Here is a 72,089-nt window from a genome sequence, read left to right on the forward strand (position 1 = left end):
CCTGTGTTCCCAACTATAGTTCAGAGTCTGGGGATGCATGAGGTCTGAGAAGAACGTGTTCTGAGAAAATATTCTGACTGAGATCTCCCATCAGAAGTTCTGAAGGACGTCATTATGTAGATATATCAACTCCCTCCCTATTCCTAGTCCAGTTTTCGTGACCACCTAAAACTACAACATTACATGATGTCACACCGCTCTTCACCTAAGACTACAACATTACATGATGTAACACCGCTCTTCACCTAAAACTACAACATTACATGATGTCACAATGCTCTTCACCTAAGACTACAACATTACATGATGTCACACCGCTCTTCACCTAAAACTACAACATTACATGATGTCACACCGCTCTTCACCTAAAACTACAACATTACATGATGTCACACGGACCGCTCTTCACCTAAAACTACAACATTACATGATGTAACACCGCTCTTCACCTAAAACTACAACATTACATGATGTCACACCGCTCTTCACCTAAAACTACAACATTACATGATGTCACAATGCTCTTCACCTGAAACTACAACATTACATGATGTCACAATGCTCTTCACCTAAAACTACAACATTACATGATGTCACACCGCTCTTCACCTAAAACTACAACATTACATGATGTAACACCGCTCTTCACCTAAAACTACAACATTACATGATGTAACACTGCTCTTCACCAAAAACTACAACATTACATGATGTCACACCGCTCTTCACCTAAAACTACAACATTACATGATGTAACACCGCTCTTCACCTGAAACTACAACATTACATGATGTCACACCGCTCTTCACCTAAAACTACAACATTACATGATGTCACAACGCTCTTCACCTAAAACTACAACATTACATGATGTCACACCGCTCTTCACCTAAAACTACAACATTACATGATGTCACAATGCTCTTCACCTAAAACTACAACATTACATGATGTCACACCGCTCTTCACCTAAAACTACAACATTACATGATGTCACACCGCTCTTCACCTAAAACTACAACATTACATGATGTCACAACGCTCTTCACCTAAAACTACAACATTACATGATGTCACACCGCTCTTCACCTAAAACTACAACATTACATGATGTCACACCGCTCTTCACCTAAAACTACAACATTACATGATGTCACAATGCTCTTCACCTAAAACTACAACATTACATGATGTCACACCGCTCTTCACCTAAAACTACAACATTACATGATGTCACACCGCTCTTCACCTAAAACTACAACATTACATGATGTCACAATGCTCTTCACCTAAAACTACAACATTACATGATGTCACAACGCTCTTCACCTAAAACTACAACATTACATGATGTCACAATGCTCTTCACCTAAAACTACAACATTACATGATGTCACAACGCTCTTCACCTAAAACTACAACATTACATGATGTCACACCGCTCTTCACCTAAAACTACAACATTACATGATGTCACACCGCTCTTCACCTAAAACTGGAGTATGAATAGGCCTTTAAAGGTATATTCAGTGATTTGACTTAATTCAAATATCACTTATTTTTTTTTCTGGATAATCCTCCCTACTATAGAGTGTGCTGACCATATAAGGAGTTTCTCCCTGTCCCCAGTGAGCCCCTGGGGTCAAAAAACCCTAGTTTCAGTTTTGGTGGCGGGTGGCAAAGCCTTCATCCAATCAGGATGAGAGGGGCCTTCCTCCAATCATGATCGAGTGGGGGCGGGCCTTGGTGCACATGCTGTTGGCCTGTTGAACTTCCCCCCACTGTAGAGCGTGCATGTGCACATTTTGTTACCGGGGCGGACTGGGTGGTTTTCCAAATCACCCAAATCACTGAATGCTCCTTTAAGGTTAAGGGTGAAAAATGGCGATCACCTTCCCACAGGGATTACAAACGTGTGTGTGTGTGTGTGTGTGTGTGTGTGTGTGTGTGTGTGTGTGTGTGTGTGTGTGTGTGTGTGTGTGTGTGTGTGTGTGTGTGTGTGTGTGTGTGTGTGTGTGAGCGTAGGGTCACATTGTATGTACGTATATGTGCATTGTGCACATGTCTGTTGTGATGTATAATGTGTGAATACCTGTGAAATATCCATGTTATGCATACCAGACCATGGGGGCTTATGTGTGGCATGTTCAGCACATGCCATGCATGTGGTTATGATTGAGACAGCATGTGTGTGTGTGTGTGTGTGTGTGTGTGTGTGTGTGTGTGTGTGTGTGTGTGTGTGTGTGTGTGTGTGTGTGTGTGTGATATATGCTTCTTGTGTGTGTGTGTGTGTGTGTGTGTGTGTGTGTGTGTGTGTGTGTGTGTGTGTGTGTGATATATGCTTCTTGTGTGTGTGTGTGTGTGTGTGTGTGTGTGTGTGTGTGTGTGTGTGTGTGTGTGTGTGTGTGTGTGTGTGTGTGTGTGTGTGTGTGTGTGTGTGTGTGTGTGTGTGTGTGCGCGTGCAGCTGTTGTCTGCTGTCAGAAGTGTGTATCGGTGATTTCACACTGAGCTGAACCCCCATGAGCCACAGAACCTTATTCCCACGAATCCCTGAGAGCCCTGTGGCATACAGACAGACAGACAGACAGACAGACAGGCAGACAGGCAGGCAGGGAGACAGGGAGGCAGACAGGCAGGCAGACAGGCAGGCAGACAGGCAGGCAGGCAGGTAGACAGGCAGGGAGACAGGCAGGGAGACAGGCAGACAGGCAGGCAGACAGACAGGCAGGCAGGCAGGCAGGCAGACAGGCAGGCAGGCAGGCAGGCAGACAGGCAGGCAGGCAGACAGGCAGGCAGGGAGACAGACAGGCAGGCAGGCAGGCAGACAGGCAGGCAGGCAGGCAGGCAGGCAGGCAGACAGGCAGGCAGACAGGCAGGCAGGGAGACAGACAGGCAGGCAGACAGGCAGGCAGACAGGCAGGCAGACAGGCAGGCAGACAGGCAGGCAGGGAGACAGGCAGGCAGGCAGGCAGGGAGACAGGCAGGGAGACAGGCAGGGAGACAGGCAGGCAGGCAGGGAGACAGGCAGGGAGACAGGCAAACAGACAAAGAGGAAAGACCGAGAGATTGAGAGGACAGAGAGAGGGAAAAGAGAGCGATAGAGACTATCTTTAATGTCACACACCGCAAGTATACATTCTATATAGTATATACAATACATATAATCTGTTTACAGTGGTCTTCTCTGTCTCTCTAAAGAAAGATCTACTTCTCTGCCATTCAGTGGACATTTCTGTACGTGTGTTTGTATAGCGCGTGTGTTCTCTCTCATGTTTTTATTCTTCCCTCCTCCTTCCTCATCCCGCCGTCAGTGGGTTTCCCTTCTGTCTCTCCACCTCTGTCTCCTCCCTCGCTCCTCCCCCTTTCTTCTGGCAGTGCAACAGGAAGGCAGCTGCAGACAGAATCAGATGCAGCTGTGCGTGCGTGCGTGCGTGCGTGCGTGCGTGCGTGCGTGCGTGCGTGCGTGCGTGCGTGCGTGCGCGTGCGTACGTAGGGTCACGTTGTATGTATGTGCACATGTCTGTTGTGATGTATAATGTGTGTTCCTTTAGTACAGAGGTGGGCAACTTTGATGATGGAGAGGGCCACTATAGTTCCACACTCACTCCAGAGGGCCACTATAGTTCCACACTCACTCCAGAGGGCCACTATAGTTCCACACTCACTCCAGAGGGCCACTATAGTTCCACACTCACTCCAGAGGGCCACTATAGTTCCACACTCACTCCAGAGGGCCACTATAGTTCCACACTCACTCCAGAGGGCCACTATAGTTCCACACTCACTCCAGAGGGCCACAATAGTTCCACACTCACGCCAGAGGGCCACATTGCATACAGTATACTGCCGAAAAAGAAATAGCTATTTTTGCTATATTTGAATCGAAATACTGAATCATTTTTTGCAATTTTTTAATTGGAATCCTGAAAATTTACATTTTTATTTAATTTCAAATGCCTTTAATTAAAGTTATGTTAAAGGAGCATTCAGTGATATGGGTGATTTGGAAACCCCCCGGTCTGCCCCAGTAACAAGATGTGCACATGCACGCACGCGACAGGCCAACAGCACACACACCAAGGCCCGCCCCCGCTCGATCATGATTGGCGGAAGGTCCCTCTCTATCCTGATTGGATGAAGGCTGGGCCACCTAGCCAAAAACGAAACCTAAGGTTTTTTGACGCCCAGGGGTTAACTGGGGACAGGGAGGACACTCTACAGTAGGGAAGATTATCAAAACAAAACCAAAAAAAAGTGATATTTGAATTAAGTGAAATCACTGAATATACCTTTAACTTTATATGAATAACATTTTAATACTAGTCATTAAGCTACTATTATAGATTGTATGCTTTAGTTAGTACAATATGTCAAATGGGTCACAGTGTAGAAGTGATGTGTCTGTGTCTGCGTTTAGATGCCCTGTACCTTTGGCACATGACTCTGGTGTATGACAAAAGTACAAATCACGCTACTTAGCCAGCTGTGACAGTCCTTCTGTTTCTCCGGGTGCATTTTGACTGTCCCATAGGTCAGAATACAGGTCAGGGGCCAACCCCTCGAGATCTGATTGGCTGCCACAGATGCTGGCCACTCCAGAAACGCAGTGATGAGGAAATGTTATGACTGGCAGGCTGATGGTCAGGGAATTTCAAGCGCCATTTCTCAACCGGTGGAATCGGGGGCCCAGAAGTGGGTCACAGTCACCACATCACAGGAGAATGTTGTGGCCGGGTCATGAATGCAACACAGCTAACCGGCTAAGCCATTTCAAGTGTACTCTACTGTATGGTACTATGGTATACTGTACAGAATTTAGTTTTAAACTGGTTGCCCATAGGCAAAATCTTTATTTATTTTAAAAAGCAGATATTCAAGCTCACAACGCATCGCAATGTGAGCTTATGTCTGTGTGACACCAGCTGTGCAATGAAATGTGATGAAAATGAAATGAAATGAAAAGTGCTTAACCTCCATAGTATGAGTTGTTAACTTGTTTGTCATCATTTTCATCATTATAACTGCATGAGATGAAAAAGTATTGAAAGTGTACTCTGTGGCCGGTTTGAGACTTAATTGAGGCTGATTGTTTTCAGTTGAGGTATTTTCAAAGGAACTGAAACTATTATTTACATTGTAACATGCTGTAGGGCCTGTATCATGAATGAATTTAATATTGTGTAACTTGCTTCACCCCCCCCCCCCCCCCCCCCCCCCCCCCCCCACCATCATTCTTACCGTAATATTTCTCTCTGTCTCTTGTTCTCTCATTCCCCCCCTCCCCATCCCCCACTCCAGACAGGGCTGGCCTATCCCTTGGCACACCCCACAGCCAAACGTCACTCACGCACGCACGCACGCACGCACGCACGCACGCACGCACGCATGCACTCTCTCACGCACGCACGCACGCACGCACGCACGCACGCACGCACGCACGCACGCAGTGTGGAGAGTGTTGCTTCCTGTCGGTGGGGCGAGGCTGTTTTTACTGCGACTCCGTTTTGGCGGAGAGGCCTAATTCCTTGTCTGGCTGTGTGTGTGTGCGCGTGCTTGCATTTGTGTGTGTGTGTGTGTGTGTGTGTGTGTGTGTGTGTGTGTGTGTGTGCGTGTGTGTGTGTGTGTGTGTGTGTGTGTGTGTGTGTGTGTGTTCCTCCACTGATCTTTACTGTGTATCTTTGCCTACTCAGCTTTTAAAGCCTTTAGATTCTACAGTGGACAGTAGTTATGTTCCCATAAATTTAGATGTGACCAGCAAATATATTGTGTTGTCATATGAAATATTCAGTAGTGTCACATTGGGAAGTAGCCCTTTAAATGACCGGTAAGATGCCGTGAGGGCGCTGAAACAACAGGTGGAAGAGGAAGGACGGGTAGGGAAGGATCAACATATGGAACAGCCAGGTCAGCTCCATATATATGGGTTTGAGGTTTGAGGTCAGATGTAGAGTTGCTGCTGGCCGGCTCCATGCAGATCTAGGTGATGATCCAGTCTTCTCCATGTATGGTTATCCAGGGTTTGATGAGGTCAGTGTCGTGATCTTCATATATGGAGATGGCCATATATGGATCGTGTCACGAGGCGTGACGGACTGACGGCCATATGGTGGCGTGACAGACGGATGGACGGGCGGACTGACTGACAGGTTTTGCAGGTTTTCATAGTAATCTGGGACCTACGGTTGCAATTAAAAACACAAAATGCATCTACAGTATGTGGCAGTGATTCCCAAACAATGGGTTAGGACCTACATTTAAAAAATAAATATATTTCAAACATTAATACACTTTTAACCACCACATTAACCTCTGGCTCGTCTAGTGCATTGACCCCTTAAAACATTCTGGACGGGAACCCCTTTTGGTGTTTTAACTAAGCATTATGTTATACTTTAGCTATTGAAAAATAGCAGATCTTTTTATTTCGACGTCAGGCCTAAATGGGTTAAAACATAATGACAAGTGAAGGGTAACACTTTTATTTCTCATTCTCTCAACATTTCAGCTATCCAGCCTTCGTGGATAGAATATCTTAAGAAATTCCATACATTTACAAACATTTTAAGAAGTATAGTGAAAATACAGAATTATGATTTTAGTTTTCCTAGTTTGGGTCACAGAGAGACTGAGACTGAGAAACTAATTTATTTTGCGTCTCCAGCTAAAACGTTCCAGAACCACTGATGAAGATAGATACATACACACTGGATTGTAAAGTTTATACCCAACCAACATAATTGTGTCATGAAATGACAGCGTGGCAGAGCTTCTGTGTTCTTCCTAAAACATGTAAAAATAATCAACTCCTTCTGTCATTAACTCTCACCCTCCAATCCCTGTAAATACTCTACTCCCACATAAACTGAAGTTTGTGTGTACAATAAACAAACACGCATGCACGCATGCACGCACACACTCACACACAGACACACACACACACACACACACACACACACACACACACACACACACACACACACACACACACACACACACACACACACACACACACACACACACACACACACACACACACACACACACACACACACACACACACACACACACACAGAATTGTGTAATTCAAGGCGGTATCATAATGTCAATATTTCCCTGGCTTTATCATTATCCTGGCAGTTTTCTTTTGTTTTGAAATGTTTTGGTAATTGGTTGCAGATGTAAGCATTGCAGTGGTGGATGGGACCGGGAAGGCCCATATAGCATTGCCCCTCCACCATGGGCTTGAACTCTCCCCGGTCTGGATTAGGTGGGAAAGAGACACACTATAGAAACTTGGCTTTCTTTTGATTGTGCATTCGGAAATGTGCTTATGAAATCACACGGAGCAGCAGTGGCTCAGGGGTTGAGTGGCTGGTAGAGCAGCTGGATGGGAACCGTGAGGTTACCAGTTCGATCTCGGGCTCCCCCAGAGACGTGCTGACCATTGGGAAATTGGGAAACTCCCGAACGGCCGGTCTGGGCCAGCCGTTTTTTTATTTTATTAATAAAATAGGCGCGCAGCCTTTGGCCGCGCGCCTAGAGGGCCTCCGCAACTCCACTTCCCGGGCTGAATTATGGGCCCACCACGTCCCTGCGCTCCCCCACAGTTGTCGAAGTGTCCTTGAGCAAGACCCTGAACCCCTAATTTCTCCCGATTGTGCAAGTTGGGTGGCGCCTGGTCCAAGTATAGCCATAAACTGTGGGTCCGGTCCTGGTCCAAAACACTAGTGATCTGTCCAACCGGGCTGAAGTACAAGGGTGTTAGGCAGAGTAAGAGCTTTACAGCCGTTACAGTGTGCTAGTCTAGAGTCAAACTGGTCTGATCAGCAAGCAGAGAATAGTGGCATGAGTGAGGCAATTATATTCTGTGGCTACTCAGTGGAAACAGGTGTGGAAGTGGGCACAGGTGTGTGTGAGCTTCCGTGGACATGACAGGTTGGGGTTAGAGCAATGGTGCAAACACTCATGAATCATGATCATGAAGACCTTTTTTTTATTTCATTTTTTTTTCAGTGATACTAAAGCAGTCTTTTATCTCTCTTACAGCATCCTCAGCCATTAACCAGCCTGTTGACCATCCATCCACTCCTGCCCACCTCTCAACCTGTCATTCAACAAGCCAGCCAGACGCAGACAAGACCAATTAAGCAGCCTGCAGAGAGACCCAGTTGCTCAGGAAGCAGTGTGACAAGTACCAGTCAGAAGATTCAGCCCGACTCAGAAGGACAGCCATGTTGATCGTCTTAGCCTTCATCATCCTCTTCCATGTGGCCTCAGCTGTGCTGCTCTTCGTCGCCACTATATACAATGTGAGTACATGTACGAATACAGCCTTATGGTGGTGGACGTGAAGGGCTTCTCTGAATGTATGTACTGTATTTGTTTTAACTCCATCTCTTCTTTTCTGTTATTCCTTTTCTTCCCTATCGCTTTCTGTCTGTCTGTCTGTCTGTTTGTCTGTCTGTCTGTCTGTCTGTGTTGTAGGCGTGGTGGATGGTGTCACCGCCTGGTTTAGATGTGATCTACTCTGACCTGTGGTACTCCTGCAATGCCACCTGCTACCCTGTGGAGAAGAGCCACACTGCTGAAGCAGGTAACATGCACAAGCATGCTCGCACGCACGCACGCACGCACGCACGCACGCACGCACGCACGCTCGCACGCACGCACGCACGCTCGCACGCACGCACGCACACACACACACACACACGCACACACACACAGTAGTGCAATGTGAGAGAAAGGAGGGGATAAAGCATGGGAATTATTCTACATATTCTCTCCATTTGATTGTATGCTTTGCGTAGATTCATCCAAGATAGCTGTGACTTAGTTTACTGTTTCTCAACGTCAGGTCCGAGACAACCCATACTGTCTATTTACAGTATTTTACCGTTTAGATTGGGGTCTCAGAAATTAGTTCCAGTCAGTACAGTGCAGTACAGTAGAGTACAGTACAGTACTGTTTGTCAGTCTGTCCGACTTGGTAGCTGTAATGAAACTGAATCAATTATTGTACTATTTATAATGTAAGCATTTAGCAGAAGCTCGTAATTCGTTTTTCAGTAAGCAAGGAAAACACGAGGTAATACATCAAATGCATAGAAATAATAATCTAGGATCACAGGTAAACCAAGAACCTATCACCAGTCTAAACAGTATAATATAAAAATAAACTATACACACTATAGGATACTGTATATGCCAGGACTACAAATCTATCATTTATATAGCATGTTAAGTAGAGATTCACTAAGCTGTTTACACCCATATTTTGGGTGTAAAGGAATTTTCCAAACTTCCCACGATAGTAGTATAGAATAAGGCACAATATGACATACAGCAAGCTTTGGTCCCATCATGTAAATCTGCATCCAAGCAGACTTGAGAAAGAGCGGCCCTCCGCAAAATTCACAGACAAAAAAAAACCATTACTGTATCAGACTACTAACGTGGGAAGTTTGGGAATTTCCTTTACACCCAAAATATACAGTAGGTATAAACAGCTTAGTGAATCGGGCCCAATATGTTTATATGTTGACTACGTATGTTGCGGTGTGTGTAACAGTGTGTGTGTGTGTGTGTGTGTGTGTGTGTGTGTGTGTGTGTGTGTGTGTGTGTGTGTGTGTGTGTGTGTGTGTGTGTGTGTGCGCGCATGTGTGTGTGCATGTGTGTGTGTGTGTTTCTAGCCTACCTCCAGGCGGTCCAGGCCACCATGATCCTCGCCACCATCCTGTCTTGCGTCGGCTTCTTCGTGTTCATCCTCCAGCTCTTCAGATTGAAACAAGGAGAGAGATTTGTCTTCACGGCCATCATCCAGATACTGGCCTGTATGTAACGTGCATGCACACACGCACGCACGCACCCAAAGCCCAGCTGCATCTATACACAAACAAGGAGTTTGTTCTAGGACGGTGTTTTATCTCACATGATCCGGCCAATTACAATCATCCTTCTAACATATCTTTAAAACTGACCCTCCTGCCATCATCTGGTCAGTTCAAAGGAATGCTCCAAAACATTTTTAACTGTGATCGCTCCTGTTTCAATTAAGTTATTTTTTTGTTTGTTTTGATTGACTGGCTGTTCTGCTTCACTCCTTGGATGCTTGGATATGATAAATGAGCATTCATCTAGAATTATCTTTACCTAATTTTAGCTTCAGTTGCTAGCATCCATGGAAGAAACAGCAAACATCCCCAATTCTCAGTTCACATGCACACAGCCTTTGGTGACTTTAGTGCTCATAATGGGATAAAGTACGACGTTCAGAGCTTAATAAAACATTAATTTGAGCTGTCACTAACGGTATCAATGGATCGGTCGCTAGTGTACGGCTGTGACGCTTAGAACATTAACACATTTACACTTCCGGTTCAAACATCAACAACAAGAGCTCTTCTTCTCTGCTTATGTGGTAAATTTCACTGGCACTGGCCACCTACCGCACCCTATGGTTGCCCTCAATTAGCCCTTCACTAAGTCCCTCCCCAACCCATCCTTGTCCAATAGGCACGTTAGCAGCAAAGAAAGCTTGACCTGCATAGCAACCGTTGCTAAACTATTTGGATTGGCATTGGACAATCACTTTTTGGGGTGGGAACTAAAAGGTGATGATGATGATGATGATGATGATGATATGTTTTTACCTCTCCTCCTCTCAGCTCTGTGCGTGATGATGGCAGCGTCCATCTACACGGCAGAGAGGGACAGCTTCCACGTGGACAGCATTAAGAAGGGCTCGTACGGTGCCTCCTACATCCTGGCCTGGGTCAGCTTCCCCATGACTCTGATCAGCGGCCTCATGTACCCCTGGTGCTCCGGAAGCGCAAATAGACCCAGGAGGATGTCGTTGGTGGCGGGGGGAGCGGTCGAGGCTTGCTGTAAATGTGTTTGACGACGTACGGTCAAGGTGTTCGTCACAAACGGACGCACGCCTGGACTCTGCATCTCTCTCTCTCTCTCTCCCTCTCTCTCGCACGCACGCACGCAAATACACACACACACACACGCACACACACACACACACACACACACACACACACACACACACACACACACACACACACACACACACACACACACAGGGTTTCGTCTCAGTCCGATGCTGCCACCTAGTGTCAATATCACCAAATGGCACAAAGAGTCCATGGGCCATTTAAAAACCACCAAGTTCATGAACTGATTTATGGGTATTTTTGTAAGTTCATGAAGCCTATCCACGTTGTTCCTCTATTAACCACACAACTACACAAATCTGCAAAATGGACCATTATGGATTCATTCAATTTTTACTCTCACAATTAAACTAACAGGCAATTGGCAGAATGTTGATCCATTAGCTCCTAAACTCAGGTTAAATTACAGAATCACACACACGCACGCGCGCGCACACACACACACACACACACACACACACACACACACACACACACACACACACACACACACACACACACACACACACACACACACACACGCCTCAGCCCCCAGCCATAGTGCCTCCAATCATCTTCATCTGACACCTGCTCCTCTCCTCCTCTTCCTCTCAGCAAAGGACATGAGCTGCATCGTTCCAACACACGGATTATTCTCCTCTCCTTGTCTCCTGCTTCCTTGCATCTCACTTCACGTATAGGAAGGAACCCGGTTATTAATCAGTGCCAACGAACGGAAAGCGTTAAAGGAGACGAGGGAGGAGACTTACCTTATTGGGATCCATCCCCAAGGGAGGAGACTTACCTTATTGGGATCCATCCCCAAGGGAGGAGACTTACCTTATTGGGATCCATCCCCAAGGGAGGAGACTTACCTTATTGGGATCCATCCCCAAGGGAGGAGACTTACCTTATTGGGATCCATCCCCAAGGGAGGAGACTTACCCTATTGGGATCCATCCCCAAGGGAGGAGACTTACCTTATTGGGATCCATCCCCAAGGGAGGAGACTTACCTTATTGGGATCCATCCCCAAGGGAGGAGACTTACCTTATTGGGATCCATCCCAGGACTTTCCATTGGGTCCATTTTGTTTTCTTTTCTCTCCTTTTTTTTTAAGTGAAGCTAAAGACAAAGGAATCTATTTTGTACATATTCACTTTGTATGTATAGTTCAAGTAAATGGCAACAAAAAGAAAACATTGCTGGAAAAAATAAAAGAATAAAAAATAAAAGTACTCTTATGTTAACCACGTAGAATAAATGAAGTGTAATGAAGCTGTAGTAGAGATTATGATATGTATTACGATATGTAGGATTTTAACGCCTTTTGTTTGTTTGCTTTTATCATGTTGCTGACTCTTGTGTTTTAATGGTGACAATGACTCAGTGGTGTGCTGTGATGTTTGGGATTTAAAAAAAAAGAAGAACTTGAAATCAGAATTAAAAAAGAAGAGACGTGATTGTCTATTTTATCGTGTTCAAGGCTTTACTGAAAAACAATGAAAGCTATTTATTGTTTGAAACCACTATAGGGGTCAAGAGTCTTTAAGACGTTGTGTTTGAACTGAAGCAGTGAAAGTGACAAATCCTTAGCTCTGAAAGTGTCATCAGAAGCTCTTTGTGACTGTGCATACTGCATAGTCTTTCTCTCTGTGGCCAGGCTGCTGTTTCATTTGGACAACACCAAACAAAAACCACACCCATGACAGTACCAGTGTTGCTTTCGTCGACTAAAACTATGACGAAAAATGTTCGACTACCTTTTTCACTGCCGAAAACTGGAAACTAAATGAAAACTAAGCTATGATGACTAAAAAACTAAGACTAATTTCATCAACAAATAAAAACTAGACTAAAATGTTAGGAAGGCGGGACTAGTGGACAAGTGATCCATTATACTCATTTTACACTTGGTTGCATGCTGAAAATAGCCGATCTACACAGCTGATGTGTCTGTGAGTTTGCAGATCAGCTGTTTTCAGCTAGTGTAAAATCAGTCATTACGACGGCATCAAGGCCCGCCAAGATACATTTTAGTCGACAAAATCAACCGTAGATTTAGTAGACTAAAATCGTATGATGTTTAGTCGACTAAAACTAACACTAAAACATTCCAGGTGACTAAAATGTGACTAAAACTAAATGGAAACTATTCAAAAGACTAACTTTTCATAAAACTATTCATAAAACTAAAATAGAAATTTGCTACCAAAATCAACACTGGACAGTACTCTATGTTTATGCATGTCTGATTAACATTAGTGCGCTGCCACTTCATCCAATTAGTGAATCCACGTTGCAGCTGCGTTTACACAGTGACAGAAAGCCCTTGATGGGAAAGGCGTGACCTCATGGCCCACTAAATACAAATTGTTTCTGTGTCATAAGAAGGTCAAATCTGTTTTCAAAACAGATTCACATACAGTTGGGTGCCACCGATATTGTCCCTTATCATTTGACCCATTTAGGCCTGACCTCAAAATTTAAAAAAATCCTTCTAAATCCTCCAGTTTTCTGAACTAAATATTTTCACGATTTTTCAAAAATAGCAGACCTACAAGCTCGTAGTGCGCCACTCGGTGGCGCGCTATGAGCTTGTAGATCTGCTATTTTTCAATAGCTAAATTATAACATAATGTTTAAAACACCAAAAGGGGTTCCCGCCCAAAATGGGCTAACTGTCCTTTTGCGCAGATCACGCAAACCTCAGCAAAAAGAAAAGGACAATATCGATGGCCTCCAACTGTAGGCTATATTCTTCAAAACATACAAGGAAATGGCCCAAATTTGCCAAAAATATTTTTGGACTTTAGATTTAGATGTTCACTAATATACTGTATATTTCACATATGGTTGGCTACTCAACTGTTCTCTAAAATATACAGTACATTGTGTTAATATCTACATTTGCCGAGCCTGAATTCAACGTTCTGGTAGATAAAGCAGGAAAGGGCGCACACCAGTGTTGGTGAGGTGCTGGCCTAAGGCAGTAAAAAAGTAAAAATGAGAAAAGGCCGCACACATGTAGCCACGATGCTGTATATTTATTGAGAAGAATCCAACGTTTCGACCTTTCATTCCCTGAAGAAGGCCGAAAGGTCGAAACGTTGGATTCTTCTCAATAAATATACAGCATCGTGGCTACGTGTGTGCGGCCTTTTCTCATTTTTATTTATGAATTCAACGTTCTGCCTCCTTTGGCTTTGACCCAGCTTGTATTCATCTTACAGATTCTAGAATCAACTCCGTTTCTAGACATGTAGCGTAAAGGCATGAAGCTAGATTCCGAGGCTAGTTGAGTACTTCGGTCTACACACTGTACTGGGTTGGTTGTTAGGTTGGAGTCACACTGTACTGGGTTGGTTGGTTGTTAGGTTGGAGTCCATGAGGACTGGTTTGACCACAGGGATAGGATGGGCATACTGGCTGGTAACTGGTTAGCTTTCCATTTTCCAATAATGACTATTAAAAGATTGAAGATGTTTTAGTTTTTGCTAATAATGATGATACTTGAATACTTGATCAAAACAACGCAGAAGGTTGAGGATGTGACTTCTGTTGAGGGACAGATCGATCCTCTATTTGTGTGAAGATTCATTTCTAATTACAATTTACAGCCCCTCTTTGTTTTTTTTTGTTTTCTTTGCATGTTGTGCTTGTCTTTAACCCATTGTTTCTGATGTCTGTGAAATTGTAATTTGCTGGTCAAGGATGGTCCTATTATGTACCTTTTGCATTTATTAGGTGTAATAATAATGACCCAGACCAAGGTTATAACTGAAAGTGTGGTGTACGAAATGAGCAGAAACCAAAGCAGTTGTTTGTGAGTTATTATGATCCTGTTTGTTTGAGTTAGAAAATGTTTTTTGAATAATAGCTGTGAGATTTGCATATGGTATGTGATATGTGTAATCATACTGGCTCTTAATCAATTCAAGACAAGGTCCTTAGTTTCAAAGCAAAACTGCATTGATTTGTTCTTTTTAAATTTCTCTTTTTGCAGTTGAAAGATAACAATTCATGAAGTATTAATTCCACAGGACACTGCATGAGTCTCACTTTGCTGTTCATTGGAGATTTGTTTAGATGGGCAATGTTTGTGTAATCTCTGTATACTATGCATTGTAAGATGTACAGTTGGGTGCCACCGATATTATCCCTTATCATTTGACCCATTTAGGCCTGACCTCAAAATTTTAAAAATCCTTCTAAATCCTGAAAAAATCCTTCTAAATTTTCACGATTTTTCAAAAATAGCAGACCTACAAGCTCGTAGCGCGCCACTCGGTGGCGCGCTATGAGCTTGTAGATCTGCTATTTTTCAATAATAGGCTGGGTGCCGGATCAAACAAAGTCACACATCAAGAATTTAAAAAAAGTCTGCAGTGTGCAGACCTTTTTATTCTTGAAGTTAGAAAACACCAAATGACGTTAAGGAAAGTGTATTGATATCAGCTGGTAATGACTATCTATTTGGATCTGATCTTCTGATGGTAGGACTATTCATAATAGTTAGAAACATCACATAGCCTACAATCGTTTTTTCCCCCTCTATTAGACAACCATGAAAATGAACACATGCAGATTCATCACATTGTCCCGCTTTGTGTAAAATGACAGCAAACATGAGAGCACGGTTGTCTGGCTACACCATGTGGACTTATAGAAAACTACATCTTCCTTCTTTTCTTTTTGTATGAACTCGATTTGAACATGGATGTGAACCACACAATGTGCTGCATTATGGGAACCAATATCAAACCTACACTTGCCTCAACCTCTAAACTAATGTGATGTTGATTCTGCCTTGGTGTCAGAGCCATGATGAGTGTAGGCTACTGTATACATTCTAGACTATAGACTCTGGAGCATATGACATAGAAACCATGCAGTCTTTTCTGTTCATTCAAATGGAAACAATCACCCACCCACGTGCCTGTTGTTCATCTCAATAAATGTATTTTATGAAGGAGAGACTTTTATCGAGGATTGTTCATTCATGTCTGATTTGTCTCTATATACCCTTATTGTGTACAGAATATAAGCAACCAATGCTACAAACTGTGAATACATACGATAGCCCCTATCAAGAGATATTATGGTGTCTCAAATTAGCTCAAATAAGCTCTTCACTTCTCCTGAGGAACCGATCCTCCAGTCTCCTCATGCTTTGTCATTCAAAACACTTCACAAACCAACCAAGAGTCTGGAGTCTGGAGGGCCTCTTCACTCTCAATGTAGGCCCACTGCTCAATGGATTCATCTTCTAGATATTCAAAATGTGTCACAAGATTATTTTGAAAATAGCTGATCTACAAGCTGCACAGGTGCTCATGTGCATGGCATAGAGTCACTTCTTTTCGGCTTGTTTTGATACGTTAGTATACCCTGACCGTTTTCATAGACCTTGTTAGGCGGATTGCTTATTTCTACCAACCCTGAACGGAACAGAACAGAACAGAACATATGTAGAACAGACCTAAATAGAAATGTGTGCTCTGCAGACCACAATATCTCCAATACGGAAGATAAGCTTTCTGAATTAACGTCTTGCTTCATTCAGTGCTTTGCCCTTGACCCATGTTCTGTATTTGTTGTTGGAATGGGCAGCATATGCAATTGCAAATAATTACTCAGAGCTCTATAGCCTACTACACGTGAAAAATAAATAATTATAAACCAAAGTTATAACCAATAATATGTTGCTGTACTGTACTCAGTGTACTGCACTCCAAATCGACCAGAGCCAGCACATTCCAATCTTCCAATTCTACAAAGTTCTTACTTGCACTTGTGTGCCTTTCATATATGAAACACATGAAATGCCCAACTTGTTGGTCTTTTTTCTCCATGTTTTCTCCCTGATAGACGAGCTAGGTTATCATCAACTGGTGTTTACTGCACCTGTTGGATATCATAATGTAAATATTTCCCTGGCTTTATCATTATCCTGGCAGTTTTCTTTTGTTTTGAAATGTTTTGGTAATTGGTTGCAGATGTAAGCATTGCAGTGGTGGATGGGACCGGGAAGGCCCATATAGCATTGCCCCTCCACCATGGGCTTGAACTCTCCCCGGTCTGGATTAGGTGGGAAAGAGACACACTATAGAAACTTGGCTTTCTTTTGATTGTGCATTCGGAAATGTGCTTATGAAATCACACGGAGCAGCAGTGGCTCAGGGGTCGAGTGGCTGGTAGAGCAGCTGGATGTGTCCTTGAGCAAGACCCTGAACCCCTAATTTCTCCCGATTGTGCAAGTTGGGTGGCGCCTGGTCCAAGCTTAGCCATAAACTGTGGGTCCGGTCCTGGTCCAAAACACTAGTGATCTGTCCAACCGGGCTGAAGTACAAGGGCGTTAGGCAGAGTAAGAGCTTTACAGCCATTACAGTGTGCTAGTCTAGAGTCAAACTGGTCTGATCAGCAGGCAGAGAATAGTGGCATGAGTGAGGCAATTATATTCTGTGGCTACTCAGTGGAAACAGGTGTGGAAGTGGGTATAGGTGTGTGTGAGCTTCCGTGGACATGACAGGTTGGGGTTAGAGCAATGGTGCAAACACTCATGAATCATGATCATGAAGACATTTTTTCTCAGTGATACTAAAGCAGTCTTTTATCTCTCTTACAGCATCCTCAGCCATTAACCAGCCTGTTGACCATCCATCCACTCCTGCCCACCTCTCAACCTGTCATTCAACAAGCCAGCCAGACGCAGACAAGACCAATTAAGCAGCCTGCAGAGAGACCCAGTTGCTCAGGAAGCAGTGTGACAAGTACCAGTCAGAAGATTCAGCCCGACTCAGAAGGACAGCCATGTCCTTCAAGGTGATCGTCTTAGCCTTCATCATCCCCTGCCATGTGGCCTCAGCTGTGCTGCTCTTCGTCGCCACTATATACAATGTGAGTACATGTACGAATACAGCCTTTTCAATTTTAAGGTTTTTTATTAAGCATAGTAGAGGGGTTTGGACAGGGAAAAATGCAGTACATGTGATATGTTATGCTTCTTTTTCTTTTATATAACAAAACAAAACAAAACAAGACAAGACAAGACGAAAACAACCCCCCACCCTCCCACTTGGAACTTTGACACCTTCTCCTTTCACCTTGTAGGTTTTCCTTTTCTTTTTTTTTAATAAAGTAAATAGTAGCAATAGCCAGCACAGAGAAGTAGAAAAGAGAGAGAAATAGACAGAAGTGAATAGTGACTCCATGATGTTGTAGGAGAGAGTGGTTGAAAGAGATAAGGGGTACTGCTGTTTATTTTGGAAGTAGATAGGAAGAAAGAAAGAAAGTAGGAGAGGAAAGGAATGAAAGGGTCAAGAGGGGAATGAGGTTGGTGTGCAGAGTAGGAGGGGAACATCGTGGTTCATAACAAATGGCCTATGGGGTGTTCGAAAGACTTGACAGATTCTCGAGATAGGTTATTGTCGCACCCCAGGAGGAGGCGAATCCTCCTGGAGAGCAACGTAGATCGTATTTAATTTTCTCGAGATTCAGGAATAACATGGCATCTTTCAGCCAGTGGTCTGATTTAGGGGGAAGTGAAGATTTCCAGTCTAGGAGGATTCTCCTTCGAGCGAGTAATGATAGGAAGGCTATACAGTTATGAACCTTTTTGTTACACTTAATATTGTTAGAGAGTACACCAAAGATTGCCACTTCAGGACAGGGAAGTAAGGGTATACTAAACATTTCTGATAAGGATCGAAATATGGCAGTCCAGTATTGTATTAATTGAGGGCATGACCAGAACATGTGTGTTAAGTTAGCTGGGGATAAGTGGCATCTATCACACTTGTCGTCAACACTGGTATACATTCTAGCTAGTTTAGCTTTGCAGTAATGAGAGCGGTGTAGAATTTTAAGTTGGATTAAGTTTAGCCTGGCACATGAGGTACTACTATTTACCTGAGTAAGGGCGTTACTCCACGTCTCATCCGTTATGGTTTCACCCAGCTCCCCTTCCCAGCCTGATTTGGTTCTATTGAGAGAGGTGGTCCTTAAATTAGAAATAATGTTATAGATATAAGACAAAAGGCCTTTTACTTGTAACGGGGCATCTAAGATGGATTCAGTTCCAGATTTGGAGGAGATGTTAGGAAAAGAAGGATTGTGTGACTGGACAAAGTGACGGATCTGGAAGTATCTAAACAAATGAGAGTTGGGTAAATTGAATTTGGATGCCAGTTCCCTGAAGTTAGCAAAAATACCGTTGACATAAAGATCCTCCAGTCTAACGAGTCCTGATCTAGACCACAGCCTTATGGTGGTGGACGTGAAGGGCTTCTCTGAATGTATGTACTGTATTTGTTTTTAGTAAGATTGAGATGTTTTGATGATGTTTCCCTTTAACTCCATCTCTTCTTTTCTGTTATTCCTTTTCTTCCCTATCGCTGTCTGTCTGTCTGTCTGTCTGTCTGTCTGTCTGTCTGTGTTGTAGGCGTGGTGGATGGTGTCACCGCCTGGTTTAGATGTGATCTACTCTGACCTGTGGTACTCCTGCAATGCCACCTGCTACCCTGTGGAGAAGAGCCACACTGCTGAAGCAGGTAACATACGCACGCACGCACACACACACACACACACACACACACACACACACACACACACACACACACACACACACACACACACACACACACACACACACACACACACACACACACACACACACACAGAGTAGTGCAATGTGAGAGAAAGGAGGGGATAAAGCATGGGAATTATTCTACATATTCTCTCCAATGATTGTATGCTTTGCGTAGATTCATCCAAGATAGCTGTGACTTAGTTTACTGTTTCTCAACGTCCGAGACAACCCATACTGTCTATTTACAGTATTTTACCGTTTAGATTGGGGTCTCAGAAATTAGTTCCAGTCAGTACAGTACAGTACTGTTTGTCAGTCTGTCCGACTTGGTAGCTGTAATGAAACTGAATCAATTATTGTACTATTTATAATGTAGGCATTTAGCAGAAGCTCGTAATTCGTTTTTCAGTAAGCAAGGAAAACACGAGGTAATTACATCAAATGCATAGAAATAATAATCTAGGATCACAGGTAAACCAAGAACCTATCACCAGTCTAAACAGTATAATATAAAAATAAACTATATATAGCATGTTAACACAGCCGACGCGAATCGCGTATCAATACGTTATCAATTAATCAAACGTCGGGTGCGAACCACGTATCCATACGTTTTAATCACTTTTTTATAGCATACTTTCATTCATCTTTTTACCCACCCGGACAATGAAGAACCATCCCCCTATCATTGCTGCTTGGTCCCGCTCACGTGATCAGAAAAAAAAAAAAAAAACCCTCCCCTCCTGAAAACAGGAGGGCGGGCCGCTTTACGTGTAGAAGCCACTAAGCCAGTGTAAAATGGACGCGCCCATGGAATGATCCAGTCGGTGTGTGAAAAGAATCAAATTTCACCTAACCTCGCCTCACCAGGCTTTCCTCCACCTATTGGCTTTCACACAACACTATACTACTCGATTCCCCCCTCCCCTCCTGTTTCTCCTGCAGGAGGAGGGCCTTGCGAGATGGGGGCTCTGTCCTGGCTCTGTCTCTCGGAAAAAAACATGAACGGATCGCTGCCTAAACACATATGCACCGGATCCGATCGGCATTGCATTGCATAACGTCTGCAACACACATGGACAGATGCATGTTTCCTTCTTCATACTGTAGCGACCAAACGATCCCCGAGCCTACAATACTACGAACTAACCTAACCACAGTATCGAGGGGCCGCCACGACAACAGACACAGACGTCAGACAGTGTGCCGTTGGTGGATCACGTATCGCCATGCAGAACCGTCATAATCGGAGATCGCTCGGACGTGTGATTGTAACGCTTTTTTATTCATTATAATTGTAGTGATAAGACCGCAATGAACGCATCGGGGACGTAATCGACCCGGGTGTAATGTATAACGAACTTTTCCGCGTCCTAAACCGTGGTGTTGTGATCCGTTGTCGTCGACATCACAGCCGGGTGAATCTTTTTTTTTCCTCCATCGCCCCCAACCTGCATGCCCAGGCATGTTCTCTTGTTAGTAAATATACTTCACTAGCTTGAAAAACAAAATCAGCTGTTGATGACAACGCGTCTCACCGTTATACTATAGTTCTGAACCGAACGGTGGAATGGGACTTTTTATAGCCGTACGGATCAAGACTTTTGCTGCCCAATGTGCCCATGAACCCCCCCCCCCCCCCCCCCCCCCCAATGTTTTGCGATCAAGACAATGAGGCAATCATCATCATCATCTAAATAAAGCAGAGTTATGAAGGTTTATAGTCAGACATTGACAGGCAGATATAACAATAAACACAATAAATATGCTATACATCCTATACACCGAATGAAAGCCCTGAATGTGTACTTTTACGAGGAAAAGAGTAAACATTGATCCCATGTACAGTTTGTCATAAATTGGTTACATTGCACATTGCGCCCACCAGATATAACTGCAGAGAAGACATGGACCCGAACTCAATATTCACAAAATAAGGCCTATAGCGACATATAAATACTATATACCGTATGAAACAGAAGACTCTGCTTTCATAAGAAAAAAACTTGCGCGGTGCAACTGTAGAGAACAGTTGCACCGCTCACTTCACAGGGGTGTGATTTTTATTATTACAGTAGAAGTTTACAGACCAAACTGTAAATAAAAGGTTTACATGACTTTCTGTCTCAGTCCGTATATAGCGAGCTGTAGTGAATAAGTACAGAACAGTTGCAACGCTCACTTCACAGGGGTGTGATTTTTATTATTACAGTAGAAGTTTACAGACCAAACTGTAAATAAAAGGTTTACATGACTTTCTGCCTCAGTCCGTATATAGCGAGCTGTATTGAATAAGCAGAGAACAGAATATGGGACAGAGTTGCACCACTCACTTCACATGGGTGTGATTTTTATTATTACTACAGTAGAAGTTTTTTTCTTATGAAAGCAGAGAGTCTTCTGTTTCATACGGTATATAGTATTTATATGTCGCTATAGGCCTTATTTTGTGAATATTGAGGAGTTCACGTCCATGTCTTCTCTGAAGTTATCTGGTGGGCACAAGCTGCATTCAATAACCAATTACTGTCTAACTGTACATGGGATCAATGTTTACTCTTTTCCTCGTAAAAGTACACATTCAGGGCTTTCATTCGGTGTATAGGATGTATAGGATATTTATTGGGTTCAATTTTATATCTGCCTGTCAATGTCTCTGACTTTAAACCATCCATAACTCTGCTCGCTGTTCAAGATAACCACTTCCAGGCAAATGCAGGTGTTGCAAAAAGGTCAATATCTCCAGAATGGAACATGGTAAAATCAAAATGTATTTTTTAAATTGAAGTGGACAAGTTCAGCTTTCTTTTGATATATGCGTGTGATTCTCGCTATAAGAGAACATTTTGCTGTGGGCCCCCGAACAAGGCCTTTGTGCAATGTTAAACGGTAGCAACATCCAAATAGGCCTGTCGAGATCTTGTAGCAATCAAAGTGTTAAGTAGAGATTCACTAAGCTGTTTACACCCATATTTTGGGTGTAAAGGAATTTTCCAAACTTCCCACGATAGTAGTATAGAATAAGGCACTCCAATGACATACAGCAAGCTTTGGTCCCATCATGTAAGTCTGCATCCAAGCAGACTTGAGAAAGAGCGGCCCTCCGCAAAATTCACAGACAAAAAAAAACATTACTGTATCAGACTACTAACGTGGGAAGTTTGGGAATTTCCTTTACACCCCAAAATATACAGTAGGTATAAACAGCTTAGTGAATCGGGCCCAATATGTGTGTGTGTGTGTGTGTGTGTGTGTGTGTGTGTGTGTGTGTGTGTGTGTGTGTGTGTGTGTGTGTGTGTGTGTGTGTGTGTGTGTGTGTGTGTGTGTGTGTGTGTGTGTGTGTGTGTGTGTGTGTGTGTGTGTGTGTGTGTGTGTGTGTGTGTGTGTGTGTGTGTGTGTGTGTGTTTCTAGCCTACCTCCAGGCGGTCCAGGCCACCATGATCTTCGCCACCATCCTGTCTTGCGTCGGCTTCTTCGTGTTCATCCTCCAGATCTTCAGATTGAAACAAGGAGAGAGATTTGTCTTCACGGCCATCATCCAGATACTGGCCTGTATGTAACGTGCATGCACACACGCACGCACGCACGCACCCAAAGCCCAGCTGCATCTATACACAAACAAGGAGTTTGTTCTAGGACGGTGTTTTATCTCACATGACACGGCCAATTACAATCATCCTTCTAACATATCTTGACTGACCCTCCTGCCATCATTTGGTCAGTTCAAAGGAATGCTCCAAAAGATTTTTAACTGTGATTGCTCCGGTTTAAATTGAGTTATTCTTTTGTTTGTTTTGATTGACTGGCTGTTCTGCTTCAATCCTTGGATGCTTGGATATGATAAATGAGCATTAATCCAGAATTATTTTTACCTAATTTTAGCTTCAGTCGCTAGCATCCATGGAAGTAGACCTAGAATGCCTGTGATCATTTAATTAACTTCGTAAATTTCCATGTATCATAGGCATAGAACGGTCGCTACTGTCCCTGGTTGAATTAAATTGTGTGCGGCCTGAATGTGATAAATGCTCCGTTTGTACTCGCCCATTAAATAATTCCAAAAACGTGGAGGGAAATATGGTCCTCTAGTTTTATATCCATGTGAAAGTTCTGGCACAAAACGTGTATTTAGTCAATTATCGCCACTTTTTCAAGAGATGCACACGGACGTCTTTCTCTCCGGGCGAGGGGGGACTGGAATGATCGATGAACTGATTTTAGACGTCATCACCAATTGACAAGGGAAACACAAATGTTTGGGTCACACAATTGGCAGGTGGTGTGATTAATTACCCAGCACCTATCGCAAGGCACCTGCCAATTGTGTGACCCAAACTTTTGTGTTTCCCTTGTCAATTGGTGATGACGTCTAAAATCAGTTCATCGATCATTCCAGTCCCCCCTCGCCCGGAGAGAAAGACGTCCGTGTGCATCTCTTGAAAAAGTGGAGATAATTGACTAAATACACGTTTTGTGCCAGAACTTTCACATGGATATAAAACTAGAGGACCATATTTCCCTCCACGTTTTTGGAATTATTTAATGGGTGAGTACAAACGGAGCATTTATCACATTCAGGCCGCACACAATTGAATTCAACCAGGGACAGTAGCGACCGTTCTATGCCTATGATACATGGAAATTTACGAAGTTAATTAAATGATCACAGGCATTCTAGGTCTACCATGGAAGAAACAGCAAACATCCCCAATTCTCCGTTCACATGCACGCGGTCTTTGGTGACTTTAGTGCTCATAATGGGATAAAGTACGACGTTCAGAGCTTAATAAAATATTAATTTGAGCTGTCACTAACGATATCAATGGATCGGTCGCTAGTGTACGGCTGTGACGCTTAGAACATTAACACATTTACACGTCCGGTTCAAACATCAACAACAAGAGCTCTTCTTCTCTGCTTATGTGGTAAATTGTTAAAGTTCCTTTGTAATTTCCCCCGATTTTATAATGTAAGTTGTACTGGATGTACTTTGATTTGTATGGTGTTGTAATGTAACCTCGGCTACATTGAAAATGAGGGCTTGCCCTCAATTAGCCCTTCACTAAGTCCCTCCCCAACCCATCCTTGTCCAATAGGCACGTTAGCAGCGAAGAAAGCTTGACCTGCATAGCAACCGTTGCTAAACAATTTGGATTGGCATTGGACAATCACTTTTTGGGGTGGGAACTAAAAGGTGATGATGATGATGATGATGATATGTTTTTACCTCTCCTCCTCTCAGCTCTGTGCGTGATGATGGCAGCGTCCATCTACACGGCAGAGAGGGACAGCTTCCACGTGGACAGCATTAAGAAGGGCTCGTACGGTGCCTCCTACATCCTGGCCTGGGTCAGCTTCCCCATGACTCTGATCAGCGGCCTCATGTACCTGGTGCTCCGGAAGTTTTTTGTTTTTGTTTTGTAATTTCATGAATCCTATCCACGTTGTTCCTCTATTAACCACACAACTACACAAATCTGCAAAATGGACCATTATGGATTCATTACATTTTTACTCTCACAATTAAACTAACAGGCAATTGGCAGAATGTTGATCCATTAGCTCCTAAACTCAGGTTAAATTACAGAATCACACGCACGCACACACACACACACACACACACACACACACACACACACACACACACACACACACACACACACACACACACACACACACACACACACACACACACACACACACACACACACACACACACACACACACACCAGCCCCCAGCCATCGTGCCTCCAATCATCTTCATCTGACACCTGCTCCTCTCCTCCTCTTCCTCTCAGCAAAGGACATGAGCTGCATCGTTCCAACACACGGATTATTCTCCTCTCCTTGTCTCCTGCTTCCTTGCATCTCACTTCACGTATAGGAAGGAACCCGGTTATTAATCAGTGCCAACGAACGGAAAGCGTTAAAGGAGACGAGGGAGGAGACTTACCTTATTGGGATCCATCCCCAAGGGAGGAGACTTACCTTATTGGGATCCATCCCCAAGGGAGGAGACTTACCTTATTGGGATCCATCCCAGGACTTTCCATTGGGTCCATTTTGTTTTCTTTTCTCTCCTTTTTTTTTAAGTGAAGCTAAAGACAAAGGAATCTATTTTGTACATATTCACTTTGTATGTATAGTTCAAGTAAATGGCAACAAAAAGAAAACATTGCTGGAAAAAATAAAAGAATAAAAAATAAAAGTACTCTTATGTTAACCACGTAGAATAAATGTAAAGTGTAATGAAGCTGTAGTAGAGATTATGATATGTATTACGATATGTAGGATTTTAACACCTTTTGTTTGTTTGCTTTTATCATGTTGCTGACTCTTGTGTTTTAACGGTGACAATGACTCAGTGGTGTGCTGTGATGTTTGGGATTAAAAAAAAAAAGAACTTGAAATCAGAATTAAAAAAGAAGAGACGTGATTGTCTATTTTATCGTGTTCAAGGCTTTACTGAAAAACAATGAAAGCTATTTATTGTTTGAAACCACTATAGGGGTCAAGAGTCTTTAAGACGTTGTGTTTGAACTGAAGCAGTGAAAGTGACAAATCCTTAGCTCTGAAAGTGTCATCAGAAGCTCTTTGTGACTGTGCATAGTCTTTCTCTCTGTGGCCAGGCCAGGTTTCATTTGGACAACACCAAACAAAAACCACACCCATGGGGCCATGACAGTACCAATGTGTGGCTTTCGTCGACTAAAACTATGACGAAAAATGTTCGACTACCTTTTTCACTGACGAAAACTGGAAACTAAATGAAAACTAAGCTATGATGACTAAAAAACTAAGACTAATTTCATCAACAAATAAAAACTAGACTAAAATGTTAGGAAGGGACTAGTGGACAAGTGATCCAGTATACGTCATTTTACACTTGGTTGCATGCTGAAAATAGCCGATTGTGACTTGTGAGCTTGCAGATCAGCTATTTTCAGCTAGTGTAAAATCAGTCATTACAACGGCATCAAGGCCCGCCAAGATACATTTTAGTCGACTAAATCAACCGTAGATTCAGTAGACTAAAATCATATGATGTTTAGTCGATGTTTAGTCGACTAAAATGTGACTAAAACTAAATGGAAACTATTCAAAAGACTGACTAAAACTAAAATAGAAATTTGCTACCAAAATCAACACTGGACAGTACTCTATGTTTATGCATGTCTGATTAACATTTGTGCGCTGCCACTTCATCCAATTAGTGAATCCACGTTGCAGCTGCGTTTACACAGTGACAGAAAGTCTGATGTTGTGCCCTTGATGGGAAAGACGTGACCTCATGGCCTCATGGCCTCATGATGGCCTCATGGCCTCATGGCCCACTAAATACAAATTGTTTCTGTGTCATAAGAAGGTCAAATCTGTTTTCAAAACAGATTCACATACAGTTGGGTGCCACCGATATTGTCCCTTATCATTTGACCCATTTAGGCCTGACCTCAAAATTTTAAAAAATCCTTCTAAATCCTCCAGTTTTCTGAACTAAATATTTTCACGATTTTTCAAAAATAGCAGACCTACAAGCTCGTAGCGCGCCACTCGGTGGCACGCTATGAGCTTGTAGATCCGCTATTTTTCAATAGCTAAATTATAACATAATGTTTAAAACACCAAAAGGGGTTCCCGCCCAAAATGGGCTAACTGTCCTTTTGCGCAGATCACGCAAACCTCAGCAAAAAGAAAAGGACAATATCGATGGCCTCCAACTGTAGGCTATATTCTTCAAAACATACAAGGAAATGGCCCAAATTTGCCAAAAATATTTTTGGACTTTAGATTTAGATGTTCACTAATATACTGTATATTTCACATATGGTTGGCTACTCAACTGTTCTCTAAAATATACAGTACATTGTGTTAATATCTACATTTGCCGAGCCTGAATTCAACGTTCTGGTAGATAAAGCAGGAAAGGGCGCACACCAGTGTTGGTGAGGTAATGGCCTAAGGCAGTAAAAAAGTAAAAATTAGAAAAGGCCGCACACATGTAGCCACGATGCTGTATATTTATTGAGAAGAATCCAACGTTTCGACCTTTCATTCCCTGAAGAAGGCCGAAAGGTCGAAACGTTGGATTCTTCTCAATAAATATACAGCATCGTGGCTACGTGTGTGCGGCCTTTTCTCATTTTTATTTATGAATTCAACGTTCTGCCTCCTTTGGCTTTGACCCAGCTTGTATTCATCTTACAGATTCTAGAATCAACTCCGTTTCTAGACATGTAGCGTAAAGGCATGAAGCTAGATTCCGAGGCTAGTTGAGTACTTCGGTCTACACACTGTACTGGGTTGGTTGTTAGGTTGGAGTCACACTGTACTGGGTTGGTTGGTTGTTAGGTTGGAGTCCATGAGGACTGGTTTGACCACAGGGATAGGATGGGCATACTGGCTGGTAACTGGTTAGCTTTCCAATAATGACTATTAAAAGATTGAAGATGTTTTAGTTTTTGCTAATAATGATGATACTTGAATACTTGATCAAAACAACGCAGAAGGTTGAGGATGTGACTTCTGTTGAGGGACAGATCGATCCTCTATTTGTGTGAAGATTCATTTCTAATTACAATTTACAGCCCCTCTTTGTTTTTTTTTGTTTTCTTTGCATGTTGTGCTTGTCTTTAACCCATTGTTTCTGATGTCCGTGAAATTGTAATTTGCTGGTCAAGGATGGTCCTATTATGTACCTTTTGCATTTATTAGGTGTAATAATAATGACCCAGACCAAGGTTATAACTGAAAGTGTGGTGTACGAAATGAGCAGAAACCAAAGCAGTTGTTGTTTGTGAGTTATTATGATCCTGTTTGTTTGAGTTAGAAAATGTTTTGAATAATAGCTGTGAGATTTGCATATGATATGTGATATGTGTAATCATACTGGCTCTTAATCAATTCAAGACAAGGTCCTTAGTTTCAAAGCAAAACTGCATTGATTTGTTCTTTGAAATTTCTCTTTTTGCAGTTGAAAGATAACAATTCATGAAGTATTAATTCCACAGGACACTGCATGAGTCTCACTTTGCTGTTCATTGGAGATTTGTTTAGATGGGCAATGTTTGTGTAATCTCTGTATACTATGCATTGTAAGATGTACAGTTGGGTGCCACCGATATTATCCCTTATCATTTGACCCATTTAGGCCTGACCTCAAAATTTTAAAAATCCTTCTAAATCCTGAAAAAATCCTTCTAAATTTTCACGATTTTTCAAAAATAGCAGACCTACAAGCTGAAGCTCGTAGCGCGCCACTCGGTGGCGCGCTATGAGCTTGTAGATCTGCTATTTTTCAATAGCTAAATTATAACATAATGTTTAAAACACCAAAAGGGGTTCCCGCCCAAAATGGCTTAACTGTCCTTTTGCGCAGATCACGCAAACCTCAGCAAAAAGAAAAGGACAATATCGATGGCCTCCAACTGTAAGTGGTGGTAGGCCTATAGTGGCAGAGGAGGCTGATAAACAACCAAAAGACATCTATATACCTTAATAGGCTGGGTGCCGGATCAAACAAAGTCACACATCAAGAATTTAAAAAAGGTCTGCAGTGTGCAGACCTTTTTATTCTTGAAGTTAGAAAACACCAAATGACGTCAAGGAAAGTGTATTGATATCAGCTGGTAATGACTATCTATTTGGATCTGATCTTCTGATGGTAGGACTATTCATAATAGTTAGAAACATCACATAGCCTACAATCGTTTTTTCCCCCTTCTATTAGACAACCATGAAAATGAACACATGCAGATTCATCACATTGTCCCGCTTTGTGTAAAATGACAGCAAACATGAGAGCACGGTTGTCTGGCTACACCTTGTGGACTTATAGAAAACTACATCTTCCTTCTTTTCTTTTTGTATGAACTCGATTTGAACATGGATGTGAACCACACAATGTGCTGCATTATGGGAACCGATATCAAACATGACCTACACTTGCCTCAACCTCTAAACTAATGTGATGTTGATTCTACCTTGGTGTCAGATCCATGATGAGTGTAGGCTACTGTATACATTCTAGACTATACTTTTCTGTTCATTCAAATGGAAACAATCACCCACCCACGTGCCTGTTGTTCATCTCAATAAATGTATTTTATGAAGGAGAGACTTTTATCGAGGATTGTTCATTCATGTCTGATTTGTCTCTATATACCCTTATTGTGTACAGAATATAAGCAACCAATGCTACAAACTGTGAATACATACGATAGCCCCTATCAAGAGATATTATGGTGTCTCAAATGGTAACAAGACAACTCACCCCTAAACTCACTTTTGGTGAGTTGTCCAGACAACTCACCCCTAAACGTGAAGACATCTCACCCCTGCTTTTTTAGGGGTGAGATGTCTTCACTTTCCGGGGTGAGATGTCTTCACGTTTGGCCACTTTCGGGGTGAGATGTCTTCACGTTTAGGGGTGAGTTGTCAGGACAACTCACCAAAAGTCTGACTGAATATGTAGCCTTTGAGCTATACTTTACTGAATATTTCACAAGAATATAACACAAGAGTCAAATGTACGGTCAAATGTAATGTAGTTTATTTAAATATAGAAACATTGTAAACAAAGTTCAAACAGCAGTTTGTACAAAAAATATAATAAAAGGTAAACATCAAAAGTTTAGAAAAACATCAGTTTGTACAAAAAAATATAGAAAAAAGTTAAGTATAGAAAAAATGTAAACTAAAAAATATAGTAAAAAGTTGTCATAAAAAAAAAAAAAACATCAGTTTGCTACAAAAACACTAAAAAGTTGTCATATCTACAAAAAGAAAGAAAAAAGTTGTGCTGTGTGCAGTGCAGTGTGCTGTCCCATTTTGGTCAAAAGTTGTGCACTAAAACGTTGTCATATCTACAAAAAGAAAGAAAAAGGTTGTGCAGTGTGCAGTGTGCTGTCCCATTTTGGTCAAAAGTTGTGCAGTGCAGTGTGCTCATCTCCACACTGGGGCATTCAATTCAGATGTAATTCAGTCAGTATAGGCCTATTAGAACTGTGATTGATTGATCATGCGTCCGTTGTGCGTCTAATTAGCAACTTTGTACAGCCGTCAGACTCTGCCTTTGAAGCGCAAACATTATCCACAAACGACCCCCCCCCCCCTCAATGCTGCATAGAGAGAGAGAGAGAGAGAGACGCTCTACTCCTTACAAGTGTTTCACCGGATTTTACTGTTAAATAAATAAATAATTAGCCGTGACTGCGCACGTCTGTAGGAACCGATAGTTAGATCCGAAATTGAATTATGCCTACTGTAATGGGTGCCACGGAAAGTACAGACAACTCACCCCGCAATGTCAGAAAGTGAAAACAGCTCACCCCGGAAAGTAAAGACATCTCACCGGGGTGAGATGTCTTCACTTTCCGGGGTGAGCTGTCTTCACTTTCCGGGGTGAGCTGTCCGGGGTGAGCTGTCCGGACAACTCACCCCGACATGTCAAAAAGTTAAGACAACTCACCGGGGTGAGATGTCTCGTATTCTCTCAAATTAGCTCAAATAAACTCTTCACTTCTCCTGAGGAACCGATCCTCCAGTCTCCTCATGCTTTGTCATTCAAAACACTTCACAAACCAACCAAGAGTCTGGAGTCTGGAGGGCCTCTTCACTCTCAATGTAGGCCCACTGCTCAATGGATTCATCTTCTAGATATTCAAAATGTGTCACAAGATTATTTTGAAAATAGCTGATCTACAAGCTGCACTGGTGCATGGCATAGAGTCACTTCTTGTTTTGATACGTTAGTATACCCTGACCGTTTTCATAGACCTTGTTAGGCGGATTGCTTATTTCTACCAACCCTGAACGGAACAGAACAGAACAGAACATATGTAGAACAGACCTAAATAGAAAGGTGTGCTCTGCAGACCGCAATATCTCCAATACGGAAGATAAGCTTTCTGAATTAACTTCTTGCTTCATTCAGTGCTTTGCCCTTGACCCATGTTCTGTATTTGTTGTTGGAATGGGCAGCATATGCAATTGCAAATCATTACTCAGAGCTCTATAGCCTACTACACGTGAAAAATAAATAATTATAAACCAAAATTATAACCAATAATATGTTGCTGTACTGTACTCAGTGTACTGCACTCCAAATCGACCAGAGCCAGCACATTCCAATCTTCCAATTCTACAAAGTTCTTACTTGCACTTGTGTGCCTTTCATATATGAAACATGAAATGCCCAACTTGTTGGTCTTTTTTCTCCATGTTTTCTCCCTGATAGACGAGCTAGGTTATCATCAACTGGTGTTTACTGCACCTGTTGGATTCTCATCGCATGCAACTACCACCATTTGTGTGAAGTCAAGCCAACATTATTTTTTACAGAACATTTAGAAACAACAGAGCTGTCCTTTACAGAGGCAGCATTTCACAGGAACCAAGCACATTAAATAAAGAGTAGAGGAACAGAATGTAAAGACAAAAAAAATAATATATATATATATATATATATATATATATATATATATATATATATATTTTTTTTTTTTTAAATAATTTCTTATAGACAGCCCAGCACACAGATTGCTGTGTAGATTGCTGACATTAAGTCAGGTACATTTAAATGTTATTGACTTCATTTGATATTACAGAAACATTAATGTTTCTGTAATATCAAATGAAGTCAATAGCACATCCAACAACCCCCCCCCCCCCCCCCCCCCCCCTCTCTCTCTCGCATTTACTATATGAAAACCAGATTTTCCGTACCCATAACCATACATGGAGAAGACTGGATCAGATTCATCATCTAGATCTGCATATATGGAGCTGGCCAGCAACTCTACATCTGACCTCAAACCTCAAACCCTTAAATCTCCATATATGAGGAGCTGACCTGTTCTGACATTCCATATGTTGATCCTACCCCACCCGTCCTTCCTGTTCTGACATTCCATATATGTTGATCTGACCTCATCAAACCCTGTACACTCAACCCTGTACACTCAAGACACACTCCATATATGGCCAGTACAGAATTAATTCCATATGTTGATCTGACCCCCCATGCCAAAGCACCAGCGCTCGCCCAACAGTCTGCCGTCACCCAGGTGGATGCGTGCACGCGACCTGAGGTCTCTTCTTGCCCTCAGGGCGTCTTACTGGTTATATAATAATAATTGGTATGTGCAGGTGAGATAAAACATGCTTATACCTACAGTAAAAATAAAAGTGCATGTGTTTTGTTTTGATATAATTTAATCCTGCTACATTTACTGTATTAAAAAAACAAAACAAAAAATGTTCACCTCACCTGAACTTCAAACCCTCCCCCTCCCATCCTGATCTCTACTCCCCCCGTTTACACTTTATTTCCTCTCCTGCCCCTCCTCTACCTCATCCATCTATTCCTGTACACCCCCCCCATTCCCCTTCACCTCTCACACACACACACACACACACACACACACACACACACACACACACACACACACACACACACACACACACACACACACACGAGCGCACGCACCTGCTCCGGCGCATACCCCACGCCATGCACAGGTAAATAAAACCTGCCACTATAGAGACCTTGGGTGTTGCCTCTGAGAACTGACTGGGATTCACACTGCAGTGACCAGAGCAGGACAGACGTTCAGAAGCAGGTATTGTAGCTTTATGATCCTCACAATTTATTATTATCTTTTTTTTTTACATTTATACAAAAGCTGGTGCGGTTTGTTAACCCATTTTGACCTGAGATCAGATTCTAAAAATGTCTTCTACATCCTGACAGTTTTCTGAAAAAGCTATGTTTCTATGTCAGTCGTTCTTCGATTTTTCAAAAATAGCAGACCTACAAGCGCTATGAGCTTGTAGATCTGCTATTTTTCAATAGCTAAAGCATAACATAATGCTAACACCAAAAGGGGTTCCCGCCCAAAATGGGTTTTAACAGGGAGGGAACAACGGCAACACAGTTACAAATGCAGACGTTTCATTTCTTTGGCTTTGTTTTTTGTTTTGTTTTTTTTTGCAAACAAATTGTATTGCATTGTACGGTCATTTGTTTATTCACAAAGTGGTTAAATCGGGTCAAATGTTTGTTTAAAATCAAATAATGTGGATTCTTGAATGGTAAACTCGAACACATGTAGGCTTTCAGGAACAGTACTGTATATTCAAAAAGGCAAGCAAGTGCATATACTGTAGGCATATTATGCCTACAGTATATGCACTTGCTTGCCTTTTTGAAATTCAAGTACTTGAATTCCTCATTTAAATTCAATAGATGACATAGCTTTACTCATACCAGATATTTAAACATTGGTATTGCTCCTGTTGCATCCCACTCCTCCTGTCCAAACACAATAATAGAAATAAAAAGTAGATATATAAATAAATGTGACGGAATATTTGGTCCATGTTTATGAGGGCCATGCCAGCATGTTGGAGGAATGGCATAAAAAAGAGAGAGGTGGTAAATTGAGTGCCTCTTCCTCCATGTAGGCAAAACACAGAAAGTGTTCAAATTACTGCAGAAAACAGGAAACCTCAAGGGTAGAATAATGTTACAAATCTCCCCTTTGTTGCCTGTCCTCCTAACACAGTGCCATGACTCTCCCTCCAAAACTATGAGGGAAAGCTCACAGGCAGAGTGCTGTTAAAGTCTGGATTCACATACAGGTCAAGGTCTCTGTTTTCCACTCCCTCAGTGAAAGTTAAACAGAAATATCAGCACTTCAGCTTTTAACATCTCACATGGACAGCAAAGAGTCCATCTTTCTCTTTTGAAGTGATCATTTCTTATTTTTGATTAATAACTTTACACCTGCATCGGTCAAACCGCTTGACCACAGTAACAGCTCCGTATATTTGTACGTCTCTAAATGTTCTGATGAATTGAAAATGGTGGACCCTGTTGTAAACAAGTGTAATGCTTTACCAGTGTGTCGTCCACAGTAACAGTTATTGTATTTCATTTGAAATGTATACCCATTCTGCATACTGTTAATAAATACTTCAATCAATCAACCAATTGTATCCTATTAATCCAATAAATGCGTAATTTCAAAGTAAATATTACATTATCATGAGAGAAATGTGATTTATTACAGCATCGGCAAGGAAGCACAGTTGTGCCTTTTATATAATAGCAGTATCAGGTCACATCTTATCTTGTATTATGCGCTTTCTCCTGGGAAAGAAAATGCATACTTCTGCTTAAGTTGCTTTGAAGAAGGTAAGTTAGTCAATACTGTACATGTTTTGTTGCATTGTGATGCACTTAACTGCTTCCTTCATATTTGATTGTGCTATTATACCTAACCAGTTCTTTAGAGAAAGTTAATTTTAAGTTCTTGTACTGCAACGTTGTAACAATAACTAGCGATGTACTATATAGTCGGTAGCGTATATCGGAAAATGCCATATTGGCCATGAAAATGCCATTTCGGTATCGGATCGGTCTAAACATAATCCAGAATATTTTCAAAGATGATGATGCAATAGTAATGTGAATGTCTTTGTACTCACAGAGCAGCCAGTCTGCCTGTCTCTGTCTCTTTAAGAGCGTCAGCTGTTAGTGGGGAGGTGGGCTTACCATCTACTTTCACCAGCAAAACAAAAATTCAAGTTCAATATAAATATAATATAATTATGTAATATATCGGTATTGGAATCGGTATCGGCCGATATGGCCCTGCAAATAATCGGAGATCGGATCTGTGTCATAATTTTGATATCGTGCATCTCTAAAAAATAACAGTTTACTTTTTTGTGATATTTCCTTCCTAACTATATGCCTGGCTTTTGAAATGAGCCTATTTCCCTCACACAGTAAACATCCTCGGTGTAACAAATGGACCCAAATGGACTAGTTAAATGCACACTCACAATTTTATTGTGCACCTTGCTCTTACCTGAACTTATCTCTCACCATCACAGGATGCGTTTGGTGTGTTCTTTGGGCCTCTTGCTGGCTCTGTTGCAGCTGGGCAGTACTCTGCTGCTGGGAGCCTTCAACGTCAAGTCATTTGGAGACAAGAAGGCCTCCAATGCCACCATCATGGATATCCTCTCCACAGTATGAAACACATCACGCTTTCACACTATTTATCTGCATGGGGAAAACATGGGTCAAAATATTTGACCTGATATAGGTAACCGGCGGTACTGCATGTGTATGATGTTATAATTAAATGTTTAAGCAGTGGTGGACAAAGTAGCCTACTCAACGCCACAGTCAAAGTGCTCAGTCAAACTTTTACTCAAGTACTATAGAGTACAAAAGCATGTACCTTTGAAGTATTAAAAAGTACTTCCCAAAATCTCAAACATTGACTTGAGATATAGTTGTTCTGGTTTATCTGGTTTGTCAGACTCATTGAGCTGGTCAGGCTAGTGCGTTCTTCTCTTGACTCCGCCATTACCGCCTTTTGTCTGGGTGAAAGAGGGTATAGCATGGTAATTGGTAACAGGATATAGGTGGGTGGCCTGGGCCATGGCTCAATGGTCCAGGCACCTTGGCTGGTAATCCAGTCTGGCAGTGTGCCACGGGTTCGACTCCCGATCCCGACAGCCTTCACTGCATGTCTTCCCCCCCATCTCTCTCCCCATTTCCTGTCAGCCTACTGTCTGTCCCTCCATGAAAAATATAAAATAAAGGCAAAAAGCCACAAAAAAAAACACATAAAAAAGAAAAAGAAAAAAAAAGGACATAGGTGGGCACCTTGGACATCTGGACATCTGGACATCTGGACATCTCGATGTCCTTCTGTGAAGAACACAGCATGGGACCTACAGTATTGCATTTTAGGGGGAACAATTATGACCTAAAAGTAACAACTAGGCTACTTAATTTAGTATATTGAACAAATCTGATATTACAGGGGGAATTAAACTGAAAAGTCATATAAAGGTCAACAAGTGATATCATTTCAATATATATTTTTTGTAGATTGTGCATCGCTATGACATCGTTCTGATCCAGGAGGTCAGAGACAGTGACCTGTCTGCAACCAAGAGACTGATGGAGCACGTCAACAAGTGAGACCATCACTGTATTTCAGCGATTGTGTGCCTGCCTATAGACACTGCCACTAACAAATAACACATTGCTATACATAGGTCACAGGAGCGCTTGCAAGCAAGAACTACGTACAACAATGTAATTTCAAGTATACTTCTAGTACACCTATACAGTATGTCTGTACACCTGTGTACAGTATATGCATGTGTCTCTGCATCTATGTGTGTGTCTTTATTCCTCTCCAGAGGTTCTCCAGAGTTCAGGTACCGTCACATCATCAGTGAGCCACTGGGTCGCAGCACCTACAAGGAACAATACCTCTTCATCTACAGGTACACACACACACACACACACACACACACACACGCACGCACGCACGCACGCACGCACGCACGCACGCACGCACGCACGCACGCACGCACGCACGCACGCACGCACGCACGCACGCACGCACGCACGCACGCACGCACGCACGCACGCACGCACGCACGCACGCACGCACGCACGCACGCACGCACACACACACACACACACACACACACACACACACACACACACACACACACACACCTATACCAATTCATTTGTGCCTCTTCTCCATGGTCGATAGAGAGCAGACAGTGTCTGTAGTTAAGAACTACACGTACGATGACGGCTGTGAACCCTGTGGAACTGATACCTTCATGAGAGAGCCTTTTGTCGTCATGTTCTCCTCCAAGCATGCTGGTAAGCTGCCCGAAGTGTGTGTGTGCGTGCGTGCGTGTGTGCGTGCGTGCGTGCGTGCGCGCGCGTGCGTGCGTGCACTTGTATGACTACCTTTGTGAGAACCTGACAATGTCAGAAAGATGGACAAAATTACAGAGGACATAAGTTTAGTTTGCATTCATTGCAATCCTCCATCCTCTCTCACTCCTATACCCTGATCACTCTCCTATATATCTGCATCTCTCTGCAGTCTCTCTCTTACACCCTGCTCTCTCCCGCATGCCCATAGGACGTTACATCTCGCATTCATTACGTATTCATTTTGTAGTTGTCAGACATAACCACTCCACTCTCTCCTTCTCCCTCCTGATCACCCTCCCAGCTGTGAGTCCCTTTGTGCTGATCCCCCAGCACACCTCTCCAGATTCGGCCTTGGAGGAGACAGATGCTCTGTATGATGTGGTGGATGATGTCCGTGCTCGCTGGAAAACCAATGTAATTATTCTCTCTCCACACACGCATGCACGTTTCGGCCATTGTTGGCCTTCATCAGGTGAAATGCCAGTGTTTCTACAATGTGGAGCAGAGCTATATGTGTGGACTTCTCATCTTTTTACCTTTATATACGCCCCATCTCTCTCTCTCTCTCTTATATACTGTAACAGGACATAGTGCTGCTGGGTGACTTCAACACAGGCTGCAGCTATGTGAACGGGGCAGACTGGAATAAGATCCGCCTCTTCACGGACAAGAGTTTCCATTGGCTGATCACTGACGACGCTGACACTACTGTGTCACACACCAAGTGTGCCTATGACAGGTAGACACGCAGGCACACACGCACGCACGCACGCACGCACGCACGCACGCACGCACGCACACACGCGCGCACGCACGCACACACGCACACACGCATGTGCATGCGCACACAAGAAATACACAAGAAGTGCCTGTGGATACAGATCACGGGTAAAGGAAGCATCACCTTCTCCATATATGGCGACTGCCAGTTATCGCAGACACTGCAGAATTTTTCCATGGCTTAGCTCTCGGCTTGGGTATTCCTGCAATCTGCAGGCCCCTCACAACTGATTTATGGACATTACTAAGGCTTCCAAATATGAACACAAGTAGTTTACATTTGTAGCCAAGCTGTATAATAGTAGCCTGATTGTCAGACTCTGAGAGCCCCAGTGTGCGCACACACACACACACACACACACACACACACACACACACACACACACACACACACACACACACACACACACACACACACACACACTAAAGGGAATAAACACAGTTGCACAAATCACTCTCACACATGCGTACATACATTGATACTTTTTTTTAAGAAACACACAATCCTCATCTCCTGTCCTCTCTGTGTTTGTAGGATTGTGGCAACCACCGACATGATGGTGAAAGGAGTTGTGCCTGACAGTGCTCAAGTGTATGACTTCATGCAAGACCTGCATCTCAGCCACAGTCTGGTAACCGCAACCTGATCCGAAAACTGTGATATATATGCCTTAATAATGTACCTTCATATTTCCATACCTGATCAAGACCTGATGGGAGTAACACAGGCGCTCTATTTTCTGTCTGAAGACTGAAGGCTGATGTTAAATGATCATACGTATATTTCTATACACAGTATATTATGTATTTGTAGAAAAATAGAGTTAGTACATCCTCCAAAAGTGATACAGTATGTTGTGAATTTTGTCTATACAAAACTGCACATAAAGTGGCCCACACACCATATGTACTTGCAATGTACACTTATTATTTAAGCAACGTTTCGGTCAAAATACCTTGCAGGCATCTGATGCCTTGTGTCATTGTGTACCTTTTGTGCATTTTTTAACACGTTGATTCCCGCCTACGCAGTATGCATCCGTCTCTGAGCCGATACGGTGTGCATAAGACTTTGTTTCCTGTGAATTTAGTCTACAAATGTATTTTCTGTTTATTAAAGAGCAGGAGAGACAGGGAGACCCCTGTTTCTGAATAAACACACTATAGCAATTACTATCAGAATATATATTAGAGATATGTAACAACCATTTTAACAAAATAGAATCACTTTACTGTGCCTTTAAAGGGATAGTTCAGATTTTTTGAACTTAAGTTTTATGAAATACTTGCCATTAATATAGTGGTTGCAACTGTATTAATTGATTGCCAGAGTCCTGTGGTGGGAGTTCTGCTCTAGTTTTGGTGAAATATCAAGTAGTTCCGGTCATTTTGTGGGGGGCACTGGGGGCCACGCAGTAAAAGTAAATTAATCCACAAAACTAACGTCATTTGTATTGTTGACCTATTTCTAAAATATTAGTGCAACTTCCGTTCTTTTTTTACCCCTCTATCACACAGAACTATGTTTTTTGTGTCCATATCACTACGCCCAAAAAATTGTTCCATGTGATAGAGGGGTCAAAGTTGAACGAAAGTCGCGCTAATATTTTAGAAATAGGTCAACAATACAAATTACGTTCGTTTTGTGGATTCATTTACTTTTACTGCGTGGCCCCAGTGCCCCCCACAAAATGACCGGAACTACTTAATATTGACCAAAACCAGAGCAGAACTCCCACCACGGGACTCTGGCAATCAATTAATACAGTTGCAACCACTATATTAATGGCAAGTATTTCATACAACTTAAGTTAAAAAAATCTGAACTATCCCTTTAAGGCTGGTGAGGGATGATTTGAGTGGCGAGCTTGAAGAACAAGATGACACCATAGGGCAGTATCACAGAAGAAGTTCTAAAGTTTATAAAGAACAGTCAGAGAACATAATATGGTTCATATTTACGTGACCAGAAGATATGAGTTGCAACAGATATAAAAAAGGACCCGAATTGAATAGAGTACGATATGAAGTACACACAATGAAACATGATGTTCTACGCTGTAGAATAGTGTGTGTCGACAGTTGCATCTTGTATAATTTGGCATACAGTATCTGATAAAGCAGTGACCATGGTGTCACAAGTACAGTATATCTATATGCTTACGCAGATGAGAGTGAATCAGTATAGATAAAGCATGTCAAGCTTAAAATACAGTTGGAGGCCATCGATATTGTCCTTTTCTTTTTGCTAAGGTTTGCGTGATCTGCGCAAAAGGACAGTTAACCCATTTGGGCGGGAACCCCTTTTGGTGTTTTAAACATTATGTTATAATTTAGCTATTGAAAAATAGCAGATCTACAAGCTCATAGCGCTACGAGCTTGTAGGTCTGCTATTTTTGAAAAATCGTGAAAATATTTATTTCAGCAAACTGAAGGATTTAGATAGATTTTTTTAAATTTTGAGGTCAGGCCTAAATGGGTCAAATGATAAGGGACAATATCGGTGGCACCCAACTGTATATCATAGTTCTGCTGTTTTATCCTGAAAGGACATCATACAGTACAGTACATGCCTGCATGGCCCACGTTGATATGGATATACTGTACATCTGGTTCTGAAAGCCTAGCATAATCACAACAAGGAGACAGCTGTTGCTGTTAAGAAACATTCAGGCCTGACGTCGAAATAAAAAAGAAAAACGTTTTCTAAATCATGACAATTTTCTGAAAGATTTGAGGCACATTTTAACGATTTTTCAAAAATAGCAGACCTACAAGCTCGTAGCGCGCCACTCGGTGGCGCGCTATGAGCTTGTAGATCTGCTATTTTTCAATAGCTAATTTATAACAAAAATGGGTTAAGAAACATTCAGCAAGTTTAATTTCGATAGTGAAATGTGATATGAAATGGACTAAGGGAAAATGTCCCTGTTGTACACAAGAACAAAGAATCTTTAGACGGGAGGACCAGAAAGTGTGAAATAAAACATGATGTTCTACAATATAGACACAAAAACGAATTCTATCCACCAATGTCCAAAAACAGCAGAAACTGCAACTATGTCATATAAAATTGTCATTTGTCTGTTTCACAGGCATTGGCTGTCAGCGACCATTATCCTGTGGAGGTGGAGCTGATTGGCTAAGCCCCTGCTGTCTGAGCCCACCTACAGGGACCATCTACAATTGTGTCATTGTCAGTGTGGAAACACTACACGACCATGATGCAATGAATTATGATGACAATATAATTAAATCAGTGTAACTGGTGCTTTTACTGTCGTGTCTGCATTACGCTGATTAAGGCAAACTTTCACAATTGAATGGTATTTTGGGACAAATAACACATCTCACTTCTCAGATATTTTAAACCCCTGTCTAAACAAAATAGTGGAAATAAGAAGTTGGTCCATGTGTGTGAGGGACATGCAACCGTGTTGGAGGAATGACATCAAAGGTGTTTAAAAAAGTTACAGCATAAAACAGGAAGCCTCAAGATAATAATCCTCAAAAATGTTAAAATCTCCTATTTTGTACCGTGCCATGACCCTGAGTCAAGACCCTTATAACTATTGGTAACCTCCTTCCAAAGTTAGTTAAAGGACCACTTCACCACTTTTCAACCTATCTTCATATAATAGGTCCTCACTAATAATCATGATAAAATGGCACGATTTCTTTCTACTCAGTCTGTGTCTCATAGGAGGGATGTGGGCAGTTTAGAAACCGTCTTCCAGTGACATCATCATTAGGAAGATTATTTTTTTAAACAAGATTTTTGTACAAAAATGTTTAGATTATCGTGAGAATGATGGCTTCCATTTTCGCATTGCGACTTTTCAGGACTAGAAAGCCTGCAGTTTTTAATAGCTTGTATTCCCCATCGATGATGTCACTGGAAGACGGTTTCTAAACTGCCCACAGCCCTCCTATGAGACACAGACCGAGTAGAAGAAAATTGCGCCATTTTTTCATGATTATTAGTGAGGACCTATAATTAGGTTGAAAAGTGGTGAAGTGGTCCTTTAAGTTAAACTGGCAGGCATAGCGCAGTTAGAATATGTGTTCACATGTCAAGGTTGCAGCCGCTATCTCTGATTTACATTCCCACTGTGAACATGTGGGCAGTATTATGCGTGTCTTAAGTACAAGGTCTTATTACTTAACTTAAGACCTGGAGGCGTGGCCAATGCTGTTTGGCCACTCAGAATAGCCAAATGGCATTGATCACGCCTCCAGGTCTTAAGTTAAGTAATAAGACCTGGTACTTAAGACACGCTTATACTGGGGAGGCTTCATGGGCAGTCTACAATACTGTGAACATATGGGGAGGCTTCATGGGCAGTCTACAATACTGTGAACATATGGGGAGGCTTCATGGGCAGTCTAAAATACTGTGAACATATGGGGAGGCTTCATGGGCAGTCTAAAATACTGTGAACATATGGGGAGGCTTCGTGGGCAGTCTACAATACTGTGAACATATGGGGAGGCTTCATGGGCAGTCTAAAACACTGTGAACATATGGGGAGGCTTCGTGGGCAGTCTAAAACACTGTGAACATATGGGGAGGCTTCATGGGCAGTCTAAAATACTGTGAACATATGGGGAGGCTTCATGGGCAGTCTAAAATACTGTGAACATACAGTATGGGGAGGCTTCATGGGCAGTCTAACCCTGTGAACATACAGTATGGGGAGGCTTCATGGGCAGTCTAAAATACTGTGAACATACAGTATGGGGAGGCTTCATGGGCAGTCTACAATACTGTGAACATACAGTATGGGGAGGCTTCATGGGGAGTCTACAATACTGTGAACATATGGGGAGGCTTCATGGGCAGTCTACAATACTGTGAACATATGGGGAGGCTTCATGGGCAGTCTAAAATACTGTGAACATATGGGGAGGCTTCATGGGCAGTCTAAAATACTGTGAACATATGGGGAGGCTTCATGGGCAGTCTACAATACTGTGAACATATGGGGAGGCTTCATGGGGAGTCTACAATACTGTGAACATATGGGGAGGCTTCATGGGCAGTCTACAATACTGTGAACATACAGTATGGGGAGGCTTCATGGGCAGTCTAACATACTGTGAACATATATGGGGAGGCTTCATGGGCAGTCTAACATACTGTGAACATATATGGGGAGGCTTCATGGGCAGTCTACAATATCACTACTCTATCTGACATGGACACCAAGGAGTCCACAGTTCAGTATGATCTCAGTTCAGATCTTCACTTTCTTTCTCACTTGAAATAACAAATGTTTTATTTGTATTTATTGCTTCACACACCTGCAGCAAAACCCTTAAGGCCTTTGACCCTTGACCTGCAGTGACATCACCACTGTGACCTCGCAGTCAGTTATACATCAACTATTATTCTTCCATGTTGAGACAATTGTCATTTGTCCCAGCAGTGCAACTTGGCAAGGAAGCGTCTACTTTTTCACAATGCATTATACCTAATAAATTGTATCTTATATTAGATGGCTCATGGAAGTAATGCCTACTTCAGGATAACTTGACTTGAAGAAGCCATAGTATTAAAGTAGGTAATTAATAAGTAATCTGTTTTTGTTGCATTGTGGCGCATTGCTTCTTTTATGACTCTAGGGAGGAAGTTAATCGTAAGTTCTTGCATTTCAACATTGTATGACAATAACGGTTTGGTTTAAATTGTGATATTTCCTTCCTCACTATTGAAATTATATATGCTCTCTCAATTATACCCGGATTGGTAGCACCGCCCTCTGTCCTTCTCATTGGCTCTGCAATGCATGTTTCTTTTGTTATCTCTGAATTGGGTCAACAGACTTATCAGTAGGCAGAGATCTCTGAAAGTCTGGCTATATACAAGACTAACAAGACTATAGTTCTTACTTGAACTTATCCTACCTCACTTCAAGATGCGTTTGGTGTGCTCTCTGGTTCTCTTGGGTCTGTTGCAGCTGGGCTCTGCTCTGCTGCTGGGAGCCTTCAACATCAAATCATTTGGAGACAAGAAGTCCTCTAATGCCACCCTCATGGATATCATCTCCACGGTATGAAACAGCAGACAGCACGCTTTCACACTATTTCTCAGGGCAACATTTGCCATAATAATCACCCTAATAATAATACAAATAAACATCGTATTGTGTGTTTTCATTAAATACAATTTGTCCTGCATGTTTAAGCAGTGGTGGACAAGCCTGCGACATCACAGTCAAAGTGCTTTTTTTTAAAATTTACTTACACTCGGAAACAACCTTAATTGAAATTTTTACTTGTATTTTACAATGATGGTGTACATTTTTATTGTATTCGTTTTTTCAATGTAGGCTATATCGTTGCTGTCCGGAATAAACCACCTAAATCCATTTTTGAAGTTTAAGTTTGTGATTTCTTTTTTCTTTTTTTCATAAATCAATGCTATTGAACACCCTTTATGTCTGTGTGTTGGTTAAAAAAATATGGAACCAATGGAAAGTATTAAAAAGCGCTTTGACAAAAAACCTCATATAACTTCCTAACCTCCTCCACTTGAGCTGGATGTTTTATTCATTTCCTGAAAGATTAACATTATGGAGTTAGTTGGTTTCATCCAGACAGCAGAGATATGTAACATTTTTAGAAAACCGCTTAAATTATCTGAACACGAGATACTTCTGCTGTTTACTAAAAAACAAACATGAAAAGATCAAGATGGAGACTTCAAATTGCTAAAAACGATTGAATACTAATAATTTCATTTTGTAGATTGTCCATCGATATGACATCATTCTGATCCAGGAGGTCAGAGACAGTGACCTGTCTGCAACCAACAGACTGATGGAGCACGTCAACAGGTGAGATCATCACTGTGTTGTGATTGTATTTGTTAAGCCATTTCCAGTGTGAATTTGTACTACTGAAAGGAAGAGAAAGGAACTGGAGGACAGAGCGGATGATATAATGCACATGCACAATTCTGCGTACGCAGCAGTGAATTCTAGGTTTTACGCCTACTATAATTGTTCCCTGAACATGCACGACATGCGCACATATATAGTATATACACGTGTGGTCACCGAATTAAATGGTTAGTAGACGGTATAAGATTTTTTTCAACTTGCCTGGAACGGTAGTACGTATAATAGCGTAACACAGTAGAACACATCACTGCGTGCGTGCATAACTGCATATCCAAATTGAAAATGTATGTTGAGGAGCCTCTACAGAGTGCTTCTGACCACAGAGCACTTCTGACCAGGGACGTGCAGTCGTCCAAACATAGACATCAAAGGGGGCTTCAGCCCCTGCCCTTTTACCCTTCTGTAAAACAACTGAGAAGACTGCCCTCTCCAGACCATGAATGCAGCATTTGGTGAAAGAAATGCAAAATGCCCTCCTCTCCTTTCCATGCCATACCAGAAGGCAGCATTCAGGATAATTGCTTTTTTCCGAAGTCTCCTGAACTTGGAACGTAGCATTTTGTGTTGAACAAATATGTTTCGAACTCATATTGCGCCCCGAAAATAGCTTTCAGCTTTTCAGCCCCTGCCTCTCTAACACTCTCTGCACGTCCCTGCTTCTGATCATAGGGGGCACAAAAAACCCTATTTCCCCCCGCAGCTTCCTCATGTTCTGTTACAAACTGTGGGTATAGGCCACACAGCCGTGCGCACTCCACAAAGCAACCCTTTCTAGTTTCAGTTATTTTCCCGTGTAATGCAGTCAATAAAAAAAAGCAAAAACTGAATATACACGTGTAACTACACCTGTGTGTACAGTAGTCTATGTATATGTGTGTCTACAACTGTATTTGTTTGTTTATTCCCCTCCAGAGGTTCTCCAGAGTTCAGGTACCGCCACATCATCAGTGAGCAACTGGGTCGCAGCACCTACAAGGAACGATACCTCTTCCTCTACAGGTAGGCCTACAGCACGCACGCACGCACGCACGCACGCACGCACGCACGCACGCACGCACGCACGCACGCACGCACGCACGCACGCACGCACGCACGCACGCACGCACACACGCATGCACGTGACACACACACACGTGACACACACACGTGACACACACACACACACACACACAGACAGGAGTGAGGAGGTATAGGGAGCAGAGGGGTGACACGCAGGTCAAACACTGTCATAGCCACCAGGCCACCCCTCGATAGTATGCTTTGTGTTTTACTAAATGATTTACAACTCTAATCATAACCCTCTTCTCCATGTTGTCAGAGAGCAGACAGTGTCTGTAGCAAAGAACTACACATATGATGACAGCCGCCCTGATGATCCCTGTGTAAATGACACCTTCAAGAGAGAACCTTTTGTTGTCATGTTCTCCTCCAACTATTCTGGTAGGCTAAGCGGCCTGGGGTGTGTGTGTGTGTGTGTGTGTGTGTGTGTGCGTGCGTGCGTGCGTGCGTGCGTGCGTGCGTGCGTGCGTGCGTGCGTGCGTGCGTGCGTGCGTGCGTGCGTGCGTGCGTGCGTGCGTGCGCGCGTGCGTGCGCGCGCGTGCGTGTGCGAGTGTGTGTGTGTGGTTCGATGAGGGAAATTCTTATACTGTATATGTGGATGTAATTAGTACGTCTACTATTCTATACTCTTCTATTTAGAAATGGTTGGGTAGGACCACTAATGGTAACAAAAAGTATTGTGCATCAAAGTCAAAATGTAATTAGCCTCTGTTCAAACAGAACCTTATGGTTCAACACAGCATACACTTCAGTGCTTGTGCAGGTACTGGGTTCAAATCCTTACAGTACAAGAAAGTCATGAAGTTTCAGGAGTTGAGGGTTAAGGTTAGGCATATCGTGGTTAAGGAGTTAACGACTTAGAATCATAGACGTTGGAATTCGATTTAGGGAAATATTATCACTCCATCCAGGCAATACATGGCACGGTTGGTCTTGTTCTATACCTGTATATATTTTACATTATCGAATCATATTTATCCACATTAATCCATTACATACTTTGCGCTCTCCCTCTCCCCTAATGTTCTCTCTCCTATACACCCTGCAATCTCCCTTCTCCCTATGTATTATATTATCTCGCATTCATAACACTTTTAGTTGTCACAATCCCCCCCCTTCTCCTCCCCAGCTGTGAGGAACTTTGTGCTGATCCCCCAGCACACCTCTCCAGATTCGGCTATAGAGGAGACAGATGCTCTGTATGATGTGGTGGTTGATGTCCGCGCTCGCTGGAAAACCAATGTAATTACTGCATCGCTCTAATCTCTCTAATAGCCTTGCACACACACACACACACACACACACACACACACACACACACACACACACACACACACACACACACACACACACACACACACACACACACACACACACACACACACGAGTAAGAGTACTGTGTACTCTTACTCATGTTCTCCCTCTCTGTATCTCAATCAGATTTTTCAATCATGTTATTATACTATGCAATCACGTTAGATAACTTATCTGTAAATGATATGTATATTGTTTTCAAATCATGTCTTTAAATGTTTTAAAGTCTTCACAAATGTGATGAGGTTATCACATTTGGGCAAGTGGCCGTTTTTAGTCCAAGGAGTGTTTTTCGTGCAGAACGAATGCTTGGAATGGGTTCAGAATCATGAATAAGCCCTAGTTTGACATGTCACATGATACTTAAAGCATAATTCAAATGTGTGCCTTATATAGGTTTTCAATGGTACCCCAACGTTCAACCCCTAAACTAAACTAAACAAAATACATACATACATGGATGCACCTGGGACGTATCCTCAGTGATGTATCCCAAGGTCATCGGGGTTTCGGGTCTCCCAACATCATACCCCTCACTCAGGTGACCCAGCCGGGGTGATCAAGTCCCGACTTACGTCCCAGTAGCTACCCTCGATCAGTCCCATTAGGGAAAAACCAGGGCCACACAATCCGTTCCTCCTGAACTACTCTGCCGTGACTGGGAGGTACCATTCTGGCGCGTGGAAGGACTAGGCTCTGTGGGTTGAATTTACCATGATCCAAAATGTATATAATAATCCATTTTAATATGTTATTTGGATGACCCTAAGGATCATAAACATACCTTGAACGATTACAATTGCAATTTATTTTGGGTCACGCCCCTTTTTTAGCTTAGATTGACTGGCCTATTTCCTTTTTGTATTCTACGTATTTCCTTTTCGTATTGTTTTTATATTGTGCTAAATCAAATCAACTCAAATCTCTATCATCTTGGTAACAGGACATACTGCTACTGGGTGACTTCAACGCAGGCTGCGGCTATGTGAACGGGGCAGACTGGAATAAGATCCACCTCTTCACGGACAAGAGTTTCTGTTGGCTGATCACCGACGACGCTGACACTACTGTGTCACACACCAACTGTCCCTATGACAGGTAGACAGGCACACACTCATGCACAATAAACGGAGTCACCCAAATCCCTCACACATGCATATACATTTATAGTAGGCTAGTACACTACTGTGTCTACTACTACTTGTGTCCTCTCTGTGTTTGTAGGATTGTGGCAACCACCGACATGATGGTGAAAGGAGTTGTGCCTGGCAGCGCTCAAGTGTATGACTTCATGCAAGACCTGCATCTCAGCCACAGTCAGGTGGGAAATCTCAGCTATCCAGAACAATGTATGTATATGCATGTTTAAACAGCATCAACACATGATAGGAGTAACCAGCTAACTGGAGCCTACATTTTCTGTCTGAAGACTAATGACTAAATGACGCTACTGTATTTTCTCTTTCCCACAGGCATTGGCTGTCAGTGACCATTTCCCAGTAGAGGTGGAGCTGACTTACAGTTACAACAACCGCCACCAAAATGTGGAATGCCCTACCAACAGGCATTAAGACTTGCGAATCCCTTGATTCCTTCAAAACTGCTCTCAAAGGGCATCTACGGACGGCTGCAATTCGAAACTGGCCCCCCGTAAAGTCTGAATGTTTCTTTTCCCTTTTTACCTCCTATGATGATTTCCTGCTTTGACTATATAGTTGTGTATATTCGTACGTCTCTAAATGTTTTGATGAATTGAAAATGGTGGGCCCTATTGTAAACAAGTGTAATGCTTTATGGTGTCGTCCACTCACAGTTAACAGTTTTTGTATTGAGTTGTACTTGAAATGTACTGTAATTCTGCAAACTGTTAATAAATCAATCAATCAATCAAATCGATACATTTGAATTGACTTTGTTTGTTCTCTTCAGATGAAATTAATTACATGACAATAACATTTAATCTATGGTGGTTTTACGGTCATATCTGGATTAACTGTACTACAACATCATTTCTGGAGCATTGGTTCAGTTATTAGTGTAGAATAGATGAATAATTGACATTATTACATTGTAAATAGCAACACAAGTATATTAGTGCATTTCTTTTCATAGAATACCTACTAAATTAAGTCATTTGCATACTTGGATGGACAAGGTGCGTAGGAGACTGAACACATAGGAGGAGGAAATAATCCGGCATTGTCTTCTCTTTCTGTACAGTATATGTATTGAAGAAAATACTTACAGGTCGGGGGCCTCCGGCCAGTCACTTGGTGGTGGGCCTGGGGGTCTCCGGGGCCTCTGTCTCCACGGGGTGCGAGCGAGGGCTGGATGCAGGCCGGGGGCCTCCGGCCAGTCACTTGGTGGCGGGCTGGGGGTCTCCGGGGCCTCTGTCTCCACGGGGTGCGAGCGAGGGCTGAATGCAGGCCGGGGGCCTCCGGCCAGTCACTTGGTGGCGGGCTGGGGGTCTCCGGGGCCTCTGTCTCCACGGGGTGCGAGGGCTGGATGCATGCCGGGGGCCTCCGGCCAGTCACTTGGTGGTGGGCTGGGGGTCTCCGGGGCCTCCGGCCAGTCACTTGGTGGTGGGCCTGGGGGTCTCCGGGGCCTCTGTCTCCACGGGGTGCGAGCGAGGGCTGGATGCAGGCCGGGGGCCTCCGGCCAGTCACTTGGTGGCGGGCTGGGGGTCTCCGGGGCCTCTGTCTCCACGGGGTGCGAGCGAGGGCTGAATGCAGGCCGGGGGCCTCCGGCCAGTCACTTGGTGGCGGGCTGGGGGTCTCCGGGGCCTCTGTCTCCACGGGGTGCGAGGGCTGGATGCATGCCGGGGGCCTCCGGCCAGTCACTTGGTGGTGGGCTGGGGGTCTCCGGGGCCTCTGGCCAGTCACTTGGTGGTGGCCTGGGGGTCTCCGGGGCCTCTGTCTCCACGGGGTGCGAGCGAGGGCTGGATGCAGGCCGGGGGCCTCCGGCCAGTCACTTGGTGGTGGGCCTGGGGGTCTCCGGGGCCTCTGTCTCCACGGGGTGCGAACGAGGGCTGGATGCAGGCCGGGGGCCTCCGGCCAGTCACTTGGTGGTGGGCCTGGGGGTCTCCGGGGCCTCTGTCTCCACGGGGTGCGAGCGAGGGCTGGATGCAGGCCGGGGGCCTCCGGCCAGTCACTTGGTGGTGGGCCTGGGGGTCTCCGGGGCCTCTGTCTCCACGGGGTGCGAGCGAGGGCTGGATGCAGGCCGGGGGCCTCCGGCCAGTCACTTGGTGGTGGGCCTGGGGGTCTCCGGGGCCTCTGTCTCCACGGGGTGCGAGCGAGGGCTGGATGCAGGCCGGGGGCCTCCGGCCAGTCACTTGGTGGTGGGCCTGGGGGTCTCCGGGGCCTCTGTCTCCACGGGGTGCGAACGAGGGCTGGATGCAGGCCGGGGGCCTCCGGCCAGTCACTTGGTGGTGGGCCTGGGGGTCTCCGGGGCCTCTGTCTCCACGGGGTGCGAGCGAGGGCTGGATGCAGGCCAGGCCTGGGACAAATAAGGTCATATATCTGATGTATAATGTGAGTCATGTCTCCTGCTCTTTTCCTGCCTTGCCTTGCACTCAACTTGAAAAATGCTGTACTGTTGTAGTTATGTCAAGCTGTTTTTCTGTTTACCTTTGTGTCTGTGTGTTTTGTTTTTTCTTTTGTTTTTGTTTTCTGGGATTATTTTCTTTATCAAATTGATTTCTGTTCATTCATTCTTTATTTGGTTGAAATATATATATATATATATTTAAAAGTACTTACAGGTATCCCTGATGCAGACGGTCATTCCGACTGAACCATATTTTCTGCAATACATTATTTGTTGAAAGTGAAGACGATGTGCAGGATCTGTCCCTCTTGAATAGAAAGAATACCAACATGTTGACCATTTCCAAATACAGTGGATCCAATGAAGTATTCATAAATGACAGTTCAATATTAGACCATTTTGACATTGAGAAGTAAGTACTATGAGAAGTATGTATGAGACTAATATCACTGCATAGATATTAGTCTGGAAATTTGGTGTGTAAGATTTATTTCCAAGGGGCGGTTACAAACAGATTCCAATTTCCAACATCACAGCAAAAAAGTCTCACATTGAATAGTGGGCTCTGATTGGTCACCCACAACTCTGGGGTGAGTGAAATGTAATTCAAACTGAGGAGTGCCAGACCAATCTCCCCAGGGATTTCTTTTTTTTTTTTAACCGCAGATTCGTCTGGTTTCCAGGCTAATGAGACGGAAGTAATGTTCAAAGAGGTTTATTTGCAAGAAGTCAAAGACACACCACAAAAACAAACCACGTGTGTGGTTGGTAGGGGGGGGGGTTAAACCATATGAAACACATTTAGGCTACTGTATTTGGATCCATAAAACCAGAATACCACAAATTCCACACATAATTTCAGAGTGCGGTCAAGACAGCAGTTTAACATGTATGTCTTCTGTCTTTTCTTTTTGAGACCCCCGAGAATGGACTAGGCACACAGTATTCTATAAATTGAAGCTTATTCTGCAATTGAACCTTTTGTAAGTTGCCACCTCATACAGTGAGGTCAAAATTGTAAATACAACATGAATATGGATAGCCTGAGCAGGTCCAGCATTCCCACTTTATGAATGGGCCGTCCAGTGTCAGTCATGAACAATGACAATATTTCACAGTGAAGTGGGTATAGGAATCATCCATTACTCTTCAGCCTAGGGTTACACACTTGTTAGATTGGCAGTTATGATTGGAGGTCAATCTCAACAGTCTTTTAACAAGCAATCAAATGTGAGTGAATGTACCGAGTACTAGTTGACATTAAAGTAACCTTGTGAAAAACAAACTCACTTTCTAGTCCAGACTGTTGAAGCAAATACATCTGTTGAAAGATAAGAGTTGGCCACCACACTATAGAGATACACCCCAAATGACATGACATTTTTTAGCACCTGAAAACAAAATAGTTATATCTTGCATTTATTCAAGGCGTTTAACATAGATTGTGCATTACATTCACCCATTCATACCTCATACCGGCCAATGTTAAGGACCTGGTGATTCTGGCAATACAAATGACTTGGTCTCTTTATCACTAGTTTAACTGTTTTCAACACTGTTGTAGCTTACAATGAAAACACTCTGATTACTTCAGGGACTAACCCGGAGAAAGACATACAGATCTTCTTGTAGATCATTTAATCAGCAAATACCTCAAACTGACTGCTTGCAGTCTTGTCTTGTTTGTAGATTATATCTTAATCAACTAAATGTTTCTCTGTCCCAGAGAGAATTTATTCATCTCTTCTCTTCGTCCATTACTGAGAGCAACGGCTTTCTGAAGAAGCTGGCTTAAGCACGAGTGTGTCTCAGCATTTGAAATGTTAACCGTTATATCTAACTAGAGATCTACAAACAGAATAATTCTTATTGCATTCAGTTGACACTCTGATTATGCAGTAGAACAAGAATGGAAGGTTATTAACGAAATCGACAGTACTGGGTGTCCTTAAACCAGTGTAGAAGAACTATTCATTTTAATCAGAGAAAAATAATAATACAATCAGTATTGGCTGGAAAACTGCCAATCCGACAAAAATGTCTCCTAGTAAGATCACTTGTTTTAAGGATGGCATGGTGGCTCTGTGGTTTCGGATATTGCTTTACAGCATTGTGTATCGAATGCAAGAGTGAGTACAAAATGTATGTATGCATGGCTGAGTATTTTGCACGTGTATCGTCTTCCTCTGTTCTCTAGGCCTTTCTCTTCTTCAGCATCTCCAGATACATGCGGAGTGACTTCTGGATGGAGTCTTTGGTGATGAAGCTAACAAAGTTGTGGATGTCTGGCTCCCTGTTGGATACCAGCTTGTCAATGGTGGGCTTCCTCATCATGGACTTGCTGAGCTGCCTGGCATGGTCTGAGGGAAAACAGAAAGGAAGAAAGAGTTAAGACAAAGGGTTTTGACGCTCATTTAAAACCCTATTATCTCGAACACCCAAGGCTGAATGAATGCTTCAAAAAATGCTAAGGGGATATTACATTATTACTACCATTAATAACCTATATGCAGGGCAGGCAAACTTTTCAAATATTCATTCTGCCTATGAGAGCGTTTTCTGCCAATGCATTTCAATGGGAATGGAGTGGTTTGCTGCCATTCGTGGATTTCTGCAAAAGATTCCCATTCTGCCATTCCCATTGAAATGCATTGGTAGAATCCGCCCTCATAGGTAGAATAAAAGTGTGGTGTGACTGTGCCGGGTGTGCCCTTAATATAAGTAGAATGTGAGGGGTCAAACTAGGGTTTTTTCATGATTCTGAATCCATTGCAAGCATTTTGTTTTGCACGAAAAACACTCCTTTGGCTAAAAACAGCCATAGCAACTTTTCCAGGTCATCACATTTGTGATGATGGCTATTTTCTGATAATATTGGACAGACGGACAGACAGACAGACACACGCACAGGCGAGCTGTTGTGCTCTACCTGGTATGGCCAGCCACTTGGCCATGTTCTGCGTGGCAGTAGAGAGAACTTGGTCCTCTGGCACCAGCTGGTCCACCAGGCCGATCTTCAGGGCCTCTGGAGCGCTGTACAGAAGGCCCAACTCTAGAGCCAGCTCTGTGGTCCGAGGGCCCACCGTGTTCACCATGGTGTCCTTGAACCTGACACGGAAACACCATACAGGAAACATTGTTCAAAGTAACATGTCTGTTTTAGTTTTGATTGTATTGTTTATGCAACATCCAAGCTCTATTCTGATTACGTTCATTTAAAAAAGAAAATGGATTCTGTGAGTTGTACGCTATTACTCCTTATATATTTAACACTGTTTTTTGTTTTTATGTTATGTATATTCACATTAGTATCTTGGAATACATTGTGATAAGGATAGGCACTAATAAGCTATAAGCTTCTGCCTATACCTTTTCGATCACCTTAAAAGTACTGTTTAATTTGTAATGTCTCTCTGAAAAAGGAGAAAGACCGAAATAAACTATTCATTCAAAAACAAATTTTATGGATATTGTATGCAATGTAAGTTTTACATAACTTATACAGTTGTCATATGAGCTTTAGCCACTTTAATTTACTTTTACTATTTCCCAACAGTGTTTTCAGCAACAAATAATAAACAAAGTCTATCTGAATCCAAACATGTATCTTTGTGAAGAGCATAGAATTACACAAGACAAAAATGGTGTGGCCTGGCCACCACAGACATAAATGGAAAGACACGTCAACGGCCACTGGGGCCATACATCAACATCGCTGCCATATTATCCAGGTCATCTTGCCATAGCTCCACTGCAAGACATAATATTATGCTTGAGTTGTAGAAGTGCATGAGATTAAAACATTGGTATTTAATTTACAATTACTGTTATCATCTATGATAAAAGTGTTTGGTATAAAAAACCCACATTTTTATTTGACAAAGTATCCTATATCATAACATAACAATATGTAACAAACCAAACTGCTTTAAAATCGGTTGAGAATTCAGTGAGTTTTTAAATTGTGGATGATATTTAGGAATATTAAATGGAGCATACAGGCTTTAGGAGGCAAAGTTGGACATGGACAATATGTGTGTTGTCTACGTGTGTATATACTGTATAGTATATCTATAGTGGTCACCACTGCTAACAGAGCCTTTAGCCATCATTAGCTAGAAGCCATTCTGTCCTAAGCCTCACCAGAATGGCGCTACAATGCCCAGCTTCGTTTCGTTGAGGCCGATGTTGTAACGAGGGTTTTCAGCCATGATTCGGTAGTCACACGCTATAGACATCAGACAACCTCCGGCAGGACTGGAACCCTGTGGACAGGACGGATGGGAGAGAAAATGAGAAGGAAATCAAAGCATACAAAATCTCTATCACACATGGATACACATACTCACAGAATGCATAGCAGTATAGCAGAATGCCTTGCCCCCTTCCCTCAAAACAAGCAGATCACTGGTTTCCTTTAAAAAGGGTCTGAAAACTCACCTGTCACTGTCATCAGGTCAAAGGGAGAGAAGGTGATTGGCTCCCCCCTCCCCCCTTTATGTTTATTAATGTATTTCTATTCCAACCTGTACATGTAGATTTAATGTGTTTGAGAAACGTATTGTTTTGTCGTCACTGTTGTCATTGTGAATGAATGCATAGGACCCGAATGGAAACAAGACCGCAAGGTCTTTCTTCGGTGCTGTCCTTTTGGACCAATGCTGTGCTTTACTCTACCCTGTACTGTTTGCATTTTTTTTGTCTATCAATCAAAAGTCACTCACATTGATTGCTGCTATGGTGACCATATTGGATCCGTAGAGTTTCAGCCACATCTCCTGGACAGCCTTCCAGAACACTCCGCAGCTTTCTGGAGTCTTCCCATACATTTCCAAGATGTCCAGCCCTGCTGAGAACACCTTCGGTAGACTCTGAGTCCAAATGGAAAGGAATAACACAGACAATAACACAGGAATAACACAGACAATAACACAGGAATAACACAGACAATCAAACACACTTCTTCTTACACGATAAGACAAAACGTATGATGGAATGCATTGTACATACAGTACAAGCTCTTTTCCAGCTCTTTTTCCTACCTCAGTGTGATGTGATTTGATAAGGGATATATTGTGAAATGAAAATTCTATTTGGGCCTCAGAAAATGCCTTCAAAGTGAGCGGTCTGGGCACCTAGTGCAGCCTGACAGCACATTGAAGGTTCGAGTGCCGTTCCTGATGAACTTTGCTGTATGTCACTCGCCGTCTCTTTCCCCTCATTTCCTGTCTGTCTCCACTTTCCTCTATCAGTAAAGGCAAACTGTATGCAGTTCTTGAAATGTCGTCAAACTGAAGTCAACAGCGACTGCACTTTTTTTTTTGGTAACTATTAGTGTCCTTGTTCTTCCAAGAAAACAATCAATGTGTTTCACATTAGGGGGGAAAAGCATACTAGGGCATTCACTTCTAGTCATTTTTACTAGTTGACTAGTTGCCTAGTTTACTAGTCGAATAGTTGTTTAACTACCTATTGTGTAAAAAAAAAAGCAAAAAGAAATATATATATATTTGTACATTGGTGAATATAACTATAATCTACCTGATCTTGAGGCCTTTCTCATCAACTACTAGTTAACTAGTACCAACAAGGTCGACTAGTGGATTTACTAGTCGACTATTGCTTAATGCCCTAAAGCATACTATCGCTGAGCTGATGCTTTACCGAGGTGATGATGAGGCCTCTGCAGCTCTTGTCCATCTCCAGCTTCTCCAGGCTGATGCTGAACTCTGTGAGGAAGTCCAGACTCATACTGTTGACCGGAGGACTCTGCAGATACATTGTTGCCACACCTGGAGCGCCAAGGGAGGAGAAATGTAAGAATAATATGGGACAGAATCAGAGATACGGTATAAATGGGTGGCGGCCTTCAACATATTCGTTCACTTTACAGGAGACACTGGAGTAACCCGTTAACACTCGGAAAGCATCCGTGTCATTTTATATTTTAACCACTTCAACTATTATTTTATACTTTGGCTATTCAAAAATAGCAGATATACAAGCTTGTGGATATGCTATTTTTTTTTTTTAATCGTGAAAGTCTTTGCTTCTGTAGGTCCCTGGAAAAACATATTTTTGAGATAGATATCATTTTGGGTGTCTTGACATGAAAAATCCACAGATAGCAACATGCGCTTTTCAGAAAAAAGGCAATTGTAGAATCAGCCTCAGTCAGGTCTTAATGGGTAAAAAAAAAGCCTTGCTTATACCTGTGTTGCTGTCAAAATCCACTTTGATCTTGGATGAGGTGCTGCTGTTCCTCTGCTGAGACAGGAGGTAGGGAGACACACACACTCTGCCATGTCTGCTAGAAGAAGACAGCTGAGACAAGAGACCTGGGGCAGAAAACAAAACAAATTAATTGTACAGTATTCTGTACTGTACTTTATACCAGTAGTATATAGTCATACCATGGTGCTAGTCACAAGTAATAACTTGACACAATAACATACATATGTATCATATATGTATGGCACATCTGTACAGCCGAAAGTAGTGTAGTATTTGTTGATTGATCTGTGCAGAGGCCAACAAATAATATGTTTATTATTATTAAATTAAATCAAAAGACTAATTGTAAATCAGCATCCCCAATACTTCTTATCTCAGCTGATGCCCCCTCAATACTGCAGAGAACTTTGAAAGGTCGAAGTGACACATTCAAAAGAACTGGAGGTGACATTTCGTAAAACGTTACAAACTTTATTGGAAGGATGCATGCAGTAGTATACGACTCTAGGAATCATGCTTTTTCAATCCCTGTTCAAATCCAGGTCACACACTTGTTTGCAGACAACTGTGAAAATGACTACGCACGAACTTTGCCCCAGTTTAAAATACATGGCTGCAAGGGGGGGATGCTAACTGACTAGCACTGTCAACTACTATCCTTTTTAAGACATGACGTTAGCATTGAATGCGTATTGGGCTGCTAAACTAACCAGGTCGCGTTTGTCTTGCCTTTTAGTAATATGCAAACGTACCTAAGCCGCACTTTGCTGAATTTCTTAAAGCACTGGCCATCTCGTCCCGTCAAGATCACACAACACAACACAACAACCAACAGTGAGCTACTTACTTCCGTAAGGCGTGGCCAAATGACTAAGATCTGTAATGTGATTGGTCTTCACTGGTCTTGCATATAAAGGCATAATAATAACAACAAAAAGTGAAAGTTAGTAGCCTATGTATATTTGCAATTATAGTATGTCATACACAATTATGAGGATTGATTCATTCATTCATTGATTGAATACTTTATTAGACAGAAATGAAAACAGCACGAGGTGCAGCCATGACATTTGAGATAAAAGGATAACACAAAAAGGTCATGCATGGGACTTGTCTTCCATTGTGGTCCTATATATTCAATTCATCAACATCATACCATAAAAAATAATCAAATCAATGTTTATAGATGTTCATCACACATCATTATAAATGCTATGCAGCTTCATGTGTAGGATGAACATGAACTTGATATCTAATAACTCTATGGTTGAACTTAGCCTTGGATCAAGACTACCACGTGCATTTTTTATAGAGTGTGACCTTTACTTTCGTATCTATGATAGATATATGCAAATGCCAACATACCTGATTGATCCAAAGATTGATCTTCCGTTTACGTCGACGTCTTCCGGGAAACGAGCACAAACAGGAAGACAACAGCCAGCTGTCAAAGCAGCAGCAGGCAGAAGGCAGGGTGCTCCACAGTTATCTGTGATAGCTTCAGTGTCCAGAGGTTTCCACACTGGAATGAAGGCAACACATTGAACACACAATCAACCTGTGTGTCATCATGGTGCGTCCGGAGTAGAGTACCAAAGAGATAACCCAAAATACTACGTTATTAAACTGACGTTCCTCTGGTTCGGGCGCTGAAGCAAGGTACGTTAGCTTAGCAGCACATTTATTAGCTGAGTAGCTACGTTAACGTTGGTCTATTCATGTAAGTTTCAAAACATCAACATGTTAAATGTTGGGAAGATAATTCCACAGAATCATCTATATCGATGTAATAAGCTGTACAGATGTCTGTCTTCAATAACCTATAACGTTACAAATTAAACCATGGAGGGATAGCGTTTGTAATATAGCTATACATCTTTGAACTATCTAAAGATTAAAGAAGTGCAGATACATTTGGATTGTCGAGATAATGGCTACATGCAGTGAGTACATGCATCGAATATTGACACAAATATATATTCTATATTGTTATAGAAAACGAGCAAGCTATTTTGTTAGTTAAAACACTCTCACATCTCCACTACCATTATGAATTTACTTCAGTCATCTGTAAATTAAATATTTTGAATAGTTGATTTCTATACCTCTTAAATATTGTATTGAGTTAAGTTTTCTTCCGGAAACCTGACTTTAATCAAATGAGCTACCTGTCGTTTTATTGATGACAACTGCAAGAAGATGATGATTACACATGTACACAGAACAATACACTACAGACTACAGTATCTAACTATCTCAAGTATATGGTTATCTAGCCCTGAAATATTACTGTCATGAATAATCATGAGCGTCATGTCAACCATGGCCAATGGTTATCCTATTGTAATAGAAGGGCATGTGGGGGTACATACATCTCAGCATAACTGCATAACTGCATAACAGCATAATGTGGCTCAAAAGGTAGGGCAGGTAGAGCAGGTCGAGCAGGTCGTCCAATGATCCATGGGTCGGCGGTTCGAATCCCGGCTCCTCCTGGCTACATGTTGAAGTGTCCTTGGGCAAGACACTGAACCCCAAATTGCTCCCGATGTGCTGGTTGGTACCTTGCATGGCTTCCGCCGCAATCGGTGTATGAATGTGTGAATGGGTGAATGTAATGCACAATCTATGTAAAGCGCCTTGGATAAAGGTGCTATATAAATGCACCATTTACCATTTACTCTGAGAGTGTACACAAAATATAATGTTACCAAATGGTCCCACTAATGCATTATTAATAACACTGATGATTTGACTGTGTGTACATGGTCATACAATGAGCCAAGAGCCAATAGTGATGTAGTGAACTAGTTGACTCATTATTGTCAGCTAGCCTACAGCAGACCGATGATAGTGCCTTTCTTGAGTTAAATATACAATATAGATCTCAAGGCAGCATCAATATAACGTGATACTTTCTGCATGCTTGTAGATATGTCCTTGCATGAATTGCATCAGCTTTCTTTTGATTTGTGTAAAGATTAATTCATGCCATCATTGCCATGTTGGCAATTCAGACAGCCTGCTTTAGTGATGCGCTGGCGGCCATAGCTGAATTGGCAGAGAGACAGCCTGGGAAGCAGGCTAGGTTCAATTCCTGGCCCTGGCTAAATGAGTCAACTCGACTGTCGAGGTGACCATGAGCAAGACACTTAATCCTATCTGCTCCCCCATGCGCTCCTCTGTGGGCAGCACTCAGCGGAGTGAATCCGAGAACTGTATTTCCCCTGTGGCATCAAATGGGTCTAATTAATTTCTTATTGATTGATGCCAATGTGAATGATTAACATGGTCCTGCCTACTACGCATTGCAAATGCTTCCCCATTGGTCTGTCACTACTGTCAGAAAGAAAGCCTACTCACAAAAGGTGACCGGGCCTTTGCACTCAGAGCCCCAACTCTTTGGAATGCCCTCCCCCTCGAGATAAGGCTTGCAGAATCCGTCCCCCGCTTCAAATCCCTCCTAAAAACTCACTTTTATAAAGCTGCTTTTAACACCTAAACGTTTTCTAAACATTCCCTATTGTTCTTATGTCCTACTGCATTTCTGTACATTGCCTGTTCTTTATTTTTATTATATGTAAACTGTTGTTTATGGTGTGCACTGCATTTGTTCTTATTTTTTTTGTAAAGCACTTTGTAACCTCGTTTTGAAAGGTGCTATATAAATAAAGGTTTATTATTATTATTATTATGATGTGCTCCATTGGTCTGTCCAGGTGAATGACCGACGTGGTGCCTCCCACTGCTCTCAGCGAAGTCCAGCTCCGGCTCCTCTGCCAGGATGACATAGAGAGCGTCAAGCTGCTCTGTGGCGATTGGTTCCCCATTGAGTGAGTAACATGCGTTCAATATGTTAAAAACATACAATTTGTTCTCCTCTTCTTTAGGGGTGCACGCTACGCTACCGGTTATATTGTTGCATCTTTATTCTGCTCATGCTGTGGCATGCCAATAAAATCACAAACAGATTCCAACTGCAGTGTATTCTGGGCCATGCCACTAATAACTCAAGGGTGAGGGGTTTAATTCCTTCTGTAATTCAAGGACTAGAGCGTCACACCGACAGAGGTAATTGTTTTATTCTCCACGTAGCTAAAATGAGATTGAGCGAAGCCATGGGGGGGGGGGGGGGGGGGGGTTAGTTCTCTTTGTATCCTCAAGTGTGGTTGGATCATTACAAAAAAGAAGGAAAAAAATGTAATTGTTTTTTTTTCTCAATAGTGTGAAATGGAGTAGCTTAGTTGCCGGTTCAATTCACATTGTACCTCAAAGGGTCATAGTAGCTCAGTGCCTATAGGGCTGTTATCTTAAGCGTCCAACATGTAGTAAGTCATTCTAAATGGTAGAGACACGCATGCACAGTGCACACTCACACCATTAAACTCCCGGAACTGCCCTCCAGGTACCCAGACTCATGGTACGAGGACATCACCTCCAACAAGAAGTTCTTCTCCCTGGCAGCCACCTTCAAAGGAGGCATCGTGGGAATGATTGTGGCCGAAATCAAAGGCCGGACCAAAGTACACAAAGAGGTACCAAGTTCATTTGTGATAAACACATATACATATTCACTGTACACACTGTTCACAGTATACAAGGCTGTTAAACTGTTGTATGTTGGGGAGCACGTGGCGCAATCGGTAGCGTTGTCGCCTCACAGCTGGAAATTCCTGGGTTCGATTCCTGCTGGGGATGCTGTGGGTGCTGTGGGGCGTGTTCTCACCTCTGCGTCATCAGCGCCCATACCGGTGGGGTTGGCGAAAGGGCCTTTTTTTGGAGTTTGCATGTTCTCCCCATGTCCCCTATGGTACGTACCCTCACAAAAAACATGCAGTAATCCTGGTCTCTAAACTGCCTCCCCCTGGTTAGCCGGGGTGCCTGATGGAGGGGAAAGGAACTGGTTGGAATAACGTCTTCCTTCCACGCGCTACATCCAACCGGGGAAACTCCCCCCTGTCAGGTGAAAAGAAGCAGCTTGGACGCTCATGCATTGAAGGAAGCATGAGGTCAGTCCGTTGCTCTCCCCAGGTTGGCGGAGGGAGTGTAGATAATTGACACTGGGTGAAAAAATGGGATAGAAAAAAAAATGTTGAGAGAATGCAGTCTTTGTACATGTGATTACCAAAACAGATAATTGAGTTGTCCACTGGGCACTGCAGAATTTAAATCAGATTAGATTTTGAAGATACAGCAACACTGTAATAAACACAAATAATTGCAGGTTACCTGTCAAATGTTGCTGGTGGATTTGACCAACTTAAAGTATTAATTGCACTATGTGCAAGCATTTGGCTTGGGCCTGTGCCTAATCCCATTTGATTAAGGTGCCTATAAGCTTTGCCAGTGTCTTAAAATGGAACTGACATTCTAGATTCTGTTTTTAGTCAGTTGCTAATTAGACACCAACAGATGTCCTTGACTGTGTTGAGAAAGGGAAGGATCCAGGAGGGGAGGGAGTGGGAAGAAAATAATGATTGGAAGGAGAAGGTGGGGCCAGGGGAGCTAAGGACGAGGTGATGGCTGAGGGATGGAAAATGGGGACAAGATGACAGGGTGGATGAACAGAGCGACAAATGCAGTGTCTGGAAGAAGATGGAAGGTAGATGTTTTAAAGGAATTGTGTGTGTGTGTGTGTGTGTGTGTGTGTGTGTGTGTGTGTGTGTGTGTGTGTGTGTGTGTGTGTGTGTGTGTGTGTGTGTGTGTGTGTGTGTGTGTGTGTGTGTGTGTGTGTGTGTGTGTGTGTGTGTGTGTGTGTGTGTGTGTGTGTGTGTGTGTGTGTGTGTGTGTGTGTGTGTGTGTGTGTGTTCCGCCGTAGTCTGAAAACCCACCTCTTCAGACTCCACCATGGCCCGTAGCACTTGCCCTAGCCTAGCCCCTTAGATAGCACATTATGTAGACTTAGATAGTATTTTAAACAGACTTATAGCTTGTTACGTAGACAGCTCTAGAATTGCATTTTATGTAGTCATAGCACTTTATAGTACACATGTATAATATATAATATAGTATAGTTTACATAGATACTCCACTGTTACGTTCTTAGTTTACGCATGATTCATGATAACTACTTTTTTATATATGTGATGTATGCCATGCTTTTGTTATTGCTTAATGTAAATCGCTCTGGATTAAGAGCGTCTGCTAAATGCCTAAATTGTAAAGTGTGTGTGTGTGTGTGTGTGTGTGTGTGTGTGTGTGTGTGTGTGTGTGTGTGTGTGTGTGTGTGTGTGTGTGTGTGTGTGTGTGTGTGTGTGTGTGTGTGTGTGTGTGTGTGTGTGTGTGTGTGTGTGTGTGTGTGTGTGTGTGTGTGTGTGTGTGTGTGTGTGTGTGTGTGTGTGTTTTAGGATGGGGACATCTTGGCCTCCAGTTTTCCTGTGGACACTCAGGTTGCCTATATCCTCAGTCTGGGAGTGGTCAAGGATTTCAGGAAACACGGCATTGGTACTATCATGACACACACACTAGTGTTACACAGTGTGTCACACACTGATTATGTGTTATCGGTATTAGCAGTGTTGACATGCATTGATTAATTGGTGTGAAAATGTAGACTGCAGCCACACACACACACACACACGCACGCATGCACGCGCGAGCGAGCGCACACACACACCTTTTTTTTTCTGATGCTATTTTAAAACTCTTAACACACCAAGCCTCTCATGGACTGTCCTGTCAGTTCAAAGCATGTTATTTACAGCTTTTTCTTGTTGAATGTTTTTGTATGTATAAGTGTGGGGTTTTGTGTGCCTTAAGATTTTCATTGTTCTTCTGGACATGGAATAATAATGGTTTGTTCAAACTAGCTTCCACATATCTTTCTCATTTCCCAGCTGTTATTTATTGTATCCTGAGAGCCATATTTAGCACAGCGCTACATTCTTTATGCCATGTTCTCAAAGTACCTGTAGGTGCTGGAAAAAAGTATCATATTGTGTTCAATGTGTTGTCTAATTTGCTGGTTTGATTTGGCATTAAGCATTGATGTTGTAAGTCTTGTCAATCAGTCAATCCGTTACATTATGTTATTCATAATTATTATTAAATATAAATATTAAATAAATAATACTTAGTAACTACCTACTGTACTTACAAAGTACAACCGTAGATTGAGCAGCGGTGAACTTGCCACGGCTGTGTGTTACTTCCGACAGTGACACCGGCATTTTTACCCCACTGTAATGATTCATACAGTATGAATCGGTCTTTACTCTTCTCTCTCCTGCCATGTGTTTGTCTTTTTGCTTACAATTTGGAATATAATTCCACTTAATTCTAACCAGTTCTCTCTCTCTCCCTCTGGCGCACGTGCGCTCGCTCGCTTGCACGCTTCTGTTTTTTCCACCCGACCCCGTCCCGTCCCGTCCCGTCCCTCCCTCTCCCCAGGCTCTCTGCTGCTGGACAGTTTGAAGGAGCACATCTCCACCATGGCCCAGGACCACTGCAAGGCCATCTACCTGCACGTCCTCACCACCAACACCACTGCCATCCACTTCTACGAGAACAGGGACTTCAGGCAGCACCACTACCTGCCATACTATTACTCCATACGAGGCGTACTCAAAGATGGCTTCACATATGTGCTGTATATCAATGGAGGCCACCCGCCCTGGACAATATTATATCCTTTTTGGAGTCATTTGATGTGTGTGTGTGTGTGTGTGTGTGTGTGTGTGTGTGTGTGTGTGTGTGTGTGTGTGTGTGTGTGTGTGTGTGTGTGTGTGTGTGTGTGTGAGTGTGAGTGTGAGTGTGTGTGCATGTGGCAAAGTGTGCCATCTTTGCTGCCCTATATGGCGGAGCTGCCACTGCTTGTGCCCATGGAGTGCTGAATGACATGTGTGTTGTATCATGAGGACATCCATGAGTTTGTGAATGTAACCTTACTGCACCTAAAATATTTGTGTTCCTGTATGCTTTCCCTGTGTGGGGACATAAATAATTTGTGTGCGTGTGCGTGTGCGTGTGCGTGTGCGTGTGCGTGTGTGTGTGTGTGTGTGTGTGTGTGTGTGTGTGTGTGTGTGTGCGCGTGCGTGTGCGCGCGCGCATGCACGCATGCATGCGTGCGCGCGCGCATGCACGCATGCATGCACTCATGTTTAGAAATGGGGGCATCCTGCAAATCCTACTGTAATTCGACTTATCAATTTTCACTTTAAAAATGATTGTGTCATAATTGAGGTTGGGGTAAAAATGACTATTAAAATATTTTCTGGTACATAATGTTTTTACATGGTTTAACATAACAGACAGTCAGGAAGACCAGGCTGACGAGGCTCGTATAATGTAATATTTTAGATATATTAGTTCTTGTTCATGGAAATTACACGCACTGCCGTGGAACAGTCATGAAAATGCAGTCGCAAAAGGAACCTTGCAAATACTCCCATTTCTTTGTGAATAGATAAAACTCGCAACAACAAACAAACGAGTGTGTTCCTGCTGCTTCCTTAACTCCCAGCCATACTGACTATATCCAGCACATCGGTTCAGCCCTGGCCAGCCTGAGTCCCTGTTCCATCCCACAGAGGCTGTACCGACAGGCCCAGTCTCTGCTCCGCTCCCTGCTCCCCTGGTCCAACATCGCCTCCAAGACTGGCATACAGTACAGCAGAACTATGTGACACTACATGGTATGTGTTTTTATTCCAAGAACGCCAGTTTAATAGGCATTAGGCACACTTAAAGCTGCTATGTCAAATTTTTAATGACTTTCTTTTTTTTTCTTTTTTATTCAGACAGCCAGCAATGGGTAGAATGCTCCCAAAAAAATTTAGTCTCTGTGACACATCTAGGGGCCGCAATCTGCATTCAAAGAAGCTTTGTCATTGGTCGAAAAAAAACCGGTCGCAATGACTAACCAATCAAGAAGCAGACAGGCAAATCGACCAATGACAAAGCTTCTAGGAAAATCTTTGAATGCAGATTGCGGCCCCTAGATGTGTCACAGAGACTACATTATTTTTGGGAGCGTTCTACCCATTGCTGGCTGTCTGAATAGCAAAAAAGGAAAAAAAAGAAAGGTCATTAAAATGTTGACATATTATTGCTTATAGCAGCTTTAAGTGATCATGCTACAACTCCGGCGTTATTTCAGAATGTTTTTGCGTGCTAGCCTTTTCTGTTCAGTCAGTAAGTCTCAGAATTAATTACATGACACGGTGTTAATCGGGGAGAAAGCCACAATTCTTTTTTTTTCTTTTTTTTTTAACACCTAAAGAATGCGTTTCTAATTTTCCTCTTTCTCTGTCTTCCCTTTTTTTCAGAAGTGCAGTCATGTGTTTTTCACCAGTCTTCCCACAGTTACTCCAGGAAACACACACATACACACACACACACACACACACACACACACACACACACACACACACACACACACACACACACACACACACACTGAGAAGTTGAGAACCCCATGAAGACTATGGGGTTAAGCCCTGCCTGTCTGTCTGTGTCCACCAACTACCATCACAGAGACTATGTATACTACATGTATATTACATACATAAACTAATATATAACTTTATCCACATGTATATGTGTATTTTATGCTGTTAGTAGTTGGACTATGCCCTTTCACTGTACAGACTGAATCATCGCCCCGGGACTGGAGTCCATTTGAGTTGGACACATTCTCTCCTAATGACGGATTCATCAGCAGTGGATTTGTGAATCAAACCATCGCTAAAGGGTAGAATATGAAACGTATTCATGCACAAACTCTTGAAGCAATGTTTTCTTTTTTTTGGGGGCGGGGGGGATATTTACCCCTCAATGGGGATATATAATTCTGAAGACTGAATCAGACAGATTAAGAATGGATGTAATTGCTGCCAGGTACAATGAATGTACAGGAAGAATTAGTCTAGCTGGCACACAGAGAGTAGTAATAACGGGACCTTACTGTATGTACAGACAGAAAGGTGTAACATCCTGAGTGTTCATTTAACTCTGTAATCTGTAACTTTCATGTCCTACCTGAGATCTGAGCACGTGTCTCCTCTTGTGCATGTGTTGAAGTTCTTATTACCACTGAGCTAATTGTTCAAACACCTTTTAAGGTGGCTGCACACTGGACACGTTTTTCGGAAAACCGATGGAGAAACGCCGAAAAACACACTCTGTGTGCAGGGACCTTTACTCAGGGGAGAAATTGAATTTGACCTTCAGGCAGTAGTACCACTTGTCAACCAGTAGTGGTCATTCCTTACCACAGGATCTACATTTATAAATGGAACAGCAGGGAGACTAAATACGTCCAGCAGTTGTGTTAGTTATATTGTACTAACATTCTCTACCATGCAGATTGGTCAAAATGACATTTTATTCCCTAAAACGTTACCTAGCGGAGCTTTAATTCTGAGAATGTACAGATGCAATTGGGTTACATCTGTACACTCTCAGAGTTACAAATGTTATTTTACTGTGTAGTGCAAGACTATAGACCATTGCCTCTGAATGTTGCCGATACGTCTTTCATACACAGTAAAATAGTGGTGATAAATAGTTTAGACTCCTGACATAAATGGAGTTTGTAACTTTGTAATTGGCCCCAGGCCTGGTTGCTGATGCACCTTGGCTGTAATATTGCTGCTACTGTAAAGAGCCTTCTATCGATTTATTTTTCTTTTAACCCTATGGCCCGGATTAGTTTCTTAGGTCTGACTGATTGTAGTAAAGAAGATATTCTGTAGGGAGATAGGCAGTCGAAATTGTCCCAACTTCAGATTCATACACAGTTCTGTGGATGTGGTATGTGTGCGTAGTTGAGCACACCAAACATGTAATGGTTAAAAACAAAATCTATATATATATACAGGAATTTGTTATGTTGGTGTGAGTGTATAGGAGTGAATGTAGCAGACCCAGTTTGTGTGTTTTTATATTGCACTGTAAAGGGCCGAAACACACTGCAGGAGTACAGCGCGTGTGCATCATAGAACATTTCAGTGTACGTGTTGACAACAGGTCAGACCGACCACACCGCTCACATGGGCTCTGGAGCGTATACTGCACTCAACCTAGAGTTTTGACGTGATGGCTAATTGTTCTTGCCGTCATGTCAAGAACAATGCTGATGCCACGCTAAGCTGATGCTTCTAGTGTGTTTCGGGCCTAAAACCAAGCCTTGTTTTCTGTTGACAATATGCCATGGTTTCAGTTATTCTGCATTCAGCACAGTGGCTTCTCAGATGGTTTCAGAACTCATGAGCTGTTCCACACCTCCACCATTTTTTAAGTGGTGCAACCACTTCATTAAGGAGCTACAGTATGTGTGTCTGTCCCTGGCTGGGTCCCTGGCTGGGTCCCTGGGTCCCTGGCTGGGTCCCTGGCTTGGACTGTCTGGGCACGAAAATAGCGTTTGGTTTGTTTTCACAACCAACCAGGGCCAGCACCCTGGGTGCGTTCCTGTGGGTCTGGAAGTTCCAGGGACCGCTACATGGAGTTGCACCACTTACTTCACACGGGTGTGATTTTTTATTTTTATTTTTTTTACTACTCATGATGAAAGCAATATTGATAAAAATGCCCAATGGGGAGGGATAGTAAAACCGGAGAAACATTTACCTTGTGGCGACATTGTTCTGGTGCCAGTAAGGAAAAGGGTTGGGGATAGTTTTAGTGCAAGAGATTGGAACTTTAGGGTCATGGTTGGGTTCGGGCGGAAGGTTAAGTAAAAATGCCATTGATTGCATGATGGCAGGGCTCATAGGAGGGAACAGATGGCAGCAGGATTTCCCCTTTCAAACTCCATTGTATTTCCAATGTGCTGCTTTTCATGTTGCATCTGTATACTCACAGTACACATGGAAATAAGATATAATGCTGTCTGGGCACCTCCAGTGCGTGGGGAGGGCTGATTTGTGGCACGGTCGGTGCCACAGGCAAATGACCATTGCCTGCCGAGGCAACATTTGTATCTTGCAGTGAAGGATGTGACGCATACAGAAATCGCTGTTTTTATAGTTGATTTGTTAATAATAAAAGAACAAGAAAGCTATCTGAGGTAAAGAGCCGTTTGTGTTTGTGAATGCAAGCTAGTTCTCCATCTCAATCATTCAAAGTAATACTGTAGTATCCTGTACTTGAGCCTCTGGCACATAGCCTTTGACCAGAACCAGGTGCAGTGCTGGAATAATGCACCAATCAATTTGTTAAACAACATATTTTTTAAACCTCTTTTAACCCTGACTTTATCGTTATATGTTCTATAATATATAATGAAAAATGTCTTATGTATATACGCTGTTTTTTGAAAACACATCGGGACCCATGTGGTGCAGTGATCACAAAGTGGTCAGCATCCAGCATGTTAAATAAAGAACACAATGGGTTCACAGCCCTGCCAGAGCATCTGAAGAGCCACTTTTTGGTCCCTACTCACTGGTTGAGAATTACTGAACTGCAGTGCCTGTTGTAGAGTCACTGCAGTTCCACAGCATCCTGCATGTCACCTGCATCAGCGCTATGGGATGTTCCAAACATTTCCTCTAGGTGACTCTAAGTTCAGAACACCAGGACATGGCACCAGTACAACATTACAGCAAGCATGTAAAAAGAATGTGACTTGCAATGGCTACAGATCGTGATGACCCATTTCAACAACAAAAAAACAGAGGGTGTAGTTAATGTAAATAAGAATTATATTAGGTAAATGTCCTTTTTTCAATCAGAAGATGGTTTTGATTTAATGTCTATAGCAGATTTTTCTGTTTTTTGTTTTACATCAATCACTGTTGTTTAATCTTTTTTGTTTGTTGAGGTAGGAACATTTTGTATGCTGAAGGTGTCCTTTCAATACAATAATTAATTGTTAATATCTTACATGCTTTTTGTGTTTTCTTATTAACATGAAATACTGTAGCTAGACTCCATTGCAGACACGTTGACGAAAATTTGTAATAGATTTGCATTAGGAACAGGAATAGACTTTCTTTCTATACAAATCTCATCCTAAAATGACAAAAAAAAAGTGCAGCCGTGCCCGGCAGCCGGCAAAAACTAGAGTTCTCAACAGGCCCGAAAATGAAGGCCCGGCCCTACCTGGGCCCTCATCAAACCCTGTACACTTAAGACACTGCTCCCTCTACCACCCTAAGATCACCATATATGGAGCCGACCTGTTCTGCCATTCCATATGTTGATCTGTACTCATCAAACCCTGTACACTCAAATCACGCTCCATATATGGCCAGTACATTATTCATTCCATATGTTGATCTGACCCCCCATGCCAAAGCGTCAGCGCTCGTCCAGCAGTCTGCCGTCACCCTGCAGGCAGATGCGTCCACGTGACCTGCGAGTTCGCTTCTCGCCCTCAGGACGTCTTACTGGTAGTATAGATAGATAGATAGATTATTTATTATTGTGTCATGCACCCAAGGCGCCCAGCCCACATGGACTTATAGGACACACCACAAATCATTGCGTCAGTATTGCATTGTGTACAGGAAACAGTTCTTTCTTTTCTTTTTCTTTTTTTTTTACACAAACAAAACATTCTGCCTTTTTTCCCACGCTTTGCATAAAAAGTCTGCTAAAGCAAAAATACCTTTCCTAAAACAAAATTCCAACTTTTCGTAGTCCTCTAACCAGAAAAAGTTAACACAGATAGTTGTCATTTTACAAAATAATACATGTCTTAGTTCTTCATATAATGGGCAGTAAAACAAAAAATGAATTTCATTTTCAATTTCTTTCAAATCACACAGTAAACATACTCTGTCCTCCTCAGGAGTACCAATGAATCTACCCGTTTCTAAAGCTAATGGTAAGGTCCCAGAATGCAGCTGTGCACAAAAAGATCTCTGACTTTTGGATACATTTTGTGTAACATAAGGTTATACAAATCTCTGCCATCGATTTTTACACCACCTCTCTGACTCTTCACTATACTGTTCCAGAACTTGAATTGGAAAGAGCAGAACAACAAGCATGAAAAATGCAAATGTAAAATATCATTTCATGGTATCTGTTTAGTAGCCTACACATAACACCTTTATATTGGGGGAAATGATACACTGCAGTGTATAAGCAAAGCCTTTATGACTCGTATATTGACCGAAGTCCATTACATGTTTTTATTCAGTGATGATTGGCCTTGAAAAATACAACAATAGCCAAACCACAAACACAGTCACCCTTTAAATGTTTATGGAGAGTGAAAATGTTTACTTTTGCAATACGAAAACAGATGATGTATGTAATGTTATGGCACACACTATGGCAGAAAAGCATTGTTGCATTGACCTCTATGGGTTGAGAGTTTCAACTCTGTTGTACTTTTAACTAGTGATGCACGATATTATCAGTAGCATAGATACCGGACGATATTTCATTAAAAATGCAATATCGATATCAAACCGATGTCAAAATAATTCCAATATTTTTCCACCGATATTTTAACGATATCAAGTATCGTCCGATTTGACCCTGCATAATTATTACCGGACCGGATATTGAAATTTCTATATCGTGCATCTCTACTTCGAACACACCACAAAGCGCAGCTTCAAAAAGCTAAACCATGCGGGTCTTGTGTGCTTTGTTATTGTGGTTGAAGCAACAGATTTGAAACTTTCAACCCATAGGTGTGTAACAATACTTTTCTGCCATAAAATAGGCTACGAATATGATGTCTTATCCAACGTCATGGAATTTCTTTTTAGATTATAAATTGTTACACAAACATTATGACATGAATTACATTTTTCTTTTATAGAAAGAAGAAAGAAAGAAAAAATACAAGGACAAAAAAAGAGAAAGAAAACCCTCAACCCTCCCACCCATACTGCTCAGTGACACTATAGAATAAAATAGTAATTTGAAAAATGGAAAACATCTGAAAAGAAAATGGCGTACAGTCAACCATATCAGTGGTATCCTGTCTATTAATTGTTTCTACTCAAGTAATGGACAAGGGGCAGCCAAACTTTATCAAATTGTCTCTCC

At 42.5% G+C, this 72,089-nt stretch overlaps 5 protein-coding genes and 2 long non-coding RNA genes across 11 annotated transcripts; 4 read left to right on the forward strand and 3 right to left on the reverse strand.

Moving 5' to 3' along the window:
• Positions 1-7,976: 7,976 nt before the first annotated feature.
• On the forward strand, positions 7,977-12,399 carry LOC306936501 (epithelial membrane protein 2-like). Its single transcript, XM_079520037.1, is given in 5 exon segments — positions 7,977-8,310; positions 8,486-8,594; positions 9,691-9,831; positions 10,666-10,811; positions 10,814-12,399. Coding segments are annotated over 5 exon segments (498 nt in total). The 5' UTR covers positions 7,977-8,232; the 3' UTR covers positions 10,838-12,399.
• LOC306936502 lies at positions 11,198-12,804 on the reverse strand. Its single transcript, XR_013791501.1, has 2 exons — positions 11,989-12,804; positions 11,198-11,708 (listed from the first exon to the last, which is right to left on the reverse strand). It is a non-coding gene; the product is annotated as an uncharacterized lncRNA (long non-coding RNA).
• Positions 12,805-17,286: 4,482 nt separating this feature from the next.
• Positions 17,287-24,987, forward strand: LOC306936901 (epithelial membrane protein 2-like). Of its 4 annotated transcripts, none has more exons than XM_079520557.1 (6): positions 17,287-17,305; positions 17,567-17,838; positions 17,981-18,047; positions 19,382-19,490; positions 22,940-23,080; positions 24,771-24,987. In XM_079520557.1, the coding sequence occupies exons 2-6, from the start codon at positions 17,795-17,797 to the stop codon at positions 24,950-24,952; spliced, it is 543 nt and encodes a 180-aa protein (XP_079376683.1). In that variant the 5' UTR covers positions 17,287-17,305; positions 17,567-17,794; the 3' UTR covers positions 24,953-24,987. The 4 variants fall into 4 exon arrangements, with proteins under 4 accessions (XP_079376683.1, XP_079376681.1, XP_079376682.1 ...); XM_079520555.1 differs by lacking the exon at positions 17,287-17,305 and adding an exon at positions 17,370-17,470; XM_079520556.1 differs by lacking the exon at positions 17,287-17,305 and adding an exon at positions 17,389-17,441.
• A 133-nt stretch (positions 24,988-25,120) lies between these two features.
• LOC306936902 lies at positions 25,121-25,667 on the reverse strand. Its single transcript, XR_013791561.1, has 2 exons — positions 25,552-25,667; positions 25,121-25,481 (listed from the first exon to the last, which is right to left on the reverse strand). It is a non-coding gene; the product is annotated as an uncharacterized lncRNA (long non-coding RNA).
• Positions 25,668-35,429: 9,762 nt separating this feature from the next.
• On the forward strand, positions 35,430-48,928 carry dnase1 (deoxyribonuclease I; the record flags this gene model as incomplete). The annotated part of the gene is made up of 8 exons (XM_079519805.1): positions 35,430-35,567; positions 36,441-36,529; positions 36,758-36,844; positions 37,123-37,238; positions 37,600-37,712; positions 48,301-48,455; positions 48,582-48,678; positions 48,830-48,928. 8 exons carry the CDS (start codon positions 35,430-35,432, stop codon positions 48,926-48,928), a joined length of 894 nt encoding a protein of 297 aa, XP_079375931.1.
• A 3,906-nt stretch (positions 48,929-52,834) lies between these two features.
• eci1 (enoyl-CoA delta isomerase 1) lies at positions 52,835-58,010 on the reverse strand. The gene is made up of 7 exons (XM_079521428.1): positions 57,890-58,010; positions 57,116-57,241; positions 56,568-56,695; positions 55,628-55,774; positions 55,047-55,168; positions 53,833-54,011; positions 52,835-53,263 (listed from the first exon to the last, which is right to left on the reverse strand). Exons 1-7 carry the CDS (start codon positions 57,927-57,929, stop codon positions 53,097-53,099), a joined length of 909 nt encoding a protein of 302 aa, XP_079377554.1. The 5' UTR covers positions 57,930-58,010; the 3' UTR covers positions 52,835-53,096.
• A 561-nt stretch (positions 58,011-58,571) lies between these two features.
• naa60 (N-alpha-acetyltransferase 60, NatF catalytic subunit) lies at positions 58,572-69,938 on the forward strand. Of its 2 annotated transcripts, none has more exons than XM_079521432.1 (7): positions 58,572-58,796; positions 60,857-60,970; positions 61,543-61,672; positions 63,485-63,581; positions 64,527-64,761; positions 65,605-65,776; positions 66,412-69,938. In XM_079521432.1, exons 2-6 carry the CDS (start codon positions 60,861-60,863, stop codon positions 65,759-65,761), a joined length of 729 nt encoding a protein of 242 aa, XP_079377558.1. In that variant the 5' UTR covers positions 58,572-58,796; positions 60,857-60,860; the 3' UTR covers positions 65,762-65,776; positions 66,412-69,938. The 2 variants fall into 2 exon arrangements, with proteins under 2 accessions (XP_079377558.1, XP_079377557.1); XM_079521431.1 differs by having other exon boundaries at positions 65,605-65,770; positions 66,404-69,938.
• The last annotated feature ends 2,151 nt before the right edge of the window (positions 69,939-72,089 follow it).

The sequence above is a fragment of the Electrona antarctica genome (assembly GCF_951216825.1).
Source record: "Electrona antarctica genome assembly, chromosome: 14".
Lineage (NCBI taxonomy): Eukaryota > Metazoa > Chordata > Actinopteri > Myctophiformes > Myctophidae > Electrona > Electrona antarctica.

Excerpts from the sequence above, each read along its gene's own strand:
- LOC306936901 (XM_079520557.1), top strand. The coding sequence starts at position 17,795 with ATGTGGCCTCAGCTGTGCTGCTCTTCGTCGCCACTATATACAAT. Across the intron at positions 18,048-19,381 it reads ACACCTTCTCCTTTCACCTT|GCGTGGTGGATGGTGTCACC; the intron begins GTAGGTTTTCCT and ends TCTGTGTTGTAG. Across the intron at positions 19,491-22,939 it reads GAGCCACACTGCTGAAGCAG|CCTACCTCCAGGCGGTCCAG; the intron begins GTAACATACGCA and ends GTGTGTTTCTAG.
- naa60 (XM_079521432.1), top strand. The coding sequence starts at position 60,861 with ATGACCGACGTGGTGCCTCCCACTGCTCTCAGCGAAGTCCAGCTCCGG. Across the intron at positions 61,673-63,484 it reads GGACCAAAGTACACAAAGAG|GATGGGGACATCTTGGCCTC; the intron begins GTACCAAGTTCA and ends TGTGTGTTTTAG. Across the intron at positions 64,762-65,604 it reads CACCCGCCCTGGACAATATT|TGACTATATCCAGCACATCG; the intron begins ATATCCTTTTTG and ends TCCCAGCCATAC.
- eci1 (XM_079521428.1), bottom strand. The coding sequence starts at position 57,929 with ATGGCCAGTGCTTTAAGAAATTCAGCAAAGTGCGGCTTAG. Across the intron at positions 57,242-57,889 it reads TTCAGCAAAGTGCGGCTTAG|GTCTCTTGTCTCAGCTGTCT; the intron begins GTACGTTTGCAT and ends TTTCTGCCCCAG. Across the intron at positions 53,264-53,832 it reads CAAGTGGCTGGCCATACCAG|ACCATGCCAGGCAGCTCAGC; the intron begins GTAGAGCACAAC and ends GTTTTCCCTCAG.